We start from the raw sequence: 72,089 nt of genomic DNA, 5'->3' as shown, positions 1-72,089 counted from the left end.
ATGAGTAGTTTTCCCAGTTAATGGAGGGGTAGTTGAAGTCACACAGTATGAGAGTGTTAGTTTGGACTTTAATATTCTCCAGGGTGCTTAGGAACATGGAGTGTGAGTCTTGGGACATGGTTGGGGATCTATAGCAGGCTATGACCTGAATCACTGTCTTACTCCTGAAGTATCTCAGATGCATTATGTTGGACTACCAGTGTTGAGATGTGCACATCCTTTATGAATATGGAAACACCACCATCTTTGGAGCTTTGGTCCAAGTTCTGAGGCTGAAAGGTGTGGAATGAGTTATAGCCTGGTAGTGCAGGGGTGCTTTCTGCTGGCTTGAACCAGGTCTCTGTTACAGCACAAATGTAGATGTTCTCCATTTTAAGGAGTGCTTCGAGTGAGTGCATTTTGAGATTTAGACTTCTAGCATTGAGCAGCATGACCCTCAGATTGCATTTGTTTGTAGCTGCTACAGTGGTAATTTGGTCTTTGGAATACCACCTAAAAAGGCACTATAGGGGTGGCAAGAGCCTTGGTCAGTATCCAGAAGCCCAGGGGTGACAGATGCAGGCCATCTCTGGCAAAGCATTGAGGTCTGTCAGTCATGTCATCCCAGGCAGACAGATACTGGATCCCCTTAGAATGACACCAGAAACTTAGCCAATTGTTGAAATCAACCCTTTTATGCTTGTACTGTGGTATCATTCTGGGTGATGGTAGGATGCTGCTCAGGGCTAGGGTCATACCCGCCTGGGCTACATAATCTGAGAGCTCCTCCATGTCTCTTTTCATGTAGTCCAGGGAGGTACGTCTCAGGTCATTTACACCCACATGTACAATGACAGAGTCATATTTGTACCTGTTGTTGAAGAACCTGAGTGATTGTGTTATGCGGCAGATCCTAGCACCTGACAAGCAGCTGACTGTTACTTTCTACTCACTAGGCTGAATAAGGAGAAAGTAACAGTCAGCTGCTTGTCAGGTGCTAGGACATGAGTGATTGTGTTATGCAGTGGATCCTAGCACCTGACAAGCAGCTGACTGTTACATTCTCCTTATTCAACCTAGTGAGTGAGATATCAGTGTGCCTCACTATCGAGTCATCTATGACTAGTGTTCTGGGCATGCTGTTTTGCCTTAGAGGCTTTGGTTAAGTGGCCCACTGTTTAGGAGAGTTATGTGTCTCGTGATTAGTGTTGTGTTGTGGTGGTTGAGTGGGTTTCTGCCTTGGAGGTCTCTCTTGTTTGGATAGATTTTTATTGACAGCCTCCATGAAGGTGGGTGTGCAATTTGTGGTTTTATGTGAAAGCAGTGCTGGTGTGTGTTCTGGAGGGCTATATGTTCCATGTGGTGTGGTGCAAGTGTTGACCTTCTCCTCTTGACCAGCTATTCCGATCTTAGCCGGAGAGTGCATGGCTTCCAATTTGGATATATAAGTGCATCTCTCACAAGTCTGAGTGATGGGAGGTAAGAGGAGAGGGTTGTCAGTGTACATGAGGCAGTTGCTACATTGCCTCAAGATGCCCAAGTTCACCAGGTTAATAGGAATAAGCACAGGGAACTGACCTTTAGACATGCCTGGAGGGGTGCGCATTAATAATAAGTACTGGAACTGTTTCCTTGTAGAATGTTTAGTGCTGGTAGCACATTTGTGTGCTACAATAATTGCTAAAAGAAGTCTGGTAAAGTGCTAGATTAATAAGCTAGTAAAAGTGCAGGAGAGGAGTGAACTAGTAGATCTAAGGGAAAAATTGAAGAGCAGATTTTGATACTGCTCAGAAGCTTACAAACAGTCCTGGATACAGCAATTCTGTATCTGGACTAGACTAGTTACAGGAAAGGTGGGAAACAAATGCAAACATGGGCTTTTAAACCAGAAAGTTGAAAGAGATGGAAAAACTGCCCAAACAGCCAATGAACTACAATGTCTGAGCCAGAAACCACTCCTCCTGTGGTAGATAGGCTACCTATTGCTTTCCACTCCCACTGATAAGCTAGAAGGCTTCCATCCAACACAGAAAGGCTTGGGGGGCTCAGAAGCTTACAAACATTTCTGGATACAGCAAATCTGTATCTGGACTAGACTAGTTACAGGAAAGGCAAGAAACAAGCCTAGAATTTAGATTTTTTTTTACAGAAAAGCAGTTAAAACAGCACTAAAAACAATTCAAGTGCATTTCAAGCTAGAACACTTGAGTGTGTAGCAGTATTAAAGCAAATACAGTTTAAATAAATGCAATTTATTGAAAATGTATTCTGGACTGAATTCAATTATTGTTTTATTCAACTCTGCACAGTTAAAAAGTGCCAAAAAATATTTTTTATCAGCTGAGAAGCACACTCAGTCAGAACACAGGGAGATTGTAGCAATTTTTTTTTAGCAAAGTGGAAAGGGAGAAAGGAGGAGCAGAAGATAATTTAAGGTTAAGAAACTAAGTGGGTTGGCCTTCTCAAATGTTTTCTCTGTATTAGGTAAAATGATCTAATGACACTAGACTGGGAGGAGTGTCCCAGATCAAATTTACAGTAGGGGCTGGCAACTGCAAAGCCATCAAGTATAAACCAATTATATGATATACTCCTTGGCAGGAAATCAGAACAAACACACACAAACATATGTTAACAAGTGGAGAAAATTTCCAGTTAATACCTCACACACAGTGAAACTAGCTAGAAAAGATTTACAATGTGATAGTAAAAACCTTATTTATCAGGCCCTGTGAGACAGAAAATTTTAGTACAACCGTGCAGTTTTAATTACCTGAAAATTGCATGCTAATTATCCAATCCAACATGATGGAGCTATTCAGTAACCTATAAAGTAATCATGTACACTTAATGTAGCCACTTGCCCTGAAATCCAAAATATTTTTTTTTCTGTAGCATCTACTGTTTTTCATTTGCATGGCTTTTAACTTCTGATACACATTCCAGAGTAATTATTTTAAAATGCCATTCCACAAGCCCTTCCTATATTTTAAAGTCCACCCATCTAACCATGCTACATGTACCTTAACTTCTTTCTTGACATTAACATTTATATAGCCCAAGAAGTGATCAGTTCATACTAGCTCAAGATTATTAAATGTAAATGTCTATAAGCTAAACACTATTGCAACAAATTAATAATAAAAAGACAATACCACATCAAAGCAATACATATACAAAGCTCATGAAAACTGAATGCCAGGTCAAATTATAAGATTTTAAGGACTTTTTTTTTAAACCATCAAGGTTTAGGGACCTCCTCAGTGCTTCTTATGTGTAATTGTAAATGTAGAGTGCTGCTAAAAAAAGAATGTTAAGTTGTTTAGTCGTACCAAATCCTTGGAATCTCCATCAGCCAAAGCTGGAAGAGTACAGGCCATGAACTGTCTGGTATCAGACAAAAAACTCCCTGAAGTAAAAGGGGAAAACAAGTGAGCCAGTCATTCTTGTACCATAAGTATTCTGTCATCTCCTCATGTAACAGTCTGAAACACAAATTATTTATTTTTATTATTTATTTTACATTTGTGTAGTGGGATTATCCACTTGGCTGAGTCCCTTTTCAGTGGAGGCCCAGGGAGAAAAGTTCCAACAATTAACATGACAAATATTAAAAATGTCATAAAATAAAACAATACAGAATAGGTACACATAACCTTAGCCTACAAAATTTACTTGTTTGTTTGTCTTTTCAGATTTTCCTGGTTAGGGGTCGCCACAGCGGAACTCCGGTCCACTAATGATTGGCAGTCAATTTTTATGGTGCCGAGTTGCCAGCCCGACACCCAACCTTCAGCGAAGGCACACCCATTCACGCATGTCTTTCGGAGGCCACTCAACCATGGGGAGGACATGCAGACTCCACATAGAAGGCATTCCAGCTGAGTAATAGAGCAAAATAATATATACAAAATGTTTGAAGACATGCTCATACACAGTAAGGGAAAAATCATTTGTTGCTCAGTCTTATCAGGATATTCCTCTACAACTGCTTGTTCCTTTTCACTTTAATGGTTAGATTACCCATTCCACTGAAAGTAAAATGAAAGCCATCAATAGATTTTGTTACCACTATCTCAAAATATTTATATTTATACTGCTCAAACCCATTGCTCTGTTATCTGTATTCTGTAATAAGACTCATAACATTTGTTGTTAGGGCTTTACTCTTGTATTATCCCCGTATACATTGAATATTCTGTTGTTTGTTTTAATGCATAGATTACTTGCTCTTTCTTGGACCCTGTCTTCCCTAATGATGCATGACAATTCATCAAGTTTTATTTAATTATGCTCCAGAAAAGTAAAAGTTCAAAACTGATGTAAGGAAAATAAAATAAGAAAATCAGTTGCTCTACATGGGTGCTCAACCTTGGGAGTAAAAGAATGCTTGTTTACACCAGAAAGGCAAACAGATAAAGAGAGGAAGAGAGGGGCAGATATACAGAAAAATAGATTCAGATACAGATATAGACAGACGCATGTAGATAGAAAGCTAGATAGATTGATACTGTACACACAAATATATATTTGTATCTATATCTATTCATATATCTGTACGTATATCTATATATAAAATTTCTCTCTCTCTGTCTACACACACACACACACACACACACACATATATATATATATATATATATATATATATATATATATATATATATATACACACACACACACATATATATATATATATATATATATATATATATATATATATATATAGATATCATACGTATACATATATGGACATGCTCACAGCTTGGGCCATTTAAATATTTTAAAATAGTTTTGTTTTGATCTCTGTTTTATGTGAAGAAGGAGACTTTAAGTTTCAAAGAACAAAATATGACCACAGTGTGAGCCACACAGGAAATATTGTTTGGTCAATTTATTCACAACAGTAATAACAGGTTGTTACATATAAGAAAAAGATGATACTTCCTTAGACAAGATATAGTTTGATCAGTAATTAGCACATGAATTTGTATGACTACTTTTTATAAGCAAGCATTTAATCTGTACTGACTAAATAACCTTTAAACTACATGACCCATGTGTTGCACATTGTTCACACAGATATTAATTACAACATTTAGTTAAGTAGGGATTACTTTATAGGGTAGAGACACTATGAATCACGAACTTAGAGGAAATGAGAGATTTGTCAAACAGACGTGCTATCAAGGGACATTCAGCCCTTCTCTTACATATCATATTTTAACAGGTAAATGCCAAATAAAAGATTAGCATTGTTTATGAAATAAAAAGGGACTTATTGATATTCCTATTAGGTATTGCTTTGCACTCCTCCTTAATATTTTACAGAAATACATTGTACTGTCCTGTGACTGGTAATGATTAGCGCCCTGCTGACAAGTCTGAGCATTTGATGAGGCACCGCTGAGGTGGATTGTTGTCACTCCCGTTATTTATTTATTTATGTAACTCCTGTTAGTGGGAGCATCCAGTGAAGGTGAATAGTCTTACCTTTGGCTGAATCATTTCTTTGATCATAGCTCTTAATGTAATAAATTAGCTGAAGCTGTCATGCCTTCCTGCATTCTGCTTATTGAAAAGTGTTTAATTCACAGAGCTGAGTGATTCAGGCGGAAGAGATTTAAGTGCAAAAGTTCAATATGAAAAAGCATTCTGTTAAACATTAACTCAAATCTGTTAATTTCAAGTTAGACAAGTTCAACTACACAGCCAAGTACAAAATAGTAGATCAATATTTATTTATATCAACATCTCCAGGATAAATGCCACTATTATCTTCAACTTGCCTTATCAACAAACTATTTCTCTACATTCAGAATCTTGTATTCAACTTGCCTTATCAACAAACTATTTCTCTACATTCAGAATCTTGTACCGCACAACCAGTCTTTACCATACGTGAAAAGTTTTAATTGCATCTCCTAGCTACATACTTTATTTTGAGACACTGTTCACCCTCACCTCTACACTTCTAATATAAACCTTATGACAGCCATATATATAATTTTCTATGAACTTGTTTTATAACCCACCTCTTAACTACAATATTAACATTTTCTGCCCTACCTAGTTTCTTCCCTCATCTTCATTTCTTTGAATTTCTAAGCACTAATCACATGGTCTGTTTGCTACTTGACAAACCAACTAATACAACCCTTCAAATGCTTGATTGTTCACCATCTGCTAATGCATATGTATCTTTTGTATTGTAATAGTTGCCTCTGTTTTCATATGTATGCAATCTAGTAAGCAAATGTATGTGTAGTTGTTGATGTATATTATGTAGTGTCTGTTCATGTATATTACTGAATGTCTGTTTAAAAATGTTTGTAATATGTCGGAGCTTTTCTCCCAGGGTCTCCACTGAAAAGGGTGTTTTGGCTAAACCCAGTGGGAGAAACCTGATAAACAAAAGCAAAATAAAAGGAAAATTAATAACTAAATAAATAAAATAAAAAGTATTGCTAATCATGAACCTATTTTATATGTTAAAGTTATTAGAAACAAATTAATCTGGTAAGTTCTTTGAAATATGCTTGACTATATAGTGGGCAAAATATTTACAAGAAGAGGTTTTAAAATGTATACAATTAAAGCTTAAATGACAGCTCACTCTTTGGTTTTGAAGGGACTCCAGAGCAAATACATAGAAACAATACATTATAGGTATGATTCTAGACGTATGCAAGAGACGTCTATAAAGTGAGTAAATTATAACCCATTGAGCCAAATTCTGGCATAAACTTGTGGACTATACAGAATTAATATATCAGCACCATCCCCAAAGATTGACAGATACACATCTGGTGTAGGAACATCAAATTAAATGCATTAGTGCAGTACTAAGAAAGACTTTGTACAGGAAAACAGACCATATCAAAAATGTCAGATCTCAATTAAAATTGTACATTCATATGTTTCTCATGCCAGATAAGTTTGTGTTATACTCTAACAACTGTTGCAGATTCTTGAAACAAAGGCTGCATTTACTCATATACATATTAATGTACAGAGTGACCATTAAATATATAACTGTATAGTCACTCTGAACAGAGCAGCATGTCATAATGTGTACTTGTTTGCTTTCCTTACCTAGGTTAGAGCACTGATCTTCAAGGACCTTTTTTAGACTCAGCCCATGAACAGCGTCTGGTTAAGTGACGTGCTCAGAGTCAGACAGTTAGGCAACAGAGGCTGAGGGAATCAAACCTTGCACTACTGGACCACAGGAAAGAGATTGTTAACAGCTCTTTAATTGTAAACCAAGTGGAAAAACAAACTAAGAATGTTCAAATAAATGTTGCAGGCTCAAATTTAATCCATCAAGAAGTTACTTTATTGCAATGAAGTTAGCGCTTTCATTTTACTTCTTCAGACAACAAAAGAATAGACTTGGACCCCTAAATAGGTGACACACCCTCATAAACAAATTGATCAATTGAATGTTCAAGTGCACCCATCAAATAAAATAAAGATCCATGTTAATACATCAGTTTTAAAAAACTTATACCTCATAAGTAATTCATCAAAATATATGTATATAAACCACTTGTTAAAGTGTGATAAAATACATGAGGAAAACTATTAAAACATGAATGTGGGTAAAAATACAAATAGGTATAAATAGGTAGCAATGGTTAGAATAAGTGGACGTGGAAGTAAAAATCTCCTAGGGAACAACCTTGAAAACATTACAATACGTTAAAAATGCATTAAAAATATGCTGAAAATATATGTTAAAAATATACATATGCTCAGATTCCACTAGTGTCCAGGAATCCACTACTACTATAAACTTTCTTACAAATTAATATTTCAAATACTCATCCAGACAATATTAAAAATGGCAATGTCTATAAAATAAATGTAAGATGGTTATGAGATGAATTATCATACAATATATAAATATGTAACAAGTATGTATATAAAAATGCTCTAAAAGAATGGTCTCAAAATCTACATTGGTAAAGGGCTCACAATATCGGCACTAAAGTTAAATTTAAAAGCCATCACTCTAAAACTCAGAATAATCCAAAATGTTAATATACCTATCTCTGCAAACTCTTATATTTTAGAATACAGGATAGGGAACATAGATCATTCAGGCCTGGAGGGCTATAAGCATTGAACCTTATCTGCCAAGTTAAGTTCTCGGATTTCCAACAATAAATTAAAAGGGCCACCTCCAGAATCATGCTGCACTTGATCAATAATTTGGAAACTGAAGCTATGCTGTGGATATTCCTGTATGTGTTTTGCTAGTGCATTTTTAACTTTAGATTTTTTGATGCTATAAATATGCTCATAGACCCTGTCCCCGAATCTCCGGTCAGTCTTCCCGATATAGAAACAGGGGCAGAGTCTACAAGCAGCCAGATACTCCATTCTCTTAGACAAACAGTTAAACCTTCGATTGATAGAATACTTCGTACCCCTAATGGTGAAAGTTTGTCCAGTACTCATGTGCTTACAATGTGGGCAACTCTCACATTTTAACATACCCACATTTCTAGTGAAGGCTGGTTTCATTGTCTCCAACAGGTTCTTGAGAGTGGCACCCTATCTATACATGACCCGAAGAGTTGGATCCATGATGGGTCCAAGTCCCTGTCTGACATTAATAAATTCCATTTCTTGGAAATAATCCTCTTTATGATAGATGCATCAAGGCTGCAGGTGAAAAAAAGGATATCCTGAAAGGATCAATTTCCTCAGCCTGAATAGACCCATCGTCTATAGCTTGTGAATCTGTTAATGGGGGCTTTGGTGCCAAAACTGGACGAAAATAACCATTCATTCTTTTCCATCTGATCTTGGAAATCAAATTGTCCAATAGCTGTGAAGGGTACCACTGATTCGTAAACATATTGTATAGTACTTGCACTCTAGGTCAAATTCCAACTCATCCGGCATCATCCTAGCTGCCCTTACCAACTGGCCTTTCACCGCTGATTTGTTCTGTTGGTAAGGGTGACAGCTCAAAAGTGAAGGAAAGAGTTGGAATAGGTTGGCTTCCTATGTATTCTGGCTTTATAAAATCACATGTTTCTATCCTTATAAAGGTAAACATCCAAGTAACTGATGAATTCACCCCATACATCATGTGTAAATTGCAAAAATTGGGTGGACTCATTAAGATGTAACATTAATGCTTGAATCTCATCAACTGTACCATTGAATAACATAAAAATGTCATCTAAAAATCTTGTATAGTAAACAATTGCATTCCTATAATGGTTGTTGTCACTAAAAACATAATGTTGTTCTCAGTGGGCTATAACTAGATTTGCAAAACTAGCTCCACAAGGGGAACCCATCACGACTCCTGATTTCTGTAGGTAAATGTTGCCGTTGAACATAAAATAATTGTTGTTTAAAATTAAGTCCAACAAACCCTCAATTAGTCCAACTTCCCTTTCCGGGCAACCCTTAGACCTGATCAAGTCAGTCACCCACTCAATACCCAAATCCACAGGTATCACAGTATACAAATCTTTGACATCTATAGTCAAAAATAAAGACTCATCCTTATAATCCAGGTCATTAATGCCACTTAGGAATGACCACGAATCCTTACAAATGTGGTCAAACTTTACCACATATTTCTTTAAGGATGTGTCAACAAATTTAGCCAATGCGTAGGTAATAGAATTACTGCCGTTTGCTATCGGACGTAATGGTGGATTCTCAACGGCCTTGTGAACCTTAGATATTCCAAAAATTATTGGCGTTATAGGAGCTAGACTTGATAAATAATTGTAAAGGTCCAAGGAAATCCTTGATTCAATGAAAAGGTCATTGAGGTAAACTTTGATTTTTGATGCACTCGGTTCATCTCATTCAAAGAGGCAGGGATGTAATGGTCACAGTCCAGCAAATTCAACATACGGTTAATGTAATCATCATTGTCAAAGAATACGAGACCTCCCCCCTTTTCGGGCTTTATAACCCTAATGTTTTGATAACTGAGGTGTTCCAAACATTCCCAGTCATTCTTGGTAAAATTCCTTACTGGGCCTGGGAACTTGTCCCTACCAGATTGGAGACTGTCACGTATATTCAACTCACAAATCTGTTCAAAAAATTAAAGACCAGGTGGTAGGGGGGATTGGACGTGCTCAATACCTTGCATTCGTTGTTTGCTCTGGGTTGATCCTTAAAAAGTAGCGCCAAGTTGATCCTGCGCACAAAGGATTTTAAATCGATAATAGTTCCTGCTATGCTGGTCCTACAGTAAGGGATAAAGGTTAACCCCTTGGATAGCAAATCAGCTGTTCTGACATCGACATCAATAGATGCATAATTGAAAATCTTAAAGTCCTTGCCTCTGTTAAACACTAAACAAAAGTTGTGAGGGGCATCAGTCATATCATATGCCTGAATCAAGGAGTCACTGATTGAGGGTTCAATTAATGTAGGGCTACTCGGTTCCATTTTGGGTTCTTCCCCTGAATGAAATTCCCATTGGAAGTCGAATCCATTTGTTGGTGACCCTTCCTGTGAAAATTTAGGGAATTATCATTAGGACCTGAAGTATGATAATTGGAAGCTCGATTAAAATTGGCAGAGTTATGGTTTGATTGGCCATTATATCCAGAATTACTTTGACTAATGTTTGTTCTCCTATTGTTACTCCTCAAGCATCCATTTCAATTGGTGTTGTTATTAACCTGATTCAAGCTACCTGACCTAGAAGTCGTTTCTGCATAAGAACATGCAGGTGAGCTGGGTCCCGGGTTAAAATTTTCACCATTCCAAAAATGACCATCCTTACCATTGCCATTAGTAAGGGGTTGATTTGTGGGGTTCACCCATACTTGTGAGGGTGGTGGTTTAGAGTAAGCAACACCGTCGGTATAATTTTTACAATCACGAGTTAACTTCTTGTTCTTGGTGACTTTCATCTTAGCTATCTGGCCATTGATACTAGTAAAAATTCGCTCATACTCATACTTGTAGTGAATGAAATCAATATCCTTTGTAATAGCTATATCTAGTAAGCCAATCTCTTCATTTAGTTCTTCTATCAATAATAGGTAATGTTTAATAAATATTTCTATGAGTTCAAGTCCTTGTCTATCAAACAAGGACAACAAGTCCTTGTGGAAAGGAGAATCACTGATTATCCTGGTAGGAAAGCACCAAAACCTCAACCCCTTTGGTACCTGGCATCTATTTAAACACTCCCGGAAATAAGCCACCTCCAGTTGAAGCTTTTTCAGCTTAAAAGCTTTGAAGTCAAACAGCTTCAAATTATCAACAATGTTCATTTTACTACTTTTGGTAGCCTCAGATAAGTTACCAGTGCCAAATAAACTCTCATTACCTAGAAATACAGGCTCATCAAGCCAATGTTTCACTCCTGTCAAAAACGACACTCGCTGGGTTCCCATTCAAATTAACCGAACCAACTGTGTTGACATTGTTTACTTGTGCTGTGATAACTTTGTTCATTTGTACCGTACTGAAATTATTATTCCGTACTGTATTGGTCCCTATAGTAGTAAAAGAATCAACAGTACCTGTTTCCTTTCAAACCATATTGCTCACTGGTGTCTGATTAATCCCAATTCTAAGCTGCGAAGGCAATTCCAAATTGAATGTATGTGCGTCATCCATGCCATTAAAATTCCCACATCCATGTGAGCCCTGTACATCGGAATCACTGTTGACAAAACCAAAGCCATTTGCTCCACTCACAGAGTCCCCCCAAACCGCAGAGCTTCCATTCGGATCTGGCCCGCCTGTCGAGGGTACTGCAGTCATCACCAAAGCAATAGTTTCCTTCCTATGCACAACCACATTCTGAGTACTCTGCAAATCAACTTTCTCTACGCCCACGTTGTTGTTCATGACTAGAATGGATTTAGTCAAGCCATTAACTGTTGTGGTCAAATCGTCCACTTTCTTAGTCAAAAGCAAAACCGCATTCATTAATTGTTGAATATTCAATACTGCAGATTCAGTACTGGGCTTAATACCATTCACGAGTTTGTTCTCTTGCGAGAACAAAGTCTCCTGTGTGGAAGCCAATTCAGACGCCATGCAAACATTCACAAAAAGATGTAAAACACAAACCAAGTGAAAAAATAAACTAAGAATGTTCACATAAATGTTGCAGGCTCGAATTTAATCCACCAGGAAGTTACTTTATTGCAATGAAGTTAGCGCTTTCATTTTACTACTTCAGACAACAAAAGAATAGACATGGACCCCTAAATAGGTGACACACCCTCATAAACAAATTGATCAATTGAACGTTAAAGTGCACTCATCAAATAAAATAAAGATCCATGTTAATACATCAGTTTTAAAAAACTTATACCTCATAAGTAATTCATCAAAATATATGTATATAAACCACTTGTTAAAGTGTGATAAAATACATGAGAAAACTATTAAAAAATGAATGTGGGTAAAAAATACAAATAGGTATAAATAGGTAGCAATGGTTAGAATAAGTGGACGTAGAAGCAAAAATCTCCTAGGGAACAACCTTAAAAACTTTACAATATGTTAAAAATGCATTAAAAATATGCTGAAAATATATGTTAAAAATATACATATGCTCAGATTCCACTAGTGTCCAGAAATCCACTACTACTATAAACTTTCTAACAAATTAAAATTGCAAATACTCATCTAGACAATATTAAAAATGGCAATGTCTACAAAATAATTGTAAGATAGTTATGAGATGGTTGCCCGGAAAGGGAAGTTGGACTAATTGAGGGTTTGTTGGACTTAAACAACAATTATTTTATGGTCAATGGCAACATTTACCTATAGAAATCAGGAGTCGCGATGGGTTCCCCTTGTGGAGCTAGTTTTGAGAATCTAGTTATGGCCCACTGAGAACAACATTATGTTTTTGGTGACAACAACCCTTATAGGAATGCAATTGTTTAGTATACAAGATTTTTAGATGACATTTTTATGTTATTCAGTGGTACAGTTGATGAGATTCAAGCCTTAATGTTACATCTTAATGAGTCCACCCAATTTTTGCAATTTACACATGACGTAGGGGATGAATTCATCAGTTACTTGGATGTTTACCTTTATAAAGATAGAGACATGCGATTTTATAAAGCCAGAACACATAGGAAGCCAACCTATTCCAAATCTATCCTTCATTTTTCGAACTGTCACCCTTACCAACAGAAAAAAATCAGTGGTGAAAGGCCAGTTGTTAAGGGTGGCTAGGATGGTGTCAAACGAGTTGGAATTCGACCTAGAGTGCCAAGTACTATACAATATGTTTATGAATTGGGGGTACCCTTCACAGCTATCGGACAATTTGGTTTCCGAGAACAGACGAAAAAGAATGAATGGTTATTTCCGTCCAATTATGGCACCAAAGTCCCCGTTAACAGATACATGAGCTATAAATGATGGGTCTATTCAGGCTGATAAAATTGATCCTTTCAGGATATCCTTTATTTCAACCTACAGCCTTTATGCATCTTTCATAAAGAGGGTTATTTCCAAGAATTGGAATTTATTAATGTCAGACAGAGACTTGGCCCCTATCATGGATTCAACCCCTCGGGTCACATATAGAAGGGGTGTCAACCTCAAGAACCTGTTGGAGAGAGTGAAACCAACTTTCACTAGAAATGTGGGCATGTTTAAATGTGAGAGTTGCCCACATTGTAAGCACATGAGTACTGGACAAACTTTCACCATTAGGGGTAAGAAGTATTCCATCAATCGAAGGTTTAACTGTTTGTCTAAGAGTGTGGTGTATTTGGCTGCTTGTAAACTCTGCCCCTGTTTCTATATTGGGAAGACTGACCAGAGATTCAGGGACACGGTCTATGAGCATATTTATAGTATCAAAAAATCTAAAGTTGAGAACACACTAGCAAAACACATACAGGAATATCCACAGCATAGCTTCAGTTTCCAAATTATTGATCAGGTGCAACATGATCTTAGAAGTGACCCTTTTAATTTATTGTTGGAAATTCGAGATCTTAACTTGGCAGATAAGGGTCAATGCTTACAGCCCTCCAGGCCTGAATGATCTATGTTTCCTATCCTGCATTCTATAATATACGAGTTTTAGAGCGATGACTTTTTAATTTAACTTTAGTACCGCTATTGTGAGCCCTTTACCAATGTAGATTTTGAGACCATTCTTTTAGAGCATTTTTATATACATATTTGTACATATTTATATATTGTATGATAATTCATCTCATAACCATCTTACAATTATTTTGTAGACATTGCCATTTTTAATATTGTCTGGATGAGTATTTGAAATATTAATTTGTAAGAAAGTCTATAGTAGTAGTGGATTCCTGGACACTTGTGGAATTTGAGCATATGTATATTTTTAACATTTTCAGCATATTTTTAATGCATTTTTAACATATTGTAATGTTTTCAAGGTTGTTCCCTAGGAGATTTTTACTTTCACGTCCACTTATTCTAATCATTGTTACCTATTTATACCTATTTGTATTTTTACCCACATTCATTTTTTTATAGTTTTCTCATGTATTTTATCACACTTTAATAAGTGGTTTATATACATATATTTTGATGAATTACTTATGAGGTATACGTTTTTTAAAACTGATGTATTAACATGGATCTTTATTTTATTTGATGGGTGCACTTTAACGTTCAATTGATCAATTTGTTTATGAGGGTGTGTTACCTATTTAAGGGTCCAAGTCTATTATTTTGTTGTCTGAAGAAGTTTTACTCACAGTAGTAAAATGAAAGTGCTAACTTCATTGCAATAAAGTAACTTCCTGGTGGATTAAATTCGAGCCTACAACGTTTATTTGAGCTCTTTAATTGTGTAAGCCAACTGCCCACAATAATAGTGCTGTGGAATCCATCAGGTACCATACATCTGTGGAAAATATGATAAATACACTGAGGATTTTCACTTAGATGTTGTAGCAGTACACAAAAGTTTGAAGTATGTACCTGTATATTTTGATATAAAACTCACTAATGTAGAATATTGGTATGCAATAGAATCCATTGGGTAGCTGAAGACATAAAGAAATGTGGGTGATGTGGTAGCAAAGCACTGAGCATTTATCTAAAAAAATATTGTGGGGAGTGGGTTGTGTTTGAGGAACACAAGCAGCACTCACATCCGAAGGAGTAGGGAAGATAAGGCAATAGAAGTGGGGTGAGGATAAAGAGGGATAAAACTCATGGAAGAAGGGAAAGGAATGCTAGAGGGATGATATGAGGGGCCTTTTTTGCAGGAATTGTGTGTGTGTGTGTGTGTGTGTGTGTGTGTGTGTGTGTGTGTGTGTGTGTGTGTGTGTGTGTGTGTGTGTGTATGCATGTGTGCGTGCATGCATATGTGTGTGTGTGTGTGTGTGTGTGTGTGTGTGTGTGTGCGTGCACACATAAATTGGTGTGCAGCAAAAATACATGTGTCTTTGTATTTTCATGGTTCTATCATATGGACGTATATCTGAAATGATTCACTGCTTACTGTCATGGAATGTCTGTCTGCATTTGTTAGGAAGCTCATGACTGAAGTACTGGTGTGTTGGTACAATTGCACATGTTATAGGACATATTACTGGTGTGTTGGTACAGTTGCACGTTATAGGACACATTACTGTACAGTTTGGGGTTTGTTTCCCACAAGTTACAATTGTATAATCAGTTGCTGAAAATTAAATTTTATATATTTATGTTTAGGTTGCTGCTCACATGTTTATTACTTATATATTTTTTCTTTACAGTGCCTAATAGATATGTATATTGGGATAATCCTTATGTATAGTTACACATATGTTTAGCCTGCAATGTATGTTTGCCTTCACTTACATAAAACTGCTTTTATTTTGCACACATTTGTAGGTTGTAAGTGATATTATACATTGCTATTGATTAGCACAGCCAGTGGTGACAGTCTTTAGACCTACACGTGTTTTCTGTAGATGACTGTGCCACATACCTATAATGTGAATTTTATAGCTCAGTAGAATGAAATAATAATTGATGCCCATTGTGATCATGGCAGCAATCTCCTTTGAAGATGTGGTGATACAATTTGGCACAATCGTATCTGGGAAGACATAGCCTGCAGGGTCAATACTGTTGGTGGACATGGGTGGAACTCCAGGTCATGTTGTTGTTGGTTCACATACATGATCCTTCATGCTGCTTCACATGTAATGCAATACAGATATCAACAGGATGAGACCGGAGGTAACCCAGCAATACTAGGCCCAACCAATACCCTCTGATAAGTTTGACAGTTCTTGACCTGTCACCACCATGACTGTCACCACCATTGTATCCCAGGTAGTGACACTGACATTAACATCCTTAGACACAGAGGTATGCTATGTTTTAATGATTATTACTTAACTCATTACATCCGAGTGACAGCTCTAGGTGCATCTGCAGTTAACTCCTACTGACGCCTCTAGGCATCAAATATTACTTGTTCATTTTGCATCAGTAATTCCAAAACCATGCTATGTACAAGGTTTAAAAAGATTTTATTTTAAAGCTTACACAGTGGCAAACTCAACTGCATTAATATTTGATTTATGTCTAGTGTTGGTAAAAAGATAATAACTGTTGTTTTTATGATATTAAATTATATAGATATAATCTCATATATTTCTAAATATCTCAACAACCAAGTAACACAGACAGAACTCCTTAGCCTCATATGAAAGCTCTCAGCTAGATGAATAAAATGCTGCTGACAGTATGTGTGCAACTTCAGTGGTTGCTGAGGTATTGTACATTGTTTATAAAATATTACAAACATAACAGTTACTGTGTTTACTGTGACTTCTAAAATTCAGTTTAAGACCTATAACCTAAAGAATTCTACTGCTATAAAAACAGTTTGTGCTGAAGGGTTTGTCATTTATACTTTTTTTATAACTCCTATGGTTCCAGAGATATGAGCATTTGTTTGAAATGTGCGGACATAATTTTTCTGTCAAAAGGCTTAGGCTCCGCCCATTGGAAGTTACAGTGCAAACTTCCCGAGCTCCACTGGAGTGAATATGTTAAAACAACTTAGTAAGCATGGTCTGTCATTTGATGCCAAGTAAACATTCACATACATCATTATCAGCCTACACCAATTTCCTCTGCTGCCCAATGTTCACATGTCCTTCTTTACAGGGTTTTCTCATGTTGTCAGGTTGTTGACATGAACACCAGGTATGTATGACATTAACTTGCTGTTCAGTATACAGTTTCACTTCTCATTCAGATTTTTTTGACATACTTGTTCTTATGTATACATGCATTGCATGTGTTTCTATATATGTATGTATGTATATGTCATTGTAGTTCATCCAATTCCTGCATCCTACCAGGAGTCTCCTACTATTTCTGATGCAGACATGATGTACATGATGTACAAGATATAGGCAGCACAGCCACTGGCACCAGCAGGGGCCTTAGGTAAACTGGTGCCCTAGGCAAAAGGGCTCCATGGTGCCCCCTTACACCACCCAGTGCCCCCATCCTGGTCTACCTACACCAAATAAATACTGGAAAAGTGCCCCTGCTACAGCAGCACCCTAGGCAGCCGCCTAGTTGGCCAATGCCTAAGGCCGACTATGACTAGCACCCTGGGCACTGCACTTGCCATTAATTTGTCCAGCCCTGCTATCAACATCCCTTTGGCCCAAGATATGTCCTCAATCCAGAGAACAGTGAACCAGGCCAATCTGCTGATGGTGAAGCATCAGCTACTGGACATGGTGATGATGCACTTGGCCAACTATCTTCACATGAATCTGATGGTGGTGGAGTGGTGGGAACACAGCTCCACAGTAAACAATGAGCATGTTATAGGCACATGATAGGTCAAACCACCCTCATGGCACAGAGTTGTGTGCACTTACTTGATAACAGATTACATTTCACACTACATACAGGTGTTTTATGAGACACAGGACTGCAGGCATGCTGAGTCATGACAGTGCATGCTGACTATAGCAACAGTGTGGCACTGATAGCATGCACTGTTGAGCAGCTTGTCTCATCTGTGCTTCAGCAGTGCTGCAGTACTACCCAGGGCACATCTGCCTGACCCATATCATCAGTGTGCCACCAGTGGTTAGAAGGAGAACTCTTTTTGCACAAGCTCCTCATTGCACTCAGGCATTTCCAGTGCTTGTTGAGCATGTCAAGCATTTGTTGGTCACCTTGCTCAAACTCAGAATGTTTGTGAAGCACAGCATATGCCAGTGCATGCACCCATAATATATCTCTCCCTACATAGGACAACACCACCAGATTTATGGTATAATACCATAGGGAGGAGGTTTCCTCACATGACAGGGCAGCCAAGACTGCACTGTGAGCCATCAGGGTGGCTAAACTCATTTACATTAGTGTTATTATGGCAGTAATCTGTGTATGTTTCATTGCCTCCATTCACCAGTGGTGAACATGAAATCTGTGCTGACCACAGCCTCCTGGGCATGTTTGTGGTCTTTCAAAATTCTGATGCCACAGAAATAATACTGTTACACTACGGTCATCAAAGCACGCTACTGTACTTTAACCTAGCTGTCACATACAATTGTTTGCAAACATGACATATAACAATCTGTTCGGGCACTTTCATTAAAAGACAGTGAAGGTCATGGTTCACACTCCACCGCAGCTACAGTGCTGCCACACATCAAAGTAATGCATATTGGTGCTGGATTTATGAAGGTAAGTAGTAACTTACCTGTTAGTATTATATGCCACAACTGGATGCACATGTATATAATAGTATGGCATACCATGTATTTACTATTGTGTGGCATTTTCTCTTGTGTACTCCCAATGAATAATCTTCACAACAGCAGAACACATGCATTCCAATGCGTAACATCATATGATTACATTACTATCATTCCAACATACATGTGATGCTACATGCATATTTGGGATCTCTATATTTGTTCCCATAAATTCATCAAAATGCATAGTACCTGATATTGCTGGTTTTTGTGTTACTCCTGTCAGTCAAATTGAGGATAGTTTTGAAACACTGCTTTATATGTGTACATAACTAACATAATAACTTAATAACTTACAGGTGTAGTAGTGATAAGCACATTCCCTGGCTTTGCAGAAAATGGTGTTCCTGATATGTACTGTGAGTCTTCTTTGACTCCAGTAACAATTTCAGCAGATATGTTGCAAGCTATGTGCACATTTTCAAATGTTACATTCACAGGATGTTTAACCTCAGTGTGGCAAAGGTTCTGACACATTGTCCAGATGGTGTGTTACAGCAGTTATGCTTTAATATTAGACTTACCCTTGTGCATTCTTATGTGGAAACTCTTCATAATACTTTCCACTCAACCTCCCTGCAACACAGCAGTCCATGACTACCATCAGTACCTAGTGGCATTATGAGTAACACTGGCACCAACCACATGCAGCATATGCACAGGAAAAATGTCCACAGTAGCTGTTTTACATGAATTATCTTACATTGATATCTGTACATGCTATACTTCTCTGCAAACTCATACATTTGTGATATCTCTCCCTGCCTGGTATGTAGCTGATGTAGGATGCTGCATATTGAGCAATCTGTGTATGTGTAATGTACCCCATGTTCAGGTTACATATGAATTAATGTGCTTTCTACATATGGTGTAATGATACAGTAACATCTGGGTGTACAAGACATATTGTTCTTTGTACTAAGTGTGCATACAGCATGTCAACACTCAAGATTCTGAGCTAGATGACACTGTGTCATCTGAGCCAACATATTTAGCTGCAGCCTTTGTCATCTATCACTAGCTGCACTTTCCCTTGCATCCTCCTGAGCATGTTGTGAAGCATTTGGTTACTCCTCTTCAGACATTTGTTGTTATTAGGATGCATCAGCCACCAGTAATCACCTATTGCTGTATATCTAGAGAACACATTATCAATGCACCATCCCAAAGTATCACAACACAGAATAGCATTTTCATATGCAGGCATACCTACTAAATAGATACCCCTCAGGGATCTCAGCCTCATAAAGTATTGTCCTTAGGCCACTTTTACACCAAACTGCATCATTGTGCACACAACCAAAGTGCATTGCCATATGATTAGTTATTAAGCCATCTCTCGAGCACACTATCTAACAATTGAGCAAAGGCCACCCCTTTTGGTTACAGTATGACCAAAAGGGGTTTTAATTGGTAGATGGGTGCAATCAACTACTCAGAGGACACATGGAAAATTGGCTAAAGTACAGAACCATTCCCTGGCAGCATGCCTCTCATGTGGTGTAGTTGAAAAGTGGATGGTCTAATCCACTTTGATGCACAGAGCACATGACTGCCAGAAACTGGCCCAGTATATGACTAGCAACTATATGGGACACTCCTATGCTATTACCTGTTCTCTACTGTCTCCTAAGCTTACCCACTGTCTACAGACCTCTTCACCATTGTTTTCCCACTAAGCTATACTTTATCTTTCCATTAACCTAAGAGGTGAGTAGTAGTGATAAGTACGAATCTCTAACCAAGATCAAGCAGTCTAATACAACTGTTATAGGTCTAGGCTGTCTTCTTTTGTAATTAATTACCTTGGGATTCAGACAGAGCCCCTCAGACTTAAGGTAATATGTTGAGTATCTATGGTCATGCCGAAGACTAACACTTTGCTAAGGTGTATGTTGTGGGTACAAGGTTTGAAACTCCTTTCCACTACCTTTTTACTTTAACTTTTGTTTTATTTTTTAAATCCATCAAGTAATATGTAAGCAGATACATGGTGCTGAATGACAGTGAAGAAGGTTAAAGTTTCACAAAGCAATTATTTCTGAATGCTGGCAGTACAGGTCTTGAATCTTTTTAAGTGCCTTTATGGCACAACATAAAGAGAATCCTTGGTGTTCCTTGTTCTCCCTGACACACATTTTATGTGCTGCAAACCTTTGTTCTGTTATCTTTTGCTCATCAATCTAGAGGAGTGCAGAGGTATGATTGCTCCCTACACACACACACACACACACACACACACACACACACACACACGCACGCACGCACGCACACACACACACACACACACACACACACACACACACACACACACACACACACACACATATATACATACTGATATCCCCTCTCACTTGACTGCACTCACAGATGCACTTACCAGTTCAGCAATACACGCGCGCACACACACACACAACACACACACACACACACACACACACACACACACACACACACACACACACACACACACACACACACACACACACCTGAAGCCACTCATCCTTCTACATTTGCTCATATGTGTAGCTACAGAGACTCACACTCATACATGCACGCACACACACACACACACACACACACACACACACACACACACACACACACACATGCAGACACACACATGCAGACACACACACACATATACCCAAGACTACCTGTCCACTAAACTTCTCAGAGCATACCTCTAATATAGTCTCACCCATTGATTGGAAGCAATGGTTGAATGCAAGCTTTTGGTCATGTTCATTAACATGGCCAGGAGAACACCAAAAATGAATGAGACTCTGCCATGCTAACTAGTTATGTGGCCCAGTGCATTCGTCTCCCAATTCTTAGCTGGACAAGTGGCTTTCAGCCACATGAGATTGAGCACTAACGAGTCTGTGATTCCCTTAGATGTCCGGGGCTGCATGCATGCTATACTGAATGGATCAGTGTGAGTCTACCCTTAGCCGACAGGTCTGGGTAATCCACTGAACTGAATGCTGGGGGTAGCACATGGCTAATTAGCAGAGGCCACTTCCCCAGAATGTCTCATCAGCATCAGTGGTGCTGCACATCTTTGTGGTGGATCACTATGATAGGCAGTGTCTAAACTGAAAATGGTTACCCTGATGTGTGCACTAGGCATATACTTCTCAGTAACCTTTCTAAATTTGGCCCCTTATCTAGGACAATGGTAACAAGTAGTTTGTGGGAGACCTGAATCTTGTCCCAAGTCAAGGAGTTGTGTGCAGATGGTGGCTCCCAATGCCCTTCCCCTCCCTTAACTTGATCACAGCATTAGGCATTATCTTCGAAACACAAAACAAGATTCTCTAGAGCCTTCAGAGTGTTTATAAGTGTTATCTTTTTTTAATGAGCATTCGTGCATAAGTGACAGCTCTCTATAAATTTCATATAAATAGGGCATCTTTTACTATAGCAACCTTCAGACTGTGATTATGAATTGTTTAAAATATATACTAGATATACACAAACTCGTATCAGTATGTCAGTATCCTTTATTATATCGAGTAAAATTAAATAGGTTCATAGGAGATTACTAGGCTAAAGCCTTAAGGGCCCTTACAAGCCTAGTCAGTTTTACCCAGATTTTACCCATTTTTTATCCCTAGAGGAAAAATAACAAGGGTCAGGAAGCAGGGTTTTGACTATTTTTACAGACTGTCTCTGTCTATAAGGGACATGGGCGCCACCCCAGGAATGAAGTTGCAATTTCCCATCCATTGGATCGGATTGAAGATGGTCTGGGAAGGGCTCACAACAGACATATATTGGCTTATTACTAAGACTATGAGAGGGCTCACTGACCTCAGTACCACTAAGAAATCTTGAACCAATGTATTCTCATACTAATTCTCCACATATGCTGTTCTAACACCACTTTATGTAAAGTTGAGCATGTCTGCCTGCCAAACTGTTTGGTTATTGTTACTGTGGCAGTTAATGAGTTTTTTGTAATTTACTGCATTATAAATTAAGTATTCTCCTGTCCATTCTCAGACTATGAATTGTACAGAATGTACGAGTAAGGTTAACATTACTAAATTAAGATAGATGCTTATAAAAGAACTGAAATCTTTGCTGGGTAACAATACTTGTGGTGGTATTAATAAAATCAGCTAGCTGACTATTGCTTGTTTTTTATCACAGATAATTAAAAAAGCTCACACAGTGGATGCCAAAAGTATTAAAATAAATTTGTAGCAGTAGATATATGCATTTTCTTTCAGGCAGCAATGGTTTACTGTCCAGTTGATGTAACAATAAAATAAATAAACATATACTTTGGTGGCAATGCTTTACTAAATGAGTATAGCCTTTAGCTCACGGCATACAAACCATGGGTAAGAGCTTCATGTGACTACACATTTATGTTCATAGGTTCATAGGTTCATAGGTGTGTACTAGGCTAATGGCCCTGGAGCCTTTACAAGTCTAGCCCCAAAAAATTGCCCAGGTACGGTGCCACCCGATGTTAGTTCACAGTGCCCCTATCCAGTAGGGCAGCTGGAGTGATCCCTGGGGTGAACTTTCTGTTACCCATTCAATCATCAAGATTTCACTTAAAGAGGGCCAGCAAGATGCTCTGCTTGGCATGTATGGAAAGCTTATTCCAGAGTATGGGCAGTGTTTTGGAGATGAACCTGTCCCTCCAGCATGTTCTGTTAATTGTGGTAATGAGGTTGTGATCTCTGGAGCATGTGGCACAGGGGGATTGGGATTTCTTTAGGTGTAGCATTTCAAGTAGGGCTGGTTCGGACATGGCTTTATAAGTCAAGCAGAGATCACCTCTAAGTAGATGATAAGAGACTGAGAACAGCTGCAGTTTCTTGAGTCTGTCCATGTAGGACATGTGTTTAAGGCCTAGGATCCTTTTTGTGAGGTACTTTTGTGGCCTTTCAGCTGTTGTAGGTGTCTGGTCAGGTACATGCCAAATGGGGTGTTATATTCAATGATTGGTCTAATGAGGGATGAGTAGAGAGGGAAGATGACCTCTTTCTTCCTGGATGTGAAACCTTTGGTTATAAGATGTGTCACATAGAAGGACTTTCTGACCACAGTGGCAATGTGGTGGTCAAAGGTGAGGTGGCTGTTTACCTGGGTGCTCAGATCTCTTATGGCCCCTTCAGTGTCCAGTGGGCTCCCATCAACATGTTAATTTGTAGGAACTTAGTTTTTACCAAAGGAGATGATAACGCATTTTTTGGCATTAAGCTTCAGGCCATGGTTCTGACACCAGTCATTGTTCTCAGAGAGGTCCTTTTCTAGGATGTCTGCATCACTTGGGGAGTTGATAATGACTCCTAGCTTGCAGTCATCAGTGAACTTGCTCAGCCAGAGTCCTTCTGTGTTGGCCTGGACTTCCGAGAAGTAGATGCCAAACAGGAGAGGGCCCAGGACCGAGCCTGTGGGACTGCACTTGTGACTGGTTGACAGTCTGATTTGAAATCTGCAACGTTCCCTCTGTGGGTCCAGTCTGTGAGCCAATTTGCAACCCACCTAGTGATGTAAAGATTGAAGCCTAGTTTGGTGAGTTAATCAATGATACTTGAGTGGGGAATGGTATCAAAGGCCTTGGCCAGGTCGAGGTAGGCTGTATGCACTGCCTTAACCTCATCCACAGCCTTGGTGACCACCTTGAAGAAGTCAGCTAGGTTCAGCAGGCAGGATCTCCCCTTGACAAAGCCAAACTGTGTGGGGTCAAGAGTTTGGAGATTGCCTATATCTTTGTTAAACAGGTCCATGATGGTGCACTCCATAGCTTTGCATACCAGGCTCGTCAGGCTAATGGGGTGATAGTTCCCAGGGTCTGTAGTTGCTCTCCCTTTATGGAGCGGTATGACTGTAGCCATTCGTTAGTGACATAGCCTGAGGTAAGGCTGTGACTGAACAGGGCACACAGATGTGGTGCCAGTTTGTTTTGTAGCTCATGTAGAATGCAGCCAGGGATATTATCAGGCCCCATGGATGCTATATTCTTGGCTTTGGACAATGCAGCTTTTACCTGTGCTGCAGAAATGGTGGGTACCAGGCTTTCTTCTGGTATTGTGATAGGGCCCTTTGGGGGGGGGGGGGTAAAGTTAGCACTGAATATGTCGTCCAGTATGTTGGCAATATATGTTGGCTCAGTATAGGAGGTAACATTATGCAATAACTCAGAGCAAATCTGGGTATTGCCTTGGATGTTTTTGATATAGCTATAGAAGGCTTTGTGGTTGTTTTTGGAGTCAGCCACAATTCTGCCTTCATAGCTGGCTTTAGAGGATTTGATAAGGGATCTCAGCTTTTTGTTGAGACTGATAAGGGAGGTTTTCCAGTGTTGTGACTTCACTTTTTTCTGCAATAGTTTCTTCCTTTTGTTGTAGAGTCTATTGATGGCTGGGGACCACCAGACTGGCTTTGTTTTTTGGAGGAGAGCGTCTTAGTTCTATTTGGTATTGCAAGGTCCATGCATTTGTGTATGTGCTCGTAGGGTGCATTGATGTATGATTTGGCAGTCATACAGCTATTTTTCATTGGCATGGGTGCCGAGAAGTTAGCCATCTTTGTTTTTAGGAACCTAAAGTCAGTTTTTCAGGGTGGTCACCTTAGCAGGGGTTGTAGGTGAGATGAACATTTCCATGGTCATTAGTTTATGGTTGGATTTAACCAGGGAGGAATTCAGTATAGGTGTGGAGTAATGGTCTCCCATGTTGATGATAACCAGGTCGAGGATGTTGCTTTCTCTAGTGGGTTTCAGAATGAGATGGTCCAGGGCATTGGAATTGATAAATTCCAGAAAGGGTTGGGCCTGTACCTTGGTGCTTGAGTAGTTTTCCCAGTTGATGGAAGGGTAGTTGAAGTCACCCAGTATGAGAGTATTGGGTTGGACCTTGATAGATCCCAGGGTGCTTAGGAACTTGGAGTGAGAGTCTAGGGACATATTTGGGGTTCTGTAGCAGGCTATGACTTGTACTGCCATCTTAACCAGTGTTAGTTGTACCTGAAGTGTCCAGGGTGCATTCTGCTGGGCTACCAGCCTAGAGGTGTGCATATCCTTTAACAATAGGGAGACACCACACTTTTGGAGCTTCCGGATGTATTTTAGGGCCAAAAGGTATGGAATGAGTTGTAGCCTGGGAGTGCAGGGGTACTTTCTGCCTCTTTAAACAAGGTCTCCATTACAGCACAGATGTCGTCATTCTTCATTTTTGAGGAGACCTTTGAGCAAGTGCATCTTGAGATTTAGACTTCTAACATTGAGCAGAATGACCCTCAGATTGCATTTGTTTGTAGCTGTTATGGTGGAATTTTGTTCTTTGGAACACTGCCTAAAAAGGCACTATATAGGTGTCAAGACCCTTAGCCACTACCCGGAATCCCATGGATGACAGATGCGGGCCATCTCTGGCAAAGCATCGAGATCTGTTGATCATGTCATCTGAGGCAGACAGATACTGGATCCCCTTGAAAGCTGGTGGTGTACTGTAAAGTCAGTTTCTTACTTCCGCTGGGAATTCAGTGTGCAAATATTAGTTATTTTCTGTTCTTTTTCTTCGTATGTGTTCTCCTTCCTGCTTTTTGCATTGTATTTAATATGTCAATTTATGGAAATTGCGTGAATAAGCATAGAGGAGCGGGGTAGTCTGATGCATGTTTCAGCTTTGCTGGGTGGTTAAGTTGAGTTAACTTGTGCCCTGCCCCACTCTCTCAGGTAAGGAACCAAAACAGAGTAAAACGAAATACATATTCAGTGGAGTAGGTTGATTGCTCTATATGATTACAATATAAACAGTGGAGCTGCAGGTTTATAATATCCTGCTGGTTAATTGCAAAAGTAACTTTTCTTCACAAAGTATGTGGTGAGAATGATGCACCTTGCGATCTTAAGTAAAGAGCTCAACAGAAATAAGTACAGTACTGCTTGTGGATTGCAGAGCATGGTGATTATGGCTGAGCATGTCAGTATTACCATGTAACATTGTTCTCTGTTTATATTGGATGCTTTGGAGCTAAAATGTTTGTGCTTTATAACGTGTCAGTGTCAAGTGTATTTATCAAAATAAATTAATTTGATTGGGTCAGGATTGACGGTTATACTCTGAAAGTGAGTTTATTAAATGTACTAGTTCATATTCTTTTAAAATAAATGTCAAAGATTTTTATGCTTGTGTGTTTTTTAGTTTTGCAGGTATAGTTATCGTTTTAATTTCTGCATGTAAAATTTGTGTTGGAGTATTGTCTAAATTTGTTGGTGTGTAACCGTTAGCTGAATGAAAATGGCCAATTGAGATCAGTGTTGTACTTGTGTTAAAAATTTAACTACAATAATATCATTTATCTGTAGGAGTACCACCACTGATGTGTTTGCACTTAGCATTGTTGGGGTTCTTTGAGAGATCAGACTTGTTAACTTTCCCAGAAGAATTTTAATATTTTTTAATATTTGAGTTATGTTATCTTAGGACATAAGTGTGCTTCTTTAATTTGTTTATTGCACGTGGTGTTAAAATAGTTGAGAAAACGCATAATTCTGAATGTGTGCCATCTGGTCTGCAGCAGTTGCACTGTGGTTACTATTGACCTTTTGGCTTCTACCTGATACTCTTATTTGGTACAGGGTCTGTGGTATTGTTTTAAGTTAGGTTGGGAACAGGATACATTGGGTTCGTTATAGTTGGTCATGGATATTGTGCTGAATCCTTGAGGACATTTGGCAGTCCATAGATTAAGGAATTTGATGACCAAGTAGAATGGGTCAGAGTTCCAGAGAGTCAAATCAAATAATATATGATTTCTTCTGACAGATATATTTTTTTTAGTTGGTGTATTGTTTGATATCTGGATGGGTGGGTGGAGAGGTATTCCAAAGAGCCATCGTTAGCTACAGCTACAGTCACTACAGTACTGAAAACCAATATAGTAGGGATGTACAGTGAAATGAGTATACTCAGTGAAAAAGGGAAATTGACTTTAGAAATTACAAAATGTGAGACACCGTGATATGCTTACAAACTCATTTTATATTCATGATATACAATACAAAAACAAAAGGCATCATACTTTTTCATACTTGATTGAGACCTAATGGTTAAGGTGTTTGCCTTACAAACACAATGTGCAGGGTTTGAGTCTCACAAGGGATAATTGGCTAGGCTTAAAATGGCTCACAAGGGCAGTTAGCCTAGTACTAATCTATCTATTTAAAATGACACCAGAAACTTAGCCAATTGTTGAAGTCAATCATTTTCTGCTCGTACTGTAGTATCATTTTGGGTGATGGTAGAATACTGCTCAGGGCTAGGGTCATACCTGCCTGGGCCACATAATACGAGAGTTCCATCACATCTCTTTTCATGTAGTCCAGGGAGGTACGTCTCAGGTCATACACATCCACATGGACAATGACTGAGTCATATTTGTACTTGTTGTGGAGTGACCTAAGTGCATGTGTTATGTGGCAGATCCTGGCACTAGATAGACAACTGACTGTCACTTTCTCCTTGTTCAACTTAGTGAGTGGGACATCAGTGTGCCTCACAATTGAGTCTCCTATGATTAGTACACTGGGCAAAGTGTTTTGCCTTAAGGGCTTGGGTTGAGGGGCACACTGTGGTGGTGAGCTATGTGTTCTGGTGTTGGTGTTGTGTTGTGGTGGTCGAGTGCATTTCTGTCTCGGGGGTCTCTGTTGTTTGGGTAAATTTTTATTGAGAGCCTCCACAAAGGTGGGTGTATGGTTTGTGTTTCTATGTGTGGGTTGTGATGGTTGGTGTTTTAGAGGGCTGTGTGTTCTATGTAGTGAGTTGCAGGTGTTGGCCTCCTCTTGACCAGCTAGTACGGCCTTGGCTGGAGTGTGCACTGCCTCCAGTTTGGTAATATAAGTGCATCTCTCACATGTATGAGTGTTGGGAGGTAAGAGGAGAGTGTTGTCTGTGTACATTAGACAGTTGCCACACTGTCTCAGAATGCCCAAGTGCACCAGGCTAGCAATAGAAAGTACAGGAAACTGACCTACAACCATATCAGGAGGGGTGGTCATAACTAATAAGTACTGGTGCTGTTACAGCATAGGAACAGCTAGTGTTGATAGCACCTAAGTGTGCTACAATAAGTGCTACAAAAGCGGTTTAAGTGCTAGCTGATTAAGCTAATTGCAGTGCAAGAAGTAAAAGAACAAGAACATTCTAAGGGGAAAATTGAAGAGTAGACTTCTGGCACTGGTAATAGTTTATCTCAGCTGAGCAGTGCTGCACGGTGCACAAACATGGGCTTTTAAACCAAAAAGTTGAAAGGGATAGAAAAGCTGCCCAAACGACCAGTAAACTACAATTTCTGGACCAGAAACCACTCCTCTTGTGGTAGATAGGCTACCTAGTGTTTACCACTTCCACTAATAAGCTAGAAGGCTTCCCTCCAGCACAGAAAGGTCGGGGGGGGGGGGCTCAGAAACTTACAAAATAGTCCTGGATACAGCAAATCTGTATCTGGACTAGACTAGTTACAGGAAAGGTGGGAAACAAGCTTAGAACTTTTTTTTTTGCAGAAAAGCAGTTAAAACAGTAGCAAAAACACTTTAAATGCAGTACAAGCTAGCACACGTGAGTGTGTAGCAATATTAAGGCAAATACAGTTTAAATAAATGCAGATAAATTAAAAATGACAAAAAACAAGTGCAGAGAGCAGTAAATTATGAAAAAATCAAAATGGAGGCACTTAGAGTATCTCTTTCTCCTTCCTGTTGCTCTTGTAGTCTGCAGGATGCCAAAACTGGATCCACAGACAAGTGCAAACCCATGCAAACACAGGCTTTTAAACCAGAAATTTGAAAGATATGGAAAAAGTGCCCAAATGGCAAATAAACTACAATTTCTGGGCCAGAAACCACTCCTCTTGTGGTAGATAAGCTACCTAGGGCTTACCACTCCCACTGATAAGCTTGAATTTTAATAGCATTAAAAGAGACTACAATAAAGTAGACTCTCTAGGCATAAACATGACTAATCTATGCTGGAGCCTTTATTCCCAAACATACCCTAAAAAGGGACTCTGCCCCATCAGACTACCCTGGTAAACAAATGCAAATAAACAAATAAATAAAATCATCAAAACTAACCTAAACCACCAACTTCATTATTCTAACACCATTTCAAATTTATAACAAAAAAGCAATCCAGCACATAAACTTTTATAACATTAAATCTTGTCAACCAAGACAAGTACGACTCTGTCATTGTCCATGCTGGTGTGAACAACCTGAGATGTACCTCCTTGGACTACATGAAAAGAGACATAGAGGAGCTCTCTGATTATGTAGCCCAGGCAGGTATGACCCTGACCTTGAGCAGTATCCTACCTTCACCAAGAATGATGCCACAATACAGAGACAAGATGATCAGCTTTAATAATTGGCTTAAACTCTGGTGTCATTCAAAGGGGATCCAATGTCTGTCTGCCTGGGACGACATGCTGGACAAGCCACGCTGCTTACATGAGGACGGCTTGCACCTGTCACTCCTGGGCTTCCGGATATTGGCAAAGGCTCTTGCCACCCCCATAGTGCCTTTTTTAGGCAAGGCTCAAATTCTAAACCTACCACCCTAGAACACAAAAAAGGAAAAAAACTAAGGGTAATGCTGCTCAATGCCAGAAGTCTCAACCTCAAGATGCACACTCGAGGCCCTTCTCAGTATGGAGAACATCGATGTCTGTGCTGTGACTGAAACCTGGTTCAAGGCTCCCGAGAGCACCCCGGCACTATCAGGCTTTACCTCATATCATGCGTTCTGGCCCCAAAATCCGGACAACACCAAGAAAGGAGGGGGGGTGTCTATATTCATCAAGGACACCCACACCTCAAGGTTGGTGGCAATGCACGATGCATCGGAAACCATCCAGGTGCAATTAACCATAGGCAAGACTGCTCTGCAATTTGTAGCATGTTACAGGCCACCCTCTCAATCTCAGGAACCTCACATAGCTTTCCTGAAAACACTGGAGGGGATAAACGTATCTCCAAACACCATCATACTAGGTGATTTCAACTACCCGAATATAGACTAGGATCACTACTCAAGCCCCAACACTCTAGCCCAAAGGTTCCTAGAGTTCATAAACTCAAATGCCATGGAACAACTAGTCACCATCCCCACAAGAGGAGATAACATACTAGATCTCATCATCACGAACATGGGGTCACAATGTTCAACACCGGAAGTATACCCCTCACTGGTGAGATCAGACCATAAACTAATCTCAATGGAAGTCCACATCCCACCCCCACCTGAGATAAAAAAGACCACAGTGAAGAACTTCTCAAAAGCCGACTTCACACTTCTAAAGACTAGTGTGGTCTCTTTTAAGGCCCCCGAGACTGCAGAAACCATTACTCAATCCGCTGAATCACTTACAAATGCCTTCTACCAGCACCTACAGGACTGCATGGATCAGGCAATCCCAAACAAAACAAAGACTCTTTGTACCAAAGGCAAGCGTCCAGTCTGGTGGACCCCAGCCATAAACAAGCTCTACAACAAACGGAGGAAGCTACTACAAGATAGAGCAAAATCCTTAAAAGGGAAAACACCCTTGATCATTATAAGTAAAAAACTAAGATCTCTCATAAAATCATCCAAGGCAAATTTTGAGAGAAAAGTCACTAAGGACTCAAAGGACAATCATAAGGCCTTCTTTAGCTATGTTAGAAACCTGGGAGGAAACTCCCAGATATGCTCAGAATTAGTTCAAAATGATGTAAAAAGTACTGAACCTACAGACATTGCCAACATACTGGCTGACAGGTTCAGTGCAAACTCTCCCCCAAAGGTGAGATATCTATACCAAAGAATTATAGAACCCCAAACATCTCTAACGCTCAGGTGAGAACTGCTCTCTCCAAGGCAAAAAACACAGCATCCATGTGACCAGATGGTGTCCCCGGATGTGTGCTCCATGAACTAAATGAGGAATTAAACCCGCAGTTAGGGCAGCTGTTTAATCTTAGCCTCACCTCAGGATACGTGCCAAAGGAGTGGCGTACGGCAACTGTGGTCCCACTTCACAAAGGCGGTGCTTCCACCGACCCGGGAAATTACCGTCCCATCAGCTTGACAAGCTTGATCTGCAAAGCTATGGAGAGGATCATAATGGAACTCATAAATAAAGACATAGGAGACTTGCAGACTTTGGATCCGACCCAGTTCGGCTTTGTCAAAAGCAGATCATGCCTTTTAAACTTGGTTGACTTTTTCGAAACAGTCACCAAGGCCATTGATGAGGGAAAGGCAGTCCACACAGCCTACCTCGACCTGGCAAAGGCTTTCGACACAATACCCCACTCAGGTATCATTGAAAAACTCATCAGCTTAAATGTAAACCCATACATCACAAGATGGGTTGCAAACTGGCTAAGTGACAGAACCCACAGGGTCAGAGTTGCTGGCGCCATGTCAGACTCAAAGCCTGTCACAAGTGGTGTCCCACAGGGCTCAGTCCTGGGCCCTCTCCTGTTCGGCATCTAATTTTCAGAAGTACAAGCAAACACAGGAGGATTATGGCTGACAAAATATGCAGATGACTGCAAACTGGGCGCCATAGTTGAGAACACATCTGACACAGATATCCTACAGAAGGGTCTTATAGAAACGGATAACTGGTGTCAGAGCCATGGCCTAAAGTTAAACGCCAAAAAATGCGTAGTCGTACCCTTCGAGAAAAACAAGGTTACCCCTAGCTACCATATAGGTGGCAACCCACTAAGCACAGAAGAGGTTATCAGGGATCTGGGGACCCAGGTTGACAGTAACCTTTCATTTGACACATTGCCAAAGTAGTTAGGAAGACCTTCTACATTGCCCACCTGATCATGAAGGGATTCAGATATAGATCAAGGGAAGTCATCTTGCCCCTGTACTCATCACTCATCAGACCAATGATTGAGTACAATGCCCCATTCAGAATGTATCTGACACGACACCTGCAGCAACTGGAAAGGCCTCAAAAGTTCCTCACCAAAAGGATAAAGGGTCTCAAAAATATGTCTTATGCTGCCCGACTGAAGGAACTTCAGCTCTATTCAGTCGCTTACTGTCTGCTCAGAGGTGACCTGTGCCTGACATACAAGGCCATGTCCAACCCAGAATTGATGAACATGCTTCACCTCAAAAAATCTAGAAACCTCAGAACTACAAGGGCGGGAGACTTAAACCTCGACCCGGTTATTAATAGGACGTGCTGGAGGGACAGATTCATCACCCAGAGACTCCCTATGCTGTGGAACAAAATCCCGGTACATGTGAGGCAGAGCACCTCGCTGGCTTTGTTCAAGAGAAATCTTGACCAATGGATGGGAGATCGCAGATATACCCCAGGGATTATCTCAGTGTCACTGCTTGACAGAGGCACATCAAAATAATGGGCATAGTATCCTCCAAACTAAAGGGGTGGCAAAAGCCACAAAACTCTGGACTAGGCTTATAAATGCCCTTGGGCAGATAGCCTAGTATGAACCTATGAACCTATAAGACAGAATACACAATGAACATTTAAAGCCTAGAAGCCTGAAAATTATGATTACTGTTTATTGCCATGTGATTATCTAGCCCTTGAGCATGGGAGTATTTAACAAAAGCTGCCAGTACTCCTATCTGCCCACCTATACAGGTACCTTGCTGCATGCTTGACCTGTACTTCATTTTATGTGGGAAAGAATGAGACTGCATTGCCTGAAGAACATGCAAACATATGTTATGCAATAAAGAAAAAATACAACACAAATATGTTCAGCACACATTCCAGAGTATGAGCGATTTCAAAAAATGAGGGGGGGGTCCTAAAACTAGACAGGGATGATTGTTGGCAGGACAAGCTTAATCTAGGGAGCTGAGCCACTATTTTCAGCTTACATTATTGAATAATCATGTGTCACAGCATTCCATATCATTGCTTTCTGTACAATACCTCTGCAGCATCCGTGCCATACATTTCTGGTATTCATTATCTTTATCTGGTTTCAGTCACCGATTCACATAACAACTTGCTCATCTCAGGCCTAACATTACATTAGACTGTCTTTGTCTGATGGCAGAAGATGACAGTTAGCCTATCTAGTCTGCACATTTAAATAAATGTAATTTTCTCCCTCCTTGGCATCCATCCATATTCCTTCCTCCCTTTCTCTACCTGTTTGACACCCTGTTTGATACTTGCATCTTTTCTATCTCCATACACACATTCTTGTAGCCCATTCCATGAGTCATCAAACCTTTCTGAAAAGGAGTACGTTCACAAATCCAGTGAGTAGTCTGTCCCTTTGCCCACTCCTTTTCCATCCTCCCAGTTCAGGATGACCCATTTCACAACTACTAAACATGATCTTGTGTACACATATCACATCGTCCTATCCCTTCTAGTCTCTAGTGAGAACAGATTCACCTTTTTTAATCTCTGGCTACATCCATTCCAGTCTATCCTGCACCATTGTCATGGTCTTCCTCTGGAAGTCTCCCAGAAGCCTACTGTTCTTCTCTGCGTCCTCCAAAACAAAATGCAGTACTCAAAGGGTAGCGTGACCAGACACTTAGAAAGTGGGGATATTATTTCTTGAATTCTGGAATCTATCCTTGTAAAGGTATGCACTAATATTACATTTTCTGCTGCCATATTCCCTTTTCTGCTTGATTGCTCTAACTTGCACTCCACCATGTGATTCCTCTGTGAATATACATACTCAGTCACAACTCCCATAATCATCCCCTACTCAAAGTTTTTTTTTTGTATTGGGCAGGCTCCTTATGTCTCCATGAGGAATGCTCTGCCACACACTCCTTCTTATATACTCTAAATTTACTCATCTCTGCACCGCAGCAGGACGATAACATGATGAATCCCTAACTACAACTCAGGCAACTGAGATTTGATTGGCTGATTGAGAACAGGAAAAGCTAATGCAGGGAAAACAGAAGTGATAAGGAGGAATCTGTGCACCTCTGCCCGAAAGGAGAAAGGTGATGCATGATCATTAAGACTGTATGAGTGGAGACTGGGAAGAGATGAAGGTCACTGTGATGACCCCTCTCTGGGCCAGTAATCAAGGACCATGAATCCTCACCACTGACACTGAAGAAGGACGTGCACTTGGAATACAAATGGATGCACTCAGTATTTCCAGATGCAGTCTACTCTGCATCAAGCGCAATTTCACTTAACAGCACACAGTGCACACACTCAGCCCAGGGGCTGTGTGTTTCTATCTGCCTTTCCAAAGGTCCCCAATAACACTCCCCACTGGCACTGTGAAACCAGTGCTTCATGACCCTGCCCCAAGTAGCTGGCACACAATGTTTGACATTTAATTCACACACACACACACACACACACACACACACACACACACACACACACACACACGCACACACGCACACACGCACGCACACACACACACACACACACACACACACACACACACCTCAGAAAGGCTGGCACAGATTACCCGTTCTATCAACTTTTCCCAGACTATAAGGTAGATTCACTGCCACCAGTCAGTTACTATAAGGCTCTTAAAAGGGCACCCAATTATGCTGAGTGAAGTTAATATTAATACAAATGGTAATGTTGACCAAATAGCAAGGATTTCAGAAGTGGCCAGAGTTATCACCAAATAAACATGTGCAAATATTCTCAAAGCTTAAATATTTTCTACAAGGACCAACCACAATAAAACTTTAATAAGACTTTAAATATGTTTAATAATAAATAATAAAAGAGCATGAAAATACTGACTATATATTTACAGTAAACCACAGAGTTCAAATTATAGGAAGTATTGAAAATAACATTGATGGACAGACTTATACAAATAAAGGTTTCATGCCCACTGAGTGGTGCAGAGCTACAGTTATCCCACTCCACAAAGAGGGATCCACCTTGGATCCCAGAAACTACCGTCCCATCATTCTGACGAGCCTTATCTGCAAGGCCATGGAGTGTATTATCATGGAACTTACAAACAAAGACATTGGCAACCTTCAAACACTGGACCCCACCCAGTTTGGGTTCGTGAAGGGCAGATCTTGTCTTCTGAATCTGATTGACTTCTTCAAATCAGTCTCCAGAGCCATGGACAAGGGTAAGGTGGTTCACACAGCCTATCTAGACCTTGTCAAGGCCTTTGACACCATCCCCCACTCTGGAATCATAGATAAACTTACTAAGCTGGGCATTAATCCCTACGTTACCCAATGGGTTGCTAACTGGCTTACTGATAGAACCCACACTGTAAAAGTAGCCAACTCTAAATCCAGCTCCAGACAAGTGGCAAGCAGAGTACCTCAGGGTTCAGTCCTGGGACCGCTCTTGTTTGGCATCTACTTCTCTGAAGTACAGGCCAACACTAAGGGACTCTGGCTAACAAAGTTCACAGATGACTGCAAACTGGGAGCCATTATTGAATCCCCAAATGATGTGGATACTCTACAAAAGGGCCTTACAGAAACAGATGCTTGGTGCCAGAGCCATGGGCTCAAGCTCAATGCCAAGAAATGTATAGTTATCCCCTTTGGGAAAAAACATGTACCCGTGAATTACCATATAGGTGGCAGTACAATAAACACCAAAAGTGTGATAAGAAACTTAGGGACACAGGTGGACAGTGGTCTCACCTTCGATAACCACATCACAACAACAGTCAGGAAATCCTTCTATGTGGCACACCTCATCACTAAGGGCTTTTCATCCAGAAAAAAGGAGGTCATTGTCCCACTGTACTCATCCCTCATTAGACCCATTATAAATACAATGCCCCGTTTGGTATGTACCTCTCAAGACATCTGCAACAACTGGAAAGGCCACAGAAATACCTCACTAAAAGAATCACAGGCCTAAAGCAGATGCTCTACGCTGACCGCCTTAATGAACTCTAGCTATACTCTATCACATATCGTCTACTCAGAGGCAATCTCTGCTTAATATACAAGGTCATGTCAAACCCAGAGCTGTTGGACATGCTACACTTAAAGAAATTCCAATACCTCAGAGCCACACGCTCCATTGATCTAAACCTTATCATCACAATAAACAAGACATGCTGGAGGGATAGGTTCCTGACCCAGAGACTCCCCAGACTCTGGAATAGAGTGCCCATACATGTCAGGCAGAGTGCCTCTTTGGTCCTCTTCAAAAGGAACCTTGACGATTGGATGGGAGAAAGGAAATTCACCCTAGGGATCACATCAGTCACCCTGCTAGACAGGGGTCCAGGGAAGTAAATAGTGTGGGAAGAAATAGCCAGGGAATTGTTATGGCTAGGGTTGTATAGGCCCCAGGGCTGATAGCCAAGTACCAACCTATGAACCTATGAAGCTATAAAGAAAAATAATCACTAAGCTAGGCTTCACTATATTCCTGACTGAATCTAGGAGAATTATTATTACCTAATAACTTACTTGATAGAGTAAGGCACAATGAAATACATGAGCAGTCTTTCTAGTCAGATTCCCTAAAACAGAATATTCTGTACTCAGAGATTACTCCCTGTAAAATATAGTATTCAAGACGGCTTGCAGAATTACCTCATCTGGTCACCTGACTCTACGTTCTCACAGTATCCCCTTTTGAAGTTTAGACAGGAATTTAGCATAGACGGCTACAATACACATCTAAATGTTTATGGCAATACCTGGGGCTTCCCCTCTTTTTACTGAGCTAATGAATAATGGCATCTTCCAGACCCATTGTCTCTGGTCCTATTCAGCACACAGCTAATTTACATGTCCTTATTTTTCAAAAAGTAAGCTAGCTGGTTAATCTCTGCTGTCTCAGTATCCTGTATTAAAACATATACATTTAATTCAGTTACAGTAATACATGTACATTTATTTTCATTCCAGCAGGGTGCACTGTTGATACATTTTAACACAAGAAAACCTCACAAATACATTTTAAGCACAAGCATCTCTACAAATCAGTTTGATATACAAATGACATAATTATTTACAAAATTCCAGCTAGCTGTGCTGGCACAAGTCATGCATCCAGTGCTCTACTTCTCCAGGCAAGGCTGGAAGTACCTCCCATCGTCACACCTCTCCCTCCTTTGAAGTCTGAAGCTAGTTTAGAAATGTGGCTTGAGAGAAATAAGCCTGACTGGGAATATGTTACCCCATTCCCTGTCTTGAGAACCCATCTGCATTGGCATTGCTGACCCCACTACAGTGTTGTACTGTCATGTCATATGCCTGCAATCCTAAGCTCTACCTTAAAAACTTGGCATTTTGCTGGATGGCTCTATGTAGCCATGTTATGGGTTTGTGGTCTGTAACTACAGTGAATTTTCTTCCATACAGATAAGTCTGAAGTTTCTGCAGTGCCCATACTATGGCTAGACATTCCTTTTCTACAGCTGCATAACATTCTACCCTGGGTTGGAGTATATGACTGAGATGTACCACTGGGTGCTATTCTCCCTCTGAGGAAACCTGGCTAAGTAAAGCCCCCCACCCCATGGTTTGAAGCATCCACCTGAACAACAAATTATTTGCTGTAATCTGGAATGGCTAACACAGAGGGTCCTCCCAATGCTCCTTTAAGCTTCTGGAATGCCTGCTCACACACTGGGGTCCACACTACCTTATATGGCCTGTTTTTCCTTGTCAGGTCTGTGAGGGGAGCAGCTATTGTAGTATAATTGGGAACAAACTTTCTATAGTACCCCGCTGCCACTAAAAATGCCCTCACCTCCTTTTTTGTAACAGAGGCAGGCCATGCCTGAATGACTTCCACTTTGGCAGGTTCTGGCCTGATCTGACCACTCCGCATAATATGTCCCAGGTAGGAGACCTCTACCATACCCATCTGACACTTACTGGGCTTAATGGTCAACCCTAGTTGCAGTCTGTCCAGCACCTCCCTGACATACTGAAGGTGCTCTTACCAGGAATGGCTGGTGATGGCAATATCATCCAGGTAAGCAAGGGCATAATCTCCTGCACCTGCAAGGATATTATCTACCAGCCTCTGGAAAGTCACTGGGGCATTTTTCATCCCAAAGGGCATCTTCTCAAACTCATATAAGTCAAAAGGAGTCACAAAGGTTGAACTTTCTCTAGCATTGGGAGTTAAGGGCACCTGCCAGTAGCCCTTGGTCAGATAAATAGTGGTCATATACTTAGCCTCACCCAGCTTCTCTAAGGTTTCATCTGTTCTAAGCATGAGGTAGGCATCTTACTATCTGTGACCATTTAGTCTACTGTAGTCCACACAAAACCTAGTGCTGCCATCCTTCTTTGTTAACAGCACCACTTGGGAGGCAAAGAGACTGCTGGATACCTGGATTACACCCAGTTCCAACATCTTCTTTTTTTCCTCCCTTAGAGTCTGTCTGACTCACTCAGGCACCCTGTAAGGGGCCTGCTTAATTGGTCTTTGGGGTCCTGTATCCACATGGTGCTGCACCAGATGGGTTCACCCTGGTTTCCCAGTGAACATGTTCCCAAACCCCTGTAACACTGCTCAGACTTCTCGAATCTGGGTAAAGGATAGCAGCTGGGATATTGTTATCCCTTCCAACAAGGTGTCGGTCCGAGCCTCACTGAGGAGATCAGTGACCAGATCACCCTCAGACTTCTCTTGCCATCCACTGCAAATACTCAGCACAAGGGCCTCCATATCATGGTAAGACTTCATGTTAACATGGTACAATTTGTTCCCCTGCCTCGTGCCTAGCAGTTCTACCATGTAGTTAACATCACTGACCTCCCTTACCACTTTGAAGGGTCTCTCCCAAGCTTCCTGCAGCTTATTGTGTCTGACAGGAATGAGCACCATCACCTACTGTCCAACAGAATACTCTCTGGCTTGAGCATTCCTGTCATACCAGACCTTTTTCTGCTGTTGGACTCCTACCAGGTTCTCATGGGCCAAGCCTATGAGCTTCCTAAGCCTTGTCCTGAGATTTAGGACATATTTCATAACAGACCCCTTGTGAGATTCACACTCACCCTCCCACTCATCACGAATCAAATCTAAAGGCCCTCCCAACCTATGCCCATGCAACAAATAAAAGGGTGAAAAACATGTGCACTCTTGGGGTACCTTTCTGAAAGCAAGCAATGGCTGGGTCAAATATTTGCCCCAATCTCTCTTAAACTGGTCTGAAAATGCCTGTATATTGGTCTGTAGTGTAAGGTTTAACCTATCCACAAGACCATTAGTCTGAGGATGGTACGGGATTGTCTTTAGTTGCTTCACTCCATAGTGCACCCACAGACAAGCCAGTAGGTCTGACATGAAATTAGCACCTCTGTCAGTCTGTATTTCTTTTGGGAAACCTACCCTGCTGAAAATCTCTAGCAAAGCATTTGCTACCTTCTCTGTCTCAGTGGCAGACACAGCCACCACTTCAGGGTATCTAGTAGCATAATCTACTACCACTATCCTTGTGAAACCTGGGGCACCCAAAGGCCCCACAATATGCATAACCACCCTCTGAAATGGCTCCTGAGTCACAGGCAAAGGCATCAAAGGAGCTTTGACTTTGTCTCCTGCCTTGCCTACTTTTTGCCACTGTTCACAGGTCCTGCAGTACCTGGTTACATCCCTGGCAATCCCAGGCCAATAAAAGTTCTGCATAATACACCTCTTGGCATGCTTTATGCCTATATGACTTGCAAAAGGAATGTCATGGGCTATGACAAGAAGTGCCAGACAGTAGGCCCTGGGCACTACCAACTGCTGTATTATCTCACCTTCTTGCCCTCCCTAAGGGGTCCATGGTCTATACAGTAACCCTTTGTTCCAGTAGTACAGACTCTCTTTTTCCTTGAGAATTAGGCACATCTCTAGCTACTTCCCAGAAGCCATGTAATGTAGGGTCTGAGAGCTCAGCCTGTCTCAACTCTATCTTTATGACTTTTCTCAGCTCCCCTTCCACAGAAAGTCTGGTGTCTTCTGACAGCGGTGCCTCACTGTCCACCTGGCCTTGCAGTCACCCTGTCAAAGGAAACATCAGTACCTACCAGCAGCCATGGCTGACCTTCAGGCTTATTGCTACAGAGTAGCTCCCTCCCTGAATTAACCGCATCACCAGTTCTGACTTCAGGGATGCGGTCTGTCTGGGTTTTCCCCAGGCTACCAGACTGACATGCCTGTCTCCAAGCCTGACTGCATGTCACTGCATGCACACAAGGTACTGCATTATCAAACTCATTCCATATCAAAACCTCTGCTTGGATATCCTCAAACATGCATACTTGCTTGCTTCTTTTTCCACCCTCCCAGTAAAGGTGAACCATGGTCAAAAGCATATGGAATGGGATGCTTTCTAAAGCTCTGTCTGGAATGGACTGCCCAAGCAAGTACTGCTCCTCTTTAGCCACTGCAGGCTTCAAAATGATTATATCAGAGGCTGTGTCTCCCTTAGCAGTGACTTGTTTTCCATCCAACAAGATAGGATACAAACTCTGGTGATAGTTTGGTATCCCTGTTGTCTCCAGTCAACTTACTGCTGACATTCTGTTATCCCCACTTGCTGTTCCCCCACCTTTTGTTCCCCACCTTGTTTACACAGACATCTATATGTTACATGGTCCCACTGGTTACATTTAAAACATTTAATCCTTGATCCTGGCCGTGTACCTGAACTAGTGGCTTCTTTGTTACTGGTGGACTCTGTCGGTGTGGTTGAGGCTGCCCACCATGGATTCCCTTATATCCATGTGCAGCACTGGGTATCCCTTTCTTTTGCAGCGATGCCCTGCTTGCTAAATAGAGATCAGCCTTTTTCCCCAGCTTATCTGCAGAGTTGCATTCCCTGTTTGCCAAACAGCTTCTCATGTTCTCAGGCAAAGTGCTAAGGGCTTGTTCCCTCTCCAAAAGGTCTGCCAGCCCTTGAAAAATGGTGACCTGACATTCAGTCACCCACCTATGAAAATAAGTGCTTAACTCAGTAATTTAATCACACACACACTTTCATCTGTGTTGCATCTATGCTTATGAATCTTATTTCTGTAATCTTCTGATGTTAACTTAAAACATTCCAATAAACAATTTTTAACTGTAGCATAGTTTAAACAATCAGTATCACACAATTTAGAAACAGCAGTTACAGCTTTACCAAGGAGTGAAGGGGTCAGGAACTGTACCTAGAGCCCTTGGTCAGCATTATACTGTTTACATACTCTTTCATCTATATGAATAAAACTATCAAAATGCTCACCCTCTCTAAATTGTGGCAGAAATTTACTGACCTTTATTGCTTCTAGGGTTCAGTTATTCCCTTCTCAATAACCTCCATGACCCTGGCATACAGTCAGCATCTTCCTCTCATATTGACACTGCTTCTCCCTTTATTCAGCCTCCAAATACCACAGTTTCTCATTTTCTTCAGCCTGCAAATGCTGCAGTCTCTCTCATCATTCTAGTTCCAAAGGTTTAGCCTCCAGTTCAAGTCTCTAACTCCAGATGGATTTTTATGTCCTATGAGGAAGAGTTAAACTGTCTTGTTTCTGAAAGCTGCACATCCCCAATGCCACACTGGTTGTCTTCCTGGTTGCTGGTCTGTGCTGCAGCTGTGATTAAGGCTACAATTATTTCCCCTTTAGTCAGGTTGGCATGCAGCAATCATTTGGCTTGGCACATCTCAGCCAACTGGTTCATTGTCAGCTTGCCATAATCCTCTTCTAACATTCTTGCCTACTGTCCTTGACTAACTAAGCTAACAAAAAGTAAATAAATAAAACAATTGTGATATGAAACTCTGAATGTGTACTTTGTGGCTGCTTGAGAGTACACCTTTTTTTACTGACAACTGCTTACAGGCTACAGGGGTTCAATTAATATTCCACCACTGCTCACAAATATGTGACAACCCCTTTCTAGGCCAGTAATCAAGGAGCCTGAATCTTCAGCACTGACACTGGAGAGGGACGTGCACATGGAATTCAAATGGGTATACTCAGTATTTCCAGATGCAGACTTCTCTGCATCAAGCACAATTTCCCTTAAGAGCACACAGGGCACACACTTAGCCCTGGGGGTGGGTGTTTTGATCCACCTCTCCCCAGGTCCCCAATAATGCTCCCCACTGCCACTGTGAAACGAGTGCTGACACACATACTCTTTGAGATTTAATTTTCACACTCACACACACACACACACACACACACACACACACACACACACACACACACACAAACACACCTGGGAAAGGTTGGCACAGATTACTCGCTCTACCAACTTTGCCCAGACTATAAGGTAGATTAATTGCCACCAGTCAGTTACTATACGGCTCTTAAAAGGGTACCCAATTATGCTGAATGAAGTTAATATTAATACAAATGGTAATGTTGATGAAATAGCAAGGCTTTCAGGAGTTGCCAGACATATCACCAAATAAATATGTGCAAATACTCTCAAAGCTTAAATATTTTCTACAAGGACCAGCCACAATAAAAGTTTTAAATAAATAATAAAGAGCATGAAAATACTGACTATATATTTACAGTAAACCACAGAGTTCAAATTACAGGAAATATTGAAAATAACATTTATGGACAGACTCATACAAATAAAGAAAAACAATCTCTAAACCAGGCTTTAATATATTCTTGATTGAATCTAGGAGAATTACTATACCCTAATAACTTACTTGATAGAGTAAGGCACAATGAAATACATGAGTAGTCTTTCTAGTCATCTTCCCCAAAATAGAACACTCAATACTCAGGGATTACTCCCTGTAAAATATAATATCCAAGACGGCTTGCAGAATTACCTCATCTGGTTACCTGACTCTAGGCTCTTACAATATCTCCCTTTGTAGCTGAGACAGGAATTTAGTATAGACGGCTACAATACGCATCTAAATGTTTATGGCAGTGCCTGGAGCTTCCCCTCTTTTACTGAGCTAATGAACAAAGGCTTCTTCCAGACCCACTATTTCTGGTCCTGTTCAGTACTGTGGTGTGCCGTTTTAATGGTCTAACAGCTCATTTACATTTCCCTTATTTTTCGTAAAGTAAGCTAGCTGGTTAACCTCTGCTATCGAAGGATAGATAGATAGATAGATAGATAGATAGATAGATAGATAGATAGATAGATAGGTAGATAGATGGATGATGGATAGATAGATAGATAGATAGATAGATAGATAGATAGATAGATAGATAGTTTGATAAATGTATGTATATATATATATATATATATATATATATATATATATATATATATATATAGGTGTGTGTGTTTGTTTGTGTATATTTATACTGATAAATCATCCAACTATATATATATATATATATATATGTGTGTGTGTGTGTGTGTGTGTGTGTGTGTGTGTGTGTGTGTGTGTGTATGACTTACATCAGTCTTTGTATATATTTTGCTATGTTTTTGTGATTGCCCCATAATGTAACTCACCCCCTCAATATGACACTTCCATTTAAGCTGACAGCCTCCCATCAAGACTGTATCCTAATATTTTCTATTAAAGCAATGCTGTGATACGCTTCCCCTATGATTAAGTGAGGCATGAATGATCCTGAAGCAATTCCTGAATCATAGCTAATCAAAAACAGAGCCTAGCTAAAGTCATCCCACACACATTGAAAACAATGATTTTGCAGGAGTAAGTACCCTGCATCCACACCCATACTCATATGTATACTATCTTCATGGTGGCACTACAATTGAGAAAGGAGAACCATCGACAATGCAGAACCCAGTGATCTCCACAAACAGTGATACTCACTACATAGTTTAGAAGAGGGAAAGCTTTGTGAAATAGTAACACTTGAGGAAGCATGACCAGGAAGTTAGATGTGTTTTACTATCAATCAATGGTAGGGTACCCCCATGATATACACTGATGATTGTTTTTTCTGTAAAGTGCTAATAATTTCTCTTGACATTAGTCCTGCATGTAAGAATGCTTTCCATTATTCATTTAAGTATTTTTTTCTTTTATTTCATTACAGAGGAATTCTGAAGTAAATTTATATATATTTTCTGTGGGACCATTCCCTAGGTAACACTGTCATTTAATCTGTTTTTGCGCTCTTTTGTTTATGCCATACAGGATTAATCACATAAGAGCTGGTGTCCCTGCTCATGGCTCCACACAGTGTTTGTGTTGGCAGACACTTTTTTGTTTTTGCCATTAGATTACATATAAATATTGTGAAGGGCTCTTTTCACAATTTAGTCATTGCTGTTAAAATCACAAGTTTAATTATAAATAGTTTCTGACATTACCACATTTATCTCCTTCTCCTTCCCTTACTTTCTGTTTGTACTTCCTGATATCAGATTTTTCAACATTGAGTTGGAATCCAAGGATTACATGAAAATGGTTATTGGAAATCCAGTTCAAGAATACTGTATTGCTGCAAGGAGCTTCAAAGATCTGGATGCAGATCATAAAACTAGGGTGTTATTACAACCCTGCATAAGCTATATGTGTCAGTAATTTTCTTAGAATAAATTAAGTTAAGGAAACCAGATACTGATAAACCAGAAAAGAAATGGAAGGAAGTGGGCTTAAGACAGCTAAATTTACATGTGTGTGGGGAGGGAGCTTATTGACATCTTAGTTCATAAGTCTCTAAATTGGTCTGTGGTATCATCATTTTCAGGCAATTAGGTAAAGCAGGTCTTATGTGGGTCATGTGGCAATCTTTCACACATTACAAAATTGTGAGTGTCAGGTAAATACAGTATTAATACATAGTAATAGGAATCAGAGTAGTTGTTACAAATATAAAGAAATGCAATATTTGGTTGAAATTCCAAGCATTTATGAAGCCAGTAGCATATTTACAAGGTATAGTGACACAGCAGAGGTAGAATATATTTTAAAAAATAAATAAAGTGAACTGTGACCTTAACATAGGTGAGATATTCAGAGGGATTTAATAAAGCCTACATGGCTGCGGAAAGTTTTAGGGGGGATTCAGTAAAGCATAGACCATGGTTTTTCACCATGTCCACATCACAGCATTATGTGCAGATGGCCACGGAAACATTTGAATTCAGTAAGCACAGTATAGAGACGCACACCCCCACCTACACGAGTTAAACACTGTGGCATAATAATTAGCTGTGTAAGTAGCCAAATAGCATGCAAATTAATCCTGGAAGCATGCTGAATTGATACAACAGTCGGAAGCAACCGTGTAGACTCCATTCTGGTGTTCCATCTGTATTTTAAAACTTTTTGAATACAGCCTTGGAACTACTCTACACGGCATTCCTCTCAACCTCTTAGACCAAGAAATCTGGAGAAAGCCATCAATAATGGGGGGCAAAGGGCCAGAAATAAGGACACTTTTTAAATATTGTTCTTACAAACTTAGAAAATTGATAGAACAACAGGTTTGCAAAATGCAGTTTTGCTGCCCCACCCCCAGATGAACAGTAATGCAGACCATACTTCTCAACTTCATAGTGCAAGACATCTGGACAAAGCCATAAATAATGGTAGGGAAAGGCCAGAAATAGGGACACATTTTGAATATCACTCTTACAAACTTAGAAAATTAATAGAACATCGGGTTTGCAAAATGCAGCTTTGCAGACCCACCACCAAATGAACAGTACACATCCTAAGTAATGTAGCTCAGTGTATCTGGATAAGCTTAAAATAAACAGGGGAGAAAGGCTCAAAACAGGAACATTTTTTAAAATGTAATATCCTCTCTTCTGTGTTCAACATTCAGCTCTGCTTCAGTTTTCTTAACTACACAGTTGCTAACCATGTAGATTCAGGGCTATCAGCACAATGAAGATACAAATGAGGTCTGAACTCATTAGAATTGCTGAATGCCAAAAGTTGGATCCATGTAGGGATGTTCACATTGTGTAGTTACCCCGTAAATGCTTGTGTTTATAGGATGGCAACTGTCATTACTTACGTCATCAGGTGAGTGTGCCAGATTACACTTACAAAGTGTTACATGTAGGTCTGTCAAGGTTGGAAATGCAAGTAAGCAGTGCATAATTCACAGGATCTGTTTCGTTAACATCCATCCTCCTCTTCATTTGTTTGCAAATTGTGTCTTCTCTGTCAGGTTTTTAGTATTCTCTAGTATAAATAAAAGAAAATAAAAAAGGGAGAAATAGTTGAAATGGGGAAAAGCAATCAATATACACAGTAGAAAATGTTAGTACACATGAGATATGTCTACATAGGTCTGGATTTCAACACTTACTCCAATGCACCCTCAGAAAATAGGATGGGTGCCTTATACTTCTTTGCCACATAAACATGTTTGCAACAAAGAACCAAAGTCTTTCATCATACAACCAACTGCAACAGAATGTACACAGGTATCAAACCATAAACCACCAGAGGAAGGTTGGCATAATGGTTAAGATCCATGTGACAAACGTGGCAGAAAACAGGAAAAAGCACTGAAAAAATCCATATCATAAAAATAAAACCACACTTTTTATTAAATAATTTTTCGATTAATTATTTGATTAATAAAAAGTGTGGTTTTATTTTAATGATCCGGATTTTTCACTGTTTTTTCTTGTTTTCTGCCATGTTTGTCAGGTGGATTTACTGTTTTTATTGGTTTGTGATAGCTAATAATGGTTAAGATATTTGCCTTACAGACATAAGGTGCAGGTTTTGATTCTTGCAGGGGTTAATTGGCAAGGTTTAAAATAGTCCACAAGAGCAGTTAGCCTGGTACTAATCTATGGACCTATTTATTATCATATTTGGACATCGTGTACTTAGTGATTGCACAACCTGTTATGATTATTGCTTGCAAATATACAGTTCTGTCTTACCTTTCTGTGTTTCCTGGCATTCATCAGTTATCTGACCAGTACTCTGAGACATGCTGTCTGTAAGCCATGCTATATCATTGGCCTTCAAATGTGTGCGGATATTAACTGGCAGTAATATGATATGAGTGGCAAAATCCAAACACAAAATGAAGCCATGAAGTAAACCACAGTCAAAATGGTCATGAAAAACAAACATTATTGAATAAATAAGCACGTTTAATCAAGCATAAAATATAGGAGGTAAGCACTCTCATACAGTTTCATCAGACCTTAAAAAACAAGTAAACTACATCAAGCATTTAAATACCCTATCAATCATGCCTAACCAATGAGCATTAATTAATTAAATACATTTACATCAGTTACTATACTAATAGAATGCATTTACTTTTATAGGAACTGATGTAAATTCATTCTATTAGTATAGGAGCTGATGCAAATGTGTTTAATTAATGCTCATTGGCTAGGCGTGATTAATAGGGTATTTAAATGCTTGATGTAGTTTACTTCTTTTTTAAGGTCTGATGAAGCTGCATGCAAAAGCATTTACCTCCTGTATTTTACACTTGTAATTTATGCTTGATTAAAACGGCTTATTTATTCAATAATGTTTGTTTTTCATGACTGTTTTGACTGTAGTTTACTCCATGGCTTCATTTTGTGTTTGGATTTTGCCACTTTTATTTAACCACCTAGTATTTATTCCTGCAACCATTTTTATATATTTTTTTATATATTTTTATATATTTTTGGTAATAATATGATAGGCATTTGCCAACAACTGAAGGGCAGGTTGGATGGCACAAGCAAGCATAGACTACGCTTTGGGGAGAGCAAAGGTGAGTTACTGTTATGGCACATAGAAGGGTACAACTATTCCTCTGTGGGGGAAACAAAGGTGTAGTACTGTTATGGTACAAAGAAGGATATGTTGCTCTTGTTACTCTCCTTATTTTGAATCCATCCTGTTGTTTGATCTTGTGAGGGTTGTGAAGTAAGAAACTGCAATGTGTATCATTACTTTCTAACATCTGTCTTCAGTGATTTTCCAGTACAAACATATCGTGCTAAACTGAGGGCATGCAGTGATCATCAGTACTTTTGAGAGGTATGACTGTATGAATATTTGATGGCTGAGGCCTACTACTTACTAATGGATACATCCAATAAGTCCCTGCTGTCACATGGTAAGGTAATGTTTGTACAAATCTCCCACCTTTTACTTCCTTACTGTAACAAGTGATGGAATACAAGGATATGTCATAATATTATTAAACAATACACTTCTGGTTCAGACTCACCTTGTAAATGCAACAGTTGCTACAGTGATATTTCAGGGCTGACTCTGTCTTATGCAAGCAGTACACAGCAAATACATGAGGAGATAAATGTTGTGTGAGTTGCCTGGCATCAATGTTACTATATGTATGTGAGTAGTTGGAAGGTTTTAGGACCCTAGGTGGTGAGTGGGTATGCTTTGCATTATCTCTTAGCCAATGCAAGGGCATACTGAGAGCGCCTATGTCTACCTACACCCAGAGCAGCTTGCAGTTTATCCTCTGACTCCCCATTTGCCTGTGGCTGTGATGACATTGGCATTGGTGGTGGGATGTGTGCCTCTTCCATTTTCTGATCCTGCTGCAGCTGTTTCCTCAGGATTATGTTGTCTAGCATAGTACATGCTGTGAATATTTCTGTACATGTCCATGAATTATACTGCAGGGCTCCCCCAGATGTATCTAGACACTGGAACTGTGGCTTCAGCAGGCCAAACACATCCTCTATGACATTTCAGGTCTGAACATGTGCCTCATTATGGCATTCTTCCATGGATGTGTGTGTGTATTTCTGATGCGTGTCATCAGCCATCATTCCAGTGCATAGCCTGTATCCCACAGCAGATGACTCTGTGACATATCTCTCCTTAGCAAACATCTAGTATAGTTGGAAGGTGTGCCAGATATGTGAGTCATGGTAACTGCCAGGTTTGCCAGCACACATGTTCAAGATGATTCCCTTGGCATTGCACACAACTTGGCAGCTAATAGAGTGGTAGCCCTTTCTGTTAATGTAGAGCCTAACCTGTTTCCCAGGTGGTGCCTTCATTTCTACATGTGTGCAATCTATGGCACTCAGTAACTGCGTGGTAGTACTGTTGCATATTTCTGGCCCTCTCCTCGGAACTACAGGGAAAATATATGTGCTCACTGACATGATGGAGTATAGCATCCAGGAATTGGTGGAGGATCCAGGATGCTGATGCATGTGACAGCCCCAGCATGTTTCCTATTGATCTCTGAAAGGAACCTGTAGCTAATATTCTAAAGGCTCCACATACCTTAGTTTCCACTGGGATAGGTTCCCCTCATTTGGCTCTGGCTCTGAGTTGAGTGCAGCAGAGGTCACAGAGTTCCTGTAGTGTTTCCCAGTCCTCCCTACAGCACTCTACAATTTCCCCACAACATGTAGGTTGAGATAAGCTGAAAGTGGCCTGCAAACTCTTCTCCTTCTCAGACTAGGCCTATTGGCAGCATTGACTTCTGCCTCTAGCACATACAAATGGATTAAAGCAGCCCCCTAACATTGTGTCTGTGTAAACTTTCCGTGTCTGTACTCCAAAAGTTTTGACATCCATAGGAAAAAAATAGCATGGAATCTACATGGATGCTTTATAGTTTGCCGAATAGCTCCACAGTGTTGGAGTGGTTGATTAGCAAGCAGTTCAACTGCTTATGCTGTAATTTGTGTCTGTGAAATACAGACAAAGACTGATGCAATCCATTAATAATCTACACCATTATAAAAAGGCAAACATGTAGCTAGCCAAACTGATGGTGAAGAGATTTGTATATGTTTGGAAGACTGCAAAAACACTTTTTCTTCAGGATATATCTGTAGAGAGGAGTTCTGAACTTCAGCAGGTATGAGCCCTTTGTGTCACCTACATACAGCATATGCCGGAATGTATTTTAGAATAGTGTGAAACAAAGGCTTTTGCACTTTTATCTTTATGCATTAGTTAGAAGTGTAATGATGGCATGGACCTGTTTGTCAAGCCATTTCAGAGGTACACAACCTACCTATGAACCTATGACAATACATGACAATAGAATGCTGTGTGATAAATATGTACAAATGTGTCAAGGACAGGTCCTTTGATAGTTCTTTTAGCATTTCAAAGAGGTTTTGTTAGCAGAATTGGTCATTTGTCTGTTCTTTTGTGGGGGGGCACAAAGATGAGTTACTGTTATGGCAAAAATAAGAATGGACTGTTCTTTTTGGGGAGAGCAAAGGTGACTTACTGTTATAGCACAAACAAGGATATGTTGGTCTTGTTATTCCCTTTGTTTTGTATCCTGTCTGTCATCAGTATTTCACATCTCTAGACTGTTTTATGTTTCTCCAATGGGTAATACTGACTGGCTACCTTTTCTGTTTCATCTGGAAACAATTAGTTTGTAGTTATGTGTTACTTATTTGGATTATACTTCTGTTGTCTTTTAGGACTCTTACAAGTATGTCACTCAGGCGTATCAATCTAGGGGACACCCCTTCAATGATATTGAAACTCTAGTCATAGTCAATGGGTTTCAGCAACATGGTGCTTTTCTCCTGGAAAAGGGACAGGAAGATATGGCCCGTAGGATGCAAATATGCAGCAGTTTGTTCATGACATCAATGCTGTGGGTAGCCATGACAGACCATATGAAGGGGTGCGCCACATGGCTGCTGACATGATAATATCTGCAAGGAGGGGAGCAGCTGAGCTATTCCATGACCAAATAGTTACTCAGGGAGGGCCTGCTAGGGAACCACCACTAACCCCCAGTGAGGAGTTTTTGGCCAATCTGAGAGATCCAGATAGCTCCCAGGAGAGTGTAGTACAGCATGTCCTGGATGTGAGCACAGCACCTTCCGAGACAGCAAGAATGTCTCAGAATGAAATTCCAAGTAATATCTCAACAACTGAATACTGTTGTATAGTGAAACAATTGAAATGAATTAGTTAATTTTATATCAACTTTATCTTGTTTTGGAGGGGGGCTTGCTACAGTTATAAGCTTAGTTTGGAGTTGTCAGCCACTTTCCTGTTCAAAGTACCATTAATGCACATATACAGGGGTAAATGTATTACCCCCTGTGTTAGTGTTAATTGTGATGTTGCCCTTACTTCTTGCTTAACTTCTTCCTGGACCATCTGCTGTACAGTGCAGTACGTCTTCTGCAAATTGTAAGCCAAATGTCTTTATGTCAGTAGTGCTGAGCAATTTAAAGAAATATTGTAGTTTGTGATTTTGATCTCAGGCCTGTTTTGGGTATTGCCGTACTGTTTGTAATAGTGGAGCACTGTTAGTCTGTTAGGATATATTGCACTACAGTACTGCAGGTGTTAATGTACTCCTGTGTTTCATGCTTTTTATCACAGGTGATTGTAAGAGTGGGAGTGTGAGCCCTGTGTCACTTGATGTCAGTGGATCCACATACTCTGATGATGATGGTCACCAAACTGAGGCACAGTCGGGGCTTGCAGAGGTTGAATCTGACACAGAGGTTGAAATATAGCCATCTCCTGCATTTCCATCATACACAGTCAGTAGGACTACGCATACCCAGTCCACTGAGCCCACATATATTGGACAGGTGGAGGGCGAGGACATTGATCAGGGAAGTGTGGCTACTGTGGCTTCAGTGCCTGTTGAGTGTGGCCATAGCCAAAGTGTGAGCAAAGTGCCACACAGTAGGATTGATAGGGGCCTGCTGTCCATCCTCCACCTGGTGCAGGTATCACCTCTTGTGCCACTCAATGTATGTTTAAGGCCATTATGAAGGCACTGCACATTCTCATAGGTGCTCCAGACAAATGCTCAGTGTTGTGGATGTGGCACAGTTTGACATGTGTGACTGACTCCACTGTGTTGCGAATTCACTAGATTGGATGCATGACATGTGGGAACAAGCAGTGTCTGTGATGGACCAAGGCATATCAGTCATGGAATGAGGAGTGCCTGTGAGGGAACACCTGCTGGAAGGGGAACAGCATCTTTATGGGTGTAGGTCAGCCACATCATCTGCTATCAGCCAATATGGCAGTGACCAATCATGCTCCTATAGTGGCAGTAGTTCCACTGCTCCATCAGTGAGTCTGCTGTCCACACCCTGATATCGCAGGTCATGGGGCATGGTCTTGGGCATCCTGGTGTTGGGAGCTCATCCAGCACACATCAGTCAGGTTCAGGTAGCACCACTGCATCTGACTGTGGGTGTGAACGTGCCAGTGCAACTCCTGGCAGAGTCAGCTCTCATGGTCAGAGACAACAACATGAACTGCCACCTCTACCATGCACGGGTCATGCCTGTCTAACAGAAGAAGAAATAGAGGTAGCACAGAGCTTGGCTGAGTTAATGCACACTCACACACAAGTTTCACCTGGAAGACCCCTACAGACACACATACAGCAGTTACTCAGTTTGTCTCATTGGTCATTTGTTATTTTATTCCAATGTCTGCCTTCCTCTCCTTCCGACTCACACAAACTCACCAACTTTCTGTGTCAGCTGTTTTCTATATTTTGGATTCAGGGGTAGAAAAACAGTCTGATGCTCAGGATGCATAGTTAGCTTAGTGCTTAATATAGTTCCATTTGTGTTGTTGAACTGGTCATTGTACTTTTGACTTATATTGGCCTTTGAAAGTTAAACAGTTAATAGCATCAAAATTTTGCAATGTTATAGTGAATGCTCTTGTAAGGGTGTTGATGTTAGAAACTGCAATGTTTATCATTACTTTCTAACTTCTCTCTTTAATGATCTTCCATGACGAACATATGGTGCACATCATAAGTCATGCCATCATATTCAGATCTTAGGTTTGTATGACAGCACTGTATTCAAACCTTATCAGAAGTGTATTACAGTATAATGTTCTCTTTTGCATGAAACTCTACAGACACATGCAGCAGATGGAGAGACCATGAGGCTTTCTCATGAAGATAACACAGGGCCTACAAACTATGGCATGATATACATGGATAGATTAATAGATTAAAAGCCATGTCACTGTCATCTGTCTAGAATAGGATGAGGTGACATCTGCCTGGCCTCCAGGCCAGTGTTTGATCATGCCCTGGTGGGATGACAGCATATCCAGACATCTGATATAGCTGATGTCATCAGCAGTATCCGTTGAGAATATGTTAATAACAGTGTCCCACATGCTGTGGTAAAAGTGCCTGTAATGTCAAGCAAGAGCACACATGGTTGACTGCAGTGAGAATAGAACCCCTACCAATCTAAGTACACAGACTACCAAACACAGTATGTAGCGCAAGTGCCAAGGCACAACTCTGACTTTTGTAAGACTGCACCTGAACTTATAGTACATGACATCAGGAGCCCATGTGTGTGACAAGATGTTGGCAGGCCTGCATAGGTTTAAAGCTTCATAGGTTCATACAAGGCTAATACCATAATGGCCCAAGGTTCATAGGTCCATAGGAGGTTTCTAGGCTAATGGCCCTAGGTCCTTTTCAAGCCTATCCAAGTTGTGCCATTGTTCCCATATAGACAAGATATGTAGTCCATTTTTGCAAATTCATGATCAGCACTTGTTGACCCTGTCTAAGAGCGACATAGCTGAACCCCCCAGGGTAAATCTATACTTTCCCATCCAATTGTCCCAGTTATGTTTAAATAGGATCATTGAGGGGCTCAGTTTCACATGAATTGTGAGTCTATTCTTATTTATTTTTATTTATTTTATTTTATTTTACATTTGTTGACCGGGCTGGTCCAGCTGGATACATGTCCATTTTCAGCAGAGGCCCGGGGAGAAAAGCTCCACAATCAAAAGAGTAACACATACATTTACATACAGATGAATTAAAATTAACAAAGTAAATAAAAAGAAAACATAAATTTCCGTACTGTTAAATTCACATTTACATGATATGTAACTAACCTTAGTATGGAAACTATGTGTAACAGAGAGGTTAAGGTTATAAGCTCAGTGGAGAGGGAAGATACTCTATCCCACAAGAAGACCCTAGCCCTAAGTGGTTGAAGGGAGACAGAGAGAAGCTAGTTATCTCTGAGCGGGTAGAGATAAAGGCTTGGTGATTAGAGGAATTACAATTTTAGGAAACTTGAAGATAAGATAGAGAAGGCATTAGTAAATAGTAGGTGGGTAGTATGAGACATGAAGGATTAGTCTGGTTTAGGACATGGGCATAACCAATGTGACTTAAAGAATTCTTTAAGATTATTTTTGAATTGGCTAAGTGAGGTAATGAGTCTTAGGTTATTAGGAAGGGAATTCCATAGCTTTCCAATAGAATTGGCATAAAGAGCGTCACCACCCGAATTATTAGATTTAGTGGTTAGTACCAGGACACTATTTGAAGATCGAAGACAGTTTAGATTGGAGTATGGAGTCAGGAGTTTATTCAGTGAGGGGGTTTTATCCGGTTGCTTAATTATTGTAAATGCTTCAGTGAATTGGTTCAGTTTGAGAAGATTGGGCAGCTCTAACCAGTCAAGTTTCCTTAGGTTATGGCAGTGGTGAGTACGATAAGGTGCTCCTGTTACAAATTTGGCAATATGGTTATAGGCAACAGAGAGTTTGTTAACCTCTCTATTATTGAGGAAAGAAAGTACCAGGGAGGCATATAATAGGGTGGAGAGGAGGTGTGTATGAGCAATGGTTAGTTTGGCATGAGGGGTTAGAAAGTTTTTAATTCTGTACATAGAGCCGCGTTTCTTATTTACTGACTTAATGGTTTGACTAATGTGCATATCAAATTTAATCTTGTGGTCAATAGTAACACCTAGTAGTTTGGTGTTGGTGACAGGCTCAATGATGGTGCCATTGAAGGATTCAACGTAGAAGGACCTATTATTAGCATGTGGAGGTTGTTGTCCTAGAGGAGTAGCTGAGGTGGGGAAAAATAGCAGTAACTTAGTTTTTGTTGGATTTAGGATGAGTTTCCGTTCAGAGAACCATTTTTCAACTGTTGCAAAACAATGTTGGGTGTCTACTTGGAGATCAGGGAGAGAGACATCAGAGCAGATCAGGGTGGAGTCATCTGCATATTGAATGCAGGTGGCTTTGGGGATGACTGAGTGAAGATCATTTATGAATACGGAGAAAAGAAGGGGACCAAGTATAGAGCCCTGAGGAACTCCAATGGTGTTAGGTAGCAGGTGAGATATCCTATTTTGCCACTGGACAGCTTGTTGCCTACCAGAAAGGTAAGCATTGAACCATCTTAGGGCTGGGTTGTCAAGATGTAGGGTTTCAAGGGTGTGGAGCAGTAGCTGGTCATTGACCATGTCGAAGGCTTTCAATAGGTCAAGAAAGAGAGCGGAGGATATTAATTTGTTCATAGGAGTGGCAATCTCTTGAAGACATATCTGTCTCTCCAGCATGACTTGCTGATGTTGCATGATAGATTAAGGTCCCTAGAGTGAGTGAGTCTTGCCCCATGAGATTTGCAGAAGTGTAGCATTTCCATTAAGGCAGAGTTCAAGACTGCCCTGTAGGCCAGACACAAGTTGCTTCTCAGCAGTCCATATGAGACAGAGTACAGTGACAGGGCCTTCAGTCTGTCCACGTAGGTAATGTGTTGGAAGTCCCTGGATTTTCTTAGTGAGAAACCACTGAGGTCTCTCCAGCTGCTACAGGTGTCTGGTGATGTACATGCAAAAGGGAGCATTGTACTCTGTTATTGGCCTGATGAGGGATGAGTACAGTGGAGTTATAACATCCTTAGTCTTAGATGCTATGCCCTCACTTATGATGTGTGCAATATAAAGGTCCTTCATTACTACTCTGGACACATGATGATCAAAGGTGAGGCTGCTATTAACCTGTATTATTCTCAAATCTCTCACTTTTGGGTTAGAACATAGGGGGTATTATTAACAGTGTAATTTGCACAGACTTCTCCTTTGCTGAAAGGGATAATAGTGCATTATTTTGGGTTAACTGTACGTCTGTGGCTTTGGCAACAATCATTTATGTATGTAAGCACATTTTGTAGTATGTTGACATTGTTTGGGGATCCAGTGATTGTGTCCAGTTTGCACTCATCAATGAACTTGTTGAGCCACAGGCCATCTTTTTACACTGGATCTTCTGAGGAATACATTCCAAACAGTTGGGGGGCCCAATATAGACCCTTGTGGGACACTACTGATAACAGGTCTGCTGGTAGAGGTGGAATCCCTACTTATGACTGTATGTGTTCTGTTGGTGAGCCAGTTGGCTACCCATCTAATGATGTATGGGTTAATCCCCAGGTGGGTGAGTTCTGCAATGATACCTCAGTGAGGGATTATGACAAAACTCTTGGGCAAGTCGAGATAGGCAGTATGTACTGATTTGCCTTCACCAAGGGCTTTGGTGACACACTTGAAGAACTCCACTAGGTTTAACAGGCATGACCTGCCCTTGACAAAGCCAAAGTGGGTCAGATAAAGAGTTTGAAGGTCACCAATGTCCTTGGTGATAAGGTCCAAGATGATTCCCTCCATGACCTTACAGACAAAGTTGGTCAGGCTTATGGGTGCATAGTTCCCTGGGTCAGTTGAGGGACTACCCTCTGTGCAAGGGTTTTATGGTTGCTGTTTTCCCATCTGCCAGTACAAACACGGTACTTAGACTGTAGTTGAAGAGATTACCCATGGGTTCTGCTAACTCTTGCTTTAGACTGTTTAGTAAGCAGCCTGGGATGTTATCTGGTCCTATAGAGGTTGTGTTTTTGGCATTGCCGAATGCACTTATGACCAGTTATTCGGAGATAATAGGTAGAGAACTGCTGACAGGTATGCTGTGGGGTATGATCAGTGGAGACAGGGGTGTGAAATTGTTACTAAACCTGTCTGCTAACAGATTATCTATGTCCTCAGGTTCAGTATCTGAATTTGGTGCAAATCCAAGCCTTCCCTTTTACATTACAGACATAGCTAAAAATGCCTTGTAATTATCCTTAGCTATGGATACCAATCTAGTTTCATAATTAACATTAGAGGACTTTACAAGATGCCTAATTTGCTTGTTCAAGCTATGGAGGGTGTCCTTCTGCTGAGAGTGTTCCCTGTTATTGCTGGACATCAGGGAGGCTTTTTTTGTGAGCAAGTTTTTATCTGATCTGATACAGCTATACATTTGTAAAGGTGTTTATACAGGGCATTTATGGTGGCAGTAGGTTTTAAACTATATATGCCATTGCTTAGGAGGCTATAGTTTGCTTTGCAGAGATTTTTCCACCTTTTGGATCCTGAGGAGGTCAGGTATGATTGTTACACTGAATGTGACTGATTTATGGTCAGACCTTACCAGGGAGGGTCTCACAAATGGGGTGGTGTAGCCATTTCTCATATTGGTGAGTAGTAGTTCAAGGACATTCAAGCCCCTTGTGGGGGTGTAGACTAACTTTTCCAGAGCATTTGTGTTTACAAAGTGCAGGAACCTTAGGGAAAACATCTTTGAGCTCATATATGTATCCCAGTCGATGAAAGGATAGTTAAAGTTACTTATTCCGAGGGTGTTTGGCTATATTATGAGTGACTCAAGTAGCTCCAGGAAGGCACTTTGTGGTTTTCATGGTTCATGTTGGTGGACCTGTAGCTAACAATGACATGGGGGTGTTCTCCTACAGTTAGTTAAACTTGTAGTAACTCCCGGGGGGTCATACTGCTGAACCAGCCTTGAGGTGTACTTATCTTTTATGAAGATGGATACATCGCCTCCATTGGTTTTTTCATGTTCATTTTGTGGCCTGAATGTGTAGAAGACATTGACATTATAGCCTTTAAAGGCAAGAGCACTGTCTGCAGCCCTAAACCATGTTTCTGTGACTGCACAAACATCAACATCTTCCTAAGTAAGAAGTGCCTCTATTGAGTGTAGTTTCTGATTTACACTCCTAGCATTAGGGAGCATAACCTTGAGTTTGTCTTTTGAGAATATTTTTACATCAGGAAGTTGGCCCTGATGATCAACAAAGGTAAGGCATATAAGTCCAAGGAAGTCATTGTTTCACTGTAGTCAGCATTCATCAGACCTATCATTGAGTACAATGCCGCCTTTGGTATGTGCCTAAACAAGGAATATCCAACAATTGGAACATCCACCGAGGTTCCTCACTAAAAGAATACAGGGCATAAGTAAAATGTCCTATGCAGACCACCTCAAGGCCCTATCCCTGCATTCTGTCTCCTACAGGCTTTTGAGGAGAGATCTATGCCTGGCATACAGGGCATTGTCAGACCCAACTCTAATGGACCTCCTGCATATCCACAAAACAAACAGAACCAGAATTACCCATTCTAAAGACTTAAACCTTGTCTCTGATATAAATAGGACCTGCTGGAGAGATAGGCATGTATCCCAGAGACTACACTAGCTATGTAACATGCTCCACATCCATGTGAAGTAAAGTTCCTCTCTAACCCAATTCAAGTGCAACTTGGGCAATTGGATGGGAATCCCGAAATCCATCCCTGGTTTGGCACCTATGTCTCTAATGGGCACAGATAACCTGTAAATGGTTCATCTCCCAGGCCCATGCTTACAGCTATCAAGGGTATCAGAACATGTCAGAGATTTTGGATGCATGGCTAGGCTTAAAAAGGCCTTTGTGATTGTTAGCCTAGTAAACACCTTTAAACTTGTGAACCTTATGACATTGCCTAAAAAAGTCACTATGGGGCGGCAAGTACCTTGGCCCATAATCAAAAGGCAAAAGGCGACAGACAAAGACCATCCCTGATAAAGCAGCTTGGTCTGTCGACCATATCATCCAAGCCTGACAACTACTGGATCCCCCTGGACTGACACCAGTAGCTAATCCAACTGTTGAAGATGATAATTCTTTTGTTTGTATTGAGACAACATCCTAGGTGAAGGTAGAATGCTGCTTAGGGCTGCAGACATACTTGTCTGGGACACATAATCTGAGAGGTCAGTCATATCTTTCCTTATATAGTCCAGTGAGGTACGTCTCAAGTCATTTACTCCAACATGGAGTACAACAGAGGTGTAACTGTGGTTGTTGAGAGACATGAGTGTATGTGTGACTTTGCGGATCCTGGCACCTGACAGGCAACTGACAGTGACTTTCTCCTTGTACAACCTAGTGAGAGGGACATCTGCGTGTCTCACTATGGATTTTCCTATGACCAAGACATTGGTTTTGAGGTGTTTGGCCTGAAGGACATAATGGGTGATAAATTTGTTTTTATGTGTAGTGGGTTCTGTTGGGACTGTCATGTATGCAGAAGGTTTACATTTGTGAGGTTTTTGCTCTTTTGGTAAGCTTCTAATGAGTACCTCTGTGTATGTGGGTTCATGTGTTTTGCACTTGGTTTGTTGAGGAGGTGAAATGTGTGTGCTAACACCCTGTCTGATATTTGGTTCATTGTTACTTGAGAGACAGAGCATTTATTCTAGATTCATTGTATACTTGCATCTCTCACATATTGTATTAGTAAGTACATGGTTATCAATATACATGAGGCAATAGAAACTTAGCTGTGCAAAAACGCAAATACCTTATTAAGCATACTTAGATGGCCATTTTAGCAGAGTGATTTTGTGAGCAGCAACAACTGGGCCTGTCCATGAGGGACATAGGTGTCACCCAGGAGGCTGAAATAGGCTCCCATTGCATGTGAAGCAGTGCTCCTCAATGACCTTGTTCAATTGCAACCTTGTCTTCTTGTTAAATGATTGTACAGTCACCTCTGAGTTGGCACCTATGCTCCTCATAGACAGGGCCAGTTGGTGCTGCTCACAAATACGCTCTGCTAAAAACAGCCATCCAACTATGCTCAGTAAGGGTACTTGTGTTTTTACACAGCTAGGCTTCTACACAGCCTAATGCTATTAAGCTAGTAGCCCCATATAAACTATGAAGCTGTGTATATATGCAGGCCTCACAAACTGTTGTTCCCCACATCGCCTGCTGATGTCATCTACTATAAGTTCTCCTGGAGTTTTGTATAAATCAGATTTGTGCCATGGCGCTTGCTTTAAGTACTGTGTTCTGTAGTCTGTTTACTTAGATTGGCAGGGGTTCTGTTCTCACTTTAGTTGACTGTGTGTGTACGTGTCTAGACAAAAGAGCAGATGTGTGTATCCCACAGTTATTTCTTCAATGGCATGGAGTGCCAGTATTTTTATACTTACACATGCCTACACATCCATTTCATTCAGGCCTCCCAACTTCTTGTCTCCCATATGGCCTGCTCATGACATTTAATATAAGTTCACCTGTACTCCTGTATAACTCAGAATTATGCCATGGTGCTTGTGTTAAGTACTACATTCTGTAGTCTGTGAACTTAGGTAGGTAGGGGCTCTAGTCTTACTGCAGTTATGTGTGAGCGTGTGTGTGTGTGTGTGTGTGTGTGTGTGTGTGTGTGTGTGTGTGTGTGTGTGTGTGTGTGTGTGTGTGTGTGAGTGTGAGCTGTTGCCTGACATTACAGAGACTATTCTCACTGCAGTCAACTGAAGTGTAGGGTGTGTGAGCTGTTGTTTAACATTACATAGAGCATTTTACACCAGCATGTAGGACACTGTTATTACCATATTCTCCTCAACAGACACCGCTGATGCCATCAGCTATATTACATTTTTGGATATGCAGTGCTTCTACGAGGGCAGGGTCAGAGACTGGCATGGGGGACAGGCAGAAGTCATGTCATCCTATAAAATAAAGTTTACAGTGACATGGCTTTTAATCTATCCACATACATCATGGCATGGTGTGGAAAGTCCTGTGGTCTCTCCAGCTGCTACATGCATCTGGCGAGGTACATGTAAAAAAAATCATTATACTCTATTAGCGTTGTAATGAAGTTTGACTACAGTGCTGTCATACAATCCTAAGATGTCAATATGATGGCATGACTTATGTTGTGTACAACATAGGCTTTCAATAGCAGTGTGGACACTTGGTGGTCAGAGTTAAGATTGCTATATAAATGTGTTCCCAGTGCTTGCATCACTGGGTTTCTGCAAAGCAGGACTGATGTCAATGCTGTGATTAACATGGAACTCCACTTTTCAGACAGACAACATTACAAACACACATTTCTGCATTTTTGGTAGATCCTGTTCCTTTGTCACAATTCAGTTACATATGTTAGCTCCTACTGTGCTATGTTATCACCATTGGTGGACTCAGTATTTGCACACAATATGCAAGAATCAGCAAACTTAGTAAACCAAAGGCCATATACTTTAGCCTGAACTGTCAGGAAATGCAGTTCAAATAGTGAAGGGCCAAGCACTGATCCCTGGGGTTTTCCAGTGGTGACACCTCTACTGGTACAGGTTGATTCACCAACTGTCACATGATGTGTTCTGTCAGTGAGCCAGTTGTTTACCTTTAACCTGATTTAAGATTTAATCCCCAGCTTGGGGCTTTCTCAGTGATATCTATGTGTGATTGTGTCAAAACCCTAGACCAGATCACAATAGGCAGTATTCAATGTCTTACCTTTCTCTAGGCCTATCACACAGAATCATTGTGCTGTGACAACATCACAGATCACCTATGGTATGACCCAGCACATACACCTTTCTGATATGGTAGAGTACACAGTTCAACACACCCTCCACACAACCTATGTTCCCATACAAGCATGTACATCAACATGCATACACCAGTGTTGGGGGGACAGCACCTGATGCATGCATGTATTGAGATCCTGACTCTCCTCAACTGCATACATAGGTGTTTGACAACATTAATGGCATGTACTGTATATCATTTGTGTCAGTGTAAATTGTGCCACTGATATATGCCATGCACACAAGGCAACTAGCCTGTAGTTCCCATACTGTCACATACAGGTATAGCAGTGTCCCTCCTAACACCTCCTGCAGATATTACACTACCAGGACAATGTGCATGACTACCCCCATAGAGTGTGGCTGTATCATACTAGTTGTCCAGTGTGTGTGTGTGTGTGTGTGTGTGTGTGTGTGTGTGTGTGTGTGTGTGTGTGTGTGTGTGTGTGTGTGCGCATGTGTGTGCAGGCTGATCTGTTATCACTCCACATCACATATGTTATGTCAGAGGCACTGGGATTAGTGGTGGTATTATTCAGATATTGTCCATGATTGTGGTTGGTCCTTGTAATGTTTGCCATGATCCTTTACCTGTGGCCACCATGCTGGAGACCTCTGCTGAGAGTACACGGCACAGCTCCCACATGGGGTGTGGGGGTGGTGAAGTTCCCCCAGTTCAGTGGGTTTTATTTGTGCAGTTATTATTTTTTTTTTTGTCAGTGGTGGCCAAGTGGTTAGTTTCCCAGAGGTGAAATTCACCGTTCTGAGAGTTTGCTGTTTTGAATGTTTCATTTTTGTTGTCTCGCTGTTAAGCGAGTTGACATTTTGGTTCTTTGATTATTTAAAGTAGAGCCATGTCAGTCACAGATACATTGTCACTGTACAGTCTGTACTGTACCATATAGATATGTGCTTGGTGTTGTGGCTACAACCATCTTCCACTGACATGCCCTCCTCTGCTTTACATGTTGGAGTTTCACCTGTACTCTTTCCCTGTGTTCATTCCTACATTTCATCTGTGTGTCCCTATTCACTACACACACTTCCCATGGGTGATCATTTTACATGACAGTCCCATGTCATGTTACCGATCATTAACTCAGCTTCAGTACAGAATGGCAGGAATGGGATATCACAATACTCTGCACTGTTGGTACACTGTCCTGTACTGTGTTTGGACTATATACTTCACATTCATACCTCTCAAATGTCCAGATATTCTCAGGATGTCCATATGTTTTCCATGTCGAATATGTGGCTTTCTGCCATATCACTGGGATGATATCTGAACTGTTGTGACTCAATATTACAGACATTTGGGTGCATACCTCTCAACTGTCCTAATCTGTTCAGAATATCTAGTTTCTGTCTCATACTTGTGATCTTTTCCTCATAACATGTTGTTTTCCTTTCAAATCATTGGCATGTCATTGCAGAGTGCAGTCAGTAACTGATAACTGACATCTGAGTTTCAAAGTTCATGCTAACACACAACCTATATATTATATCAACTTTATAAGTTTCAACATGGAATATTAACAATCTGTCCCTATATCTGTCCCTTTGTCCCACTCCCCCCATTTTTATGGCTGTGTCCACATTTCTTGTTCTAAGAAATTGAGTGTTATAGTCAAACACATTCCCATGTGACATCTACTGTCATATATGCCCCTGTTACTGGTTATTTGCCCTCTCATTAAGTTGGCCTCTGTGCAGATATGCCACACTAACAGAATGACAGCTATTTGTACAACCATTCCTCTCAACTGTACAGATTTTTTCAGAATGTCCAGATTTTGCCTCATATTTTGCTTGTGGTTTTCTGGCAAATCTAAGTCTGTAAGAGCAATATTTAATGTGTGTCCCTAGCATACCTCTCAACTGTCCAGGTTTTACCAGAATGTCCAGCTTTTTTCCTCTAATTTTTGGCCTGTTCCTCATACACATTGCGGTTTTCTGACATATCATTTGTATGATCTAAGGGTTAAAGTCACTAAATAATGACATGCCTTTGAGATGCAGACTTCATGTCCTTCAGACAATGTATGCTAACACAAATTCTGTAATTCTAACAACTTTCTAAATTTATAAGAGCAATATTTAAAATGTGTCCCTATATTTGTCTCTTTGCCCCCACATTATGTTATACTTTGTCCAGATTTCTTGTGCCAAGAGATTGAGAGGTATGGTCCCTAGCTGTTATCCTTTGTCCCCACATTATTTATGGCTTTTGTTCATATTTCTTGCTGGAAGGGTTTCCATACCTCTCAACTGTCCAGATTTTCACAGAATGTCTTTTTCCTCAAAAAGTTGGTGTGTTCTTCATAATATTTGTGTTATTTTGCCATATCAGGAACAGATCAGTGGTGGTGCAGCGGTACCGTTGTTGCCTCACAGCAAGAGGTTATCCCATTCGATTCTCGGCTGGACTGCGGGGCGTGCCTTCTGTGTGGAGTCTGCATGTCCTCCCCGCGGTCGAGTGGCATTCCGAAAGACATGCATGAATGGGCGTGCCTTCATTGAAGGTTGGGCATCGAGCTGACAACTCGGCACTGTAAAAATCTACTGCCAATCATTAGCAGACCGGAGTTCCGCTGTGGCGACCCCTAACCGGGAAAAGCCAAAAGACAAACAACAACTCGGATTATCTAAGGACTGAATTCACTAAATAATTGCATACATTAGTGTTTCACACTTAAATCCCTTTAGAAAATGTAGCTTAATACAAACCCTGTTATTCTATGGCATTTCTAAGTTTAACAGAATATTTAAAAGCTGTCCCTATTTTTGTGCCATTGTTCCCCCTTTATGTCGAGCTTTGTCCAGATTTCTTGAACTAAGAGGGTGAGAGCTATGATGTGTACAGCCCTGGTGATCACAGTGGCATTCCATGCAAATCCACAGACTATATCAGCTCTTCTTCACACAGACTCAGTATCCATGTTCATTTACAAGGTTTCGCAGCCAGCAATACTGTTGTGAGCTGTGAAACCTAACATAGGTGCGCCGTTCTTCATTAATATGTATTACACGCTGCTGCATGCTGACCATCATCATGGTCACAGATACATTCCGTGTAGGTTCTGTGCAGAGCCTACATAGAGTTTATTGAATCCTGGGGTTAGATTCAGTAATTGCCATGTAGAGGCATGCACCACCGTGCAAACAAGGTAAGCACCGTGGCATGCTAATTACAGCATAAGCAGCTGAAGTTCATGCTAATTTACCAATCTACCATGGTTTAGCTATTCAACAAGGTGTAAAGCATCCATGTACACTCCATGCTGTTTTTCCTGTAGATTCCAAAACTTTTGAAATACAGACATGGAAAGGCATCTATATGGACAGAATGTTAGGGGCTGCTGCTGCTTTAATTCATTTATATGTGCTACAGGCTGAAGCCAATGCTGCTGCTGCTGCTGCTATTAGGCCTAGGCTGAGAAGGAGAAGGGTTTTCAGGCCCAGTTTAATTTTTCATGACCTACATAATGTGGAAATTGTGGAGTACTACAGGGTGGACAGGGTCACACTACAAGAACTCTGTGACTCCTGCCGTCCTCAACTCAGAGTTAGAGGCAACTGAGGGGGAACCCATTCCAGTGGAGACAAAGGTATTTGTAGCCCTTAGAATCTTAGCTATAGGTACCTTTCAGAGACCAAAAGGAGACATGCTGGGGGTGTCACAGGAGGCATCAGCATCCAGAATCTTCCACCAATTCCTGAATGCTATGCTCTCACATGTCAGTGACCACATATATTTTCCAGATAGTTCTCAGGAGAGGGCCAGAAATATGCAGGAGTTCTACCATATAGCACACTACCCTGAAGTACTGGGTGCCATAGATTGCACACATGTAGAAATTAAGGCACCACCCAGGGAATAGGGTAGGCTCTACATTAACAGAAAGGGCTACTACTCTATCAACTGCCAAGGTGTGTTTAATGCTAAGGGAATCATCTTGAACATGTATGCTGGCAACCCTGGCAGCTACCACTTCCCACATATCTGGCACACTTACCAACTGTACCAGATGTTTACTAGGGGGATATTCCACAGGGACATTTACTGGGGGATGCAGGCTATGCACTGGAGCCACAGTTGATGACACCCATCAGACATGTACATACACCCATGGAAGAATGCCATAATGAGGCACATGCTCAATCAAAAAATATCATAGAGCATGTGTTTGGGCAGCTGAAATCACAGTTCTGGTGCCTTGATACATTTGGGGGAGCCCTGCAGTACAATCTATGGACATGTACAGAATTATTCACAGTATGTGCCATGCTGCACAACATAATCCTGAGAAAACAGCTTCAGCAGGATGAGCAAGGAGAAGGGAAACACATCCCACCACCATTGTCAAGGTCACCACAGCCACAGGCAGATGAGGAGTCACAAGGGGAACCATCAGATGCTGTAGGTGTAGACAGATGTAGGCATGATCAGTATGCCCTTGCACTGGATAAGAAACAATGCATAGCATGCTCAATCACCACCTAGGGGCCGAAAACCTTCCTCCTACTCACATACCTATAGTAACATTGATGCCAGGCAACTAACACAAACTTTACCTCCTGATGTATTGGCTGTGTACTGCTTGCATCAGGCAGAGTTAGCCCTGAACTAAAACTGTGACAACTGCTGCATTTACAAGGTAAGTCCTGAACCTGGAGAGTATTGTTTAATAATATGACTGTGTGGCATATCCTTGTATTTCATTACTTGGTCCAGTAAGCTAGTAAAAGGAGGGAGATCTGTACAGAACTTAGCTTAACATAAGACAGCAGAAACTTATTTGACTTATATGTGTCCATTAATAAGTAGTAGGCCTCAGGTATCAAAGATTCACACAGTCATACCTCTTAAAAGTACTGATTGATCACTGCATGCCCTCAGTTAAGCACCATATGTTTGTACTGGAAAATGATTAAACAGAGAAGTTAGAAAGCAATGATACATGTTGCAATTTCTGACTTTACAACCCTTACAAGATCATTCGCTATAAAGTTGGGAAATTCTGATTCTATCAACTGTCTAACTTTCCAAGGCAAATGTAACTCAAAGGTACATAACAGTTCAACACCACAAATGCAGATATACTAAGCACTAAGTTAGCTATACACCCTGAGCATCAGACACAATGTTTTTGTAACCCTGAATCTAAAAGAAAAAAAACAGGGATATGGCACAGTTATCACTTGCACAGGGTGTTTTGTGTGTATGTGTGGAGGGGGGGTGCAGGAAGCCTAGGCTGATACAAAAGGCCGGTGAGTATGTTTGAGTAAGAAAGAGAAGAAGGCAGCCATGTGGATAAACCAACAAATGGCCAGTGAGACAAAATGGGTAACTGTTGTGTGTGTCTGTAGAGGTCCTCCAGGTGAAATTCTTGTGATAGTGTCTGCATGAACACTGCCAAGCTCTGTGTTGGCTCTGCATCTTAGTATGCCAGACATGTGTATGCCATGCATGGTAGAGGAGGCAGTTCATTGTTGTTATCCCTGACCATAAGAACTGGCTCTGCCTGGAGCTGCATATCCACGCCCACAGTCAGATGCAGTGTTGCTACCTGAATGTGACTGATGTCTGCTGGATGAGCTACCTTCACAGAGATGCCTAGGAACACAACCCCATGGCCCACCACATCTGGGTGTAGACAGCACACTCACTGATGGAGCAGTGGAAGTACTGCCACTATGGGAGCTTGATCAGGCATGGCTACATTGGCTGACAGCAGATGATGTGGCTGACCTATGCCCATGACAAAGATGCTGTTTCCCTCCCAGCAAGCATTCCATCACAGACACTGCTTGTTCCATGACAGACACCTCTCAGTCTGTCACAGACACCCCTCATTCCAACATGTCATTCATCCAATCCAGTGAATGGGAAACATAGTGTAGGCAGTCACACATGTCAGACTGTGCCACATCCACAGAACTGAGCATTTTTGTGGAACACCTATGAATACATGTCTGTGCATCCATGATGGCCCTAAATATAAGTTGAGTGGCACAGGAAGAGACATCTGCAACAGGTGCAGGAGGGACAGCAGACCCCTTCCAGGCACCCCTATCAATCCTTCTGCATGGCACCTCACTCACACTTTGGCTATGGACAGACTCAACAATCACTGAAGCTACAGTAGCCACACTTCCCTGATCAATGCCCTCACCCACCACCTGTCAAATATATGTGAGCTCACTGGACTAGGTAGGCTTAGGCCTACTGCTTGTGTCCAATGGAAATGCAGGGGATGGCTGTATGTCAACCTCTGTGTCAGATTCAATCTCTGCATCCCCTGACTGTGCCTCAGTTTGGCCACCATCATCACCAGAGTCTGCTGATACACTGCCATCAGGTGGCACAGGGCCCACAGTCCCACTGTCATGATCACCTGTGATAAAAAGCAAGAAACACAGGAATAAATTAATACCTGCACTACTACAGTGCAATATTAACTAACAAACCATCAGTGCTGCTACTTTTACAGACAGTACAGCAATACACACAACAGATCTGAGATCAACGTCATACACTACAATATTTCTTTAAATTGTTTGTGCCAAACATCTGCATAAGAAATACTCCTCTGTAGTCCAGATAGTCCTTGAAGAAGTTAAGCAAGAGGTAAGGGCAATGGCATCACAATTAACAGTAACACAGGGGGTAATACATTTACCCCTTCATATGCCCATTAACTATAATTTCAACAAGAACGTAGCTGACAACTCTAACCTAAGCTTATAACTGCAGCAATCTTCAATCCCCCACCAAAAAAGACATATGACACAGAATTAACTTATTGATTTCAATTATTTTACTATACAAAAGTATTCAACTGTTCAGATACCAAAGCCTGCCTGGAAGCTCCTCCTGAAATGTGCTTGCTGTCTCAGAAACTGTTGCACCAACATCCAGGACATACTGTACTGCACTCTCCTGGGAGCTGCCTGGATCTCTGATATTGGCCAGGAACTCTTCACTGGGGTTAGTAGTGGTTCTCAAGCAGGCCATCCCCAGGTAATCATCTGGTCATAGCCAACTGCAGCTGCTCTCCTTCATACAGATGTGATCATGTCAGTGGCCTTATGCTGCACCTGCTCATATGCCCTGCCAAGGCCATCCATGGCATTGACCTAATCCACTATCTGCCACCATATTCACATCCTATGTGCCATATCTCCCTATCCCCTTTAAAGCTGAAAAGCACCATGTTGCCTAAAGCCATCCACAATCACTTGGTTTTCAGCATCAGTGAAGGGGGGTCTCCTTGGAATGACATGCCTGGGTGACATACTTGCAGGTGTCCTAAAAGACAACAGAAGGATAATATACACAAATGTCACATATCTGCAAAATAACTCTTTTTGGATCAAACAGAAAAGGTAGCCAGTCAGTATTACCCACTGGAGAAACATAAAACAGTCTAGAGATGTGAAATACTAACAACAGGCAGAATGCAGGACAAGGAGAGTAAGAAGACCAACATATCCTTGTTTGTGCCATAATAGCAACTCACCTTTGCCCCTCAAAGAAAAGTCTATCTTTGTTTGTGCTATAACAGTAACTGACCTTTGCTCCCACCAAAAGAACAGACCATCATTGTTTGTGCTATAACAGTAACTCAGCTTTACTCCCCCACCCAAAACAACAGTCAAATGACCCATTTTTGCTAATAAACCATCTTTGAAATTTTAAAAGTGCTATAAAAGGACCTGTCCCTGAAACATGTGTACATATTTATCACACAGCATTCCGTTTTCATCTATTGGCAATCATATATAACTCTTAAATGGCTTGACAAACATGCCCATGCCATCAGTACACTTCTAACTAATGCATACAGATAAAACCGTAAAAACCTTTGCTTCAGATTTTTCTTAAATACATTCCAGCATATGCAGTATGTAGGTAACAAAATGTAAGCATACCTTCTGAAGTTCAATACTCCTCTGTATAGATAAATCCTGAAGAAAAGGGGGTTTTGCAGTCTTCCAAACATACAACTCTTGTCTCCATCAATTTGCCTAGCTCATTATTTGCCTTTTTATATGGTGTAAATTCAGGGCTGTTAGCATGGTGAATATGTAAATGAGGTGTGAACTCATTAGAATTGCTTAATCCAAGAAAATTGGATCCATGGAGGAGATGTAAACATAGTACAGGCACTCCCTCAGTGTTTGCTTTTAATGGATTGCAAATGTGAATGATTAGTAGTTGGGAGAAGGAAAGCACAACAGCACTGTATGCTGCCTTACTTCCACTGGATGTTGCAGGTTAGATCTACAAAGTGTTAGATGTAAGTCTGGAAATGTAAATAAGCAGCATACAAGTCACAGACTGTGTTCCTTAATATCCAACCTGCCCTTCATTTGTTGGCTACTGCATATGATATTATTTCCACTTAATATCCTCACACATTTTAAAGCCAATGATATAGAATGGCTTACACATTGCATGTCTCAAATTACTGCACAGATAAATGAAGATTGACCAGCAAACACAAAAATGTAAGGCAGAGTTGTATATTTGCAAGCAATAATCATGACAGGTTGTGTGATCACTAGATGCACTACATCCAAAAACTAATACATGTACAAATAACACTTGTATGGTTTGATATCAGTGTAGATGCTGTTGCAGTTAGTTATGTGCATATTGATTTAAGTTTGTTGTTGCAAAGCTGTTTGTGGCAGAAGGATAAGGCACCCATCCTGTGTTCTGAAGGTGCATTGGATTGAAAGTTCTAACCCAGACCTATGTAGAAATATCTTATGTGTACTAGCATTTTCTAGTGTTTATGTCATAGATTGCTTTTCCTCATTTCAACTATCTCTCCCTTTTTTTCTTTTCTTTTTTTTGGGGGGGGCACTGTTTGTGTGATGCTCTGCTTAGCACAAACTGGACAACTGGCCAGACAGGACCCAAACAGTTAAAAACAGAAACAGGCTGCATTCAGTTAATACTATTAGGCATCGCACAAACTGTTAAGCGATGTTGTGCAGCTGTTAATAGTGAGACCATAAGAATGGTTAATAAACTAGTGAATGTCATGTAATTAATCCTGTGGAAGTAGGTGTAAGTGGAGGATCAGAGTACAGATGGTCCTGGATTCTAGTACAGAGTATACAACCTTTTTTACCACTATTGTGACATTGCAATTTATAGCAATGAAATGCAACATAGACAAGTGTATTCTCAACCTTCTTGTAGCAACAAGTGTAATTGAAGGACTGCCATACACATGGTCCTGGGTTCACTACATCATACTCCATACACTTTTACTGCTGTTCCACTTCCCATTATAGTCACTCTCACTTATAACACTTGCCATGATCCAGCTGATATTAATTACATGTATGCAGGCTGAGGCACTAACATTGTCAGTTATATATTCATTTATCTATGTATTATCACATTTATATTCAAATGTATGACTGTGGATATATTATGCACTATATTCCTATAAGTATATTTTTGCTATCTGGACTGCCATGTTCTTCACATTTGTCTAACACTCATACACAATTGTCTATATATCCAATAACCTTGCATTCGCTTTACTTGCTACTGTTGTGCTCCACTTACCATTGTGCAAACATGGTGCTCAGAGGAGTGCACTGCTGAGCACCACATTTGCATGATGGTAAGCAGAGCACAACATTTTTAAACAGTGTGTGCTCTCCCAGTAAACACTATGACTGGAATTGGTAGGAAAGTGTCATTCGTCATTGCTCTAGATCAATGGCAGACATGGTAGGTGTTTGTGGGGAAGGTGTCAGGTTTAGGGCACAGAGATGGGGTGTCCAGGAGTCCATGATTTTTATTTTACTTCTAGTTAAGAACCACAATGCCAGGCTTCTGCAGGGGGATTATTGTGGCTCCCAGTATAAGTCAGAAGCTTGGGATAGGTTAGCCCAGGCTGTAACCAACGCACAGCAACAGTAATGCAAAAGTAGTTAAAAGTATTACATACAGCTGGATTCAA

This window comes from Protopterus annectens, chromosome 1.part1 (assembly GCF_019279795.1).
Source record: "Protopterus annectens isolate FY-2018-M chromosome 1.part1, PAN1.0, whole genome shotgun sequence".
NCBI lineage: Eukaryota > Metazoa > Chordata > Ceratodontiformes > Protopteridae > Protopterus > Protopterus annectens.
Note: the sequence above shows the minus strand (reverse complement) of the source record.